The sequence below is a fragment of the Erpetoichthys calabaricus genome, chromosome 18 (genome assembly GCF_900747795.2).
Source record: "Erpetoichthys calabaricus chromosome 18, fErpCal1.3, whole genome shotgun sequence".
In the NCBI taxonomy this organism is placed as follows: domain Eukaryota; kingdom Metazoa; phylum Chordata; class Cladistia; order Polypteriformes; family Polypteridae; genus Erpetoichthys; species Erpetoichthys calabaricus.
Window position 1 is genome coordinate 15,139,071 of NC_041411.2, and position 72,089 is coordinate 15,211,159.

The following is a 72,089-nucleotide window of genomic DNA, read 5'->3' on the forward strand; positions in this document are numbered from 1 at the left end:
CACAGGTTCTTTACCGGCAGCCCCTATTGACAGACGAAGCCTGAAGTTTGTGTATTTTATTTTTCATGAGAATTCAGCAGAGAGTTCAGGAGATTTAAAAAAAAAAAAAGCAAAAGAAAAGTTGGAGCAGATGGGTTACTATGGAAACGAGACAGAAGTGGAAAACAAGGAGGCGGCGGACTGAAGCGGCCCTTTCTGCTTCTCTCTGTAAATATCTTTACAAGATCTGAAGGAATTTAAAATGTAGACCTAGAATCGTCTTTGTGAAAGGCTGTGAACCCGCCAAGTGAATTCTGCTCAACAGATGCGCTTCCTACGCCACTGTATGTGTCACCAGGCAGAAACTGCAACCAGCGAGATGCTGACATCAGAAAATTAGCAGAGAGGGCTCCAGAAAGTGGACGTCATAGGCATTAGTAAAGAGCAAGGAACAGCATGTTAACAGTGCAAGGATCTTTGGAGTTGCCCAGGTGTGCCCAGGGAAGCAGAGAGGTCTACACTCACAACTTTGTATGAGAAGATTAGGAAGAAGGAAGGAAGCAAGTGTAGCAAAGCCAGTCATGATGTTACCTGCTAAAGATGTTTGGTTTGTGTCTGCATTCTTCCAGGAGAACTGTTAAAACTTATTTTAGGAAATGTAATTAGGAAGAAATTATAAGAAAGGATACAATAAATGGCTGTAGTGGGGGCCTCGTTGAATGTCAAAGTACTAAGAACAGAAGTCATTGATCTCATGACTTTTAACACACACACAACACGGACACTAAAGAACTGAACATCGTGCTAGTTCTTTCAGTCACTTAGGTATGCTGCTACTTGATGATAATCTATCACATAAACATAAAATAATATAATGCACTGCTATCAACAGCTCTTAAAACTGTAGCTTATTAGGGAAACATGTCCTCTGTCTTGTCTAAACCCACCTTGACCAACTTCCAAACAGAACTATAACGTTCATGTATCATTAAGAAGCCTACAAGACAGTGATCAGGACCTGTCTCAGCACACTGGGATGCAAGACTTGGATAAAGTGCCAGTCCAACACAGAGCACAGTCACCCCCACTGACTTGCAAACAGCCAGTTTAGCATCAAGGCTGTCTGTCTGTCTGTTATATACATGCCATCTATCTATTTTTCTATCTTTTACAGTATGTAGTGTTTCTGTTAACTCTTGTATCAGGGATTAAAATATGCAGAGTAGAAATTGATGGAGTTAAAGGTTTGTACAAAAATAGCATTTGTTTTCTGAGACATTGTTTTGTTGTTATTTCACTTTGCTGTGTATATGTCATTATGATAATTGTATATTAAAATGGGTGACTTAAAGAAAAAAGTAGCTTTCTGAAAGTAAGCCATTATAATCCCCGTACAAAGTTTTAGGAATTTGATCACTGATAAGGAGAGCACCATCTGTGACAGGGAAGGGGAAAATTGACCAGACGGCCGCTTTACGCATTAATTACCAGGATATTCTTTCTTTCTTGCTTGTTTGAAATGACATTTGTGTATTCTTTAAAACTGGAGAAAATAGCTGACAGGGCTGAACTGGGAGGGATTGTGCCTGAGCTTTTTCATTGATGAGTCACAATAAGAGGAGGCCAGCATGCTGCAAGCTCTGGCATATTTCATCCTGAGGAGGCCATCTCACTCAGCATCCATAGCCATTTCATCCAAGAGCCATGCTGGACCACATTGGTACAGAGACTATTCCACATAATAAGACAGACAGGCACCTGGTCGCTTGTATTATTTTAACCCCTTTTAACCCTACACATTTGTCCTCTGTGTATATTTTGGGCTTCTTATCTGTAATGCATGAATAAATGTGTACGTTTCTCTCCTGCCCGTTCTCCTTTTCTGTCTTGTTGCCTGAGGTCATAGAAATAAAAGTAAGTGTAACATATAAGGGCAGGGATTTAGGGTAATTTGTTCAGGTCTACATAATAAAGAGTATAAAGGAGAGAATTATGGTCACTAAAGGACCCAAATACAATAAAACATCTACTGTATCTGCCTATCTATTATATAGTGCCTTTGTCATATAAGTATCTATCTATCTATCTATCTATCTATCTATCTATCTATCTATCTATCTATCTATCTATCTATCTATCTATCTATCTATCTATCTATCTGTCTATTTTATAGCACCTTTCATTATTTATCTACCTACTATATAATGCCTCTCATGTCTATGCACCTGTCTGTCTTTCCTTTTCCTCTTTGCACACAGATTCTGCCTGTTTGGTATAAAAACTCAATGCAGCACAGTTCCCTTTTATTAAGCTTTTTTCCTTTCCTTTTTATCACAACTTTAAATCTTGAGTTTATGTCTCATCTGTACGTCTGGTTCCAGTGCTTGGGAACTTTTACAAGCTTCCAGCCGGTTTCACTGTTTCTGTATATCATTTTCAAATACAGAGGCATGCTTCTGTCCTTTTATTATTATTAATGGCTATAATCAGACACACAAGTGTTATGAAATAAGAACTTCTCCCACATCACCCACCTCACTTCCAAAATCATTGCTGTTTCTTCATGTTGTCGTGATTCTGAAATATCACTCTTTATATTAAAATTAAAAACTGTGGATACCTTTTAAATAGAAAGCGTGTAGTCCACCCGTGCGCTCCTTTACAAAGCCCCCTTGATCCTCACACTTGACGTATTATTCTTTTAATTTTTCCCTACTCTGTCCCCCACAGTCTCAGATGTAAACTAGAGAAGAATAACAAGATAAGCAGCTTCAGGCGTCTGTGTTTCTTTAAACTACTGGAGGCTGCAGCTTCATACACAGAAAGGGTGACGGCTTCGGTTATGCAGACCCCCTGCTGTTGGCTAATAGGGTAGATGACTGTAAAACCTTTACAGTTATACTGAATAAAATCTTTTGTGTGAGGCTCTGAAACCATCATAAAAACCAGGAACTTTAGTGAAAGTTCAGCACTAGAGCTCACTTGTCCAACAACTGGGCTACCTTGCTGGGGCTGACTTTGAATCCCATCCCAAGAATAGCATAAACTGGCAGCTGTAGCCTGAGAGCACCCAGGGAACAGGGAGGGCCCCCTAGTGGTGTAAACATGGAACTGTAAGTCACAAAGTTGCAGGTTTAATCCCCATCACTGTGTGTCCCTAAGTGAGCCAGTTGACTGATCACTGCTTGAACGTCTGAGTCTGTGAAGGGATTCTTAACACAACAGGAAGCCAGTGCTGTGAGGCCAGCCATGGGGTTTTGTCAAGGCTCCGGCCGCAGTTTGTTTTAAATGAGTGTAGAATGAATGTGAACACAAAGTGCAGTGACCTGGGGCCTCATGCATAACGCCGTGTGTAGAATTCGCACTATAACATGACGTAAGCACAAAAGCCGAAATGTGCTTACGCACAGAACAATCCAGATGCAGGAATCTGTGCTTTCGCCAACTTCCGCGTTCTTCCGCTACATAAATCCCACTCAGCGTGGAAATAAACGCACATGCACGCGCTTGCTGTCCCGCCCCAACTCCTCCCAGAATTATGCCTCTTTGAATATGCAAATCAATATAAATAGCCCTTAAGCCCAGCGTTCTGTGAAAAAGCAATGGCAAAAGTACGAGGAAAAATAGAAAGAATTTCAGCGAATACCAAATGGAGGCAAAGAAAAACGTACTATTTGTTGGTGTAAACAGTTATATAAGCAACAAAAGGAAGTTGATCGAGTGACATAGCATGTCGGAGAAACCCGAAAGCTCAAGTTCACAAAGTCGCACAGTGCCCGAAATAAAAAAGTTGTCACATATCAAAGTCGACGTGAAAAGGCGACTCGTAGCCCAACGTCTGAGTGTCATATGAAAGCTTATTAGGGTACAGTGAAAAAAAAGGCATACAGTGTGAAAAAAGCACGAAATGTCAACTTTAATCTCGAAATTTCCACTTTAATCATGTAGTTTATTTTGTCATTAAAGTAGAACATCATAAACTTCATCTTAAAATCGTTTAATTTACTAGTTTCTCAAATCCCATCGTAACTAAAGTAGCACGTTAAATGCTTTGTTTTGTATTTGATCTTATATGTGCTCTATGTGCCTGAATCACTACGTGCTCTTCCTCCGACAGGACACATAATCCATTACGTTTGTAATATTACAGCTCTCTGAGTGATTAAAATACTGAGAAGTATACGTGATATCATTTTCATGATGATATGAGTTAAAGCATGTTATTAAACATGAGAACACGGTGGCGCAGTGATTGTTCATGTCTTACAGCAAGATGCTTGCTGCGCCATGCACGACCTTCAATGAAATGCTTTATTACAGAAGTACTGTCTTTTTCAAACGTACTAACCCCCAATTCCTGTCCTTACTTTTCTTTCTCCAAATACCCAATCGCCACACAATCAGCTCTGTAATAGACGTTAAGCCATCTGTAAGCTTAGAATGCCGATTCTTCAAAACTTTTAAGGAACATCGAAATATCTTCGTAATGTTTAATTATTCTATCCATCTATCCTTCCAGTGTCGCGCCAGCCATAGCATGAAAACAGCGTGAGGCAGGAACAAACCGTGAACGAAGCTCAAGCTCTCTAGCGCTGTGGCACTGTGTAGTTAAAGTTTTATCTGTATAATATAATCAACATATTTTGCTGCATTTCATCTTAAAAATGATATCGTCATCATATGGAAATACGCGCTTTATAAAGTGGCTCAGGTTGTGCAATATGATAACTGTATTATAAGTACAATTACCTCACAGTAACTTGCAAGTACAAACAGCTCTACAAGGAGCACTTGAGCCGACGTCGTGGATGTGGATCTAAGAAAGGGTAACCACACAGGAACAGTAGCACTGCTTTGATGCTGGGTGCCGCCAGTCTGCAAAACATAACGGAGAACTTGCGTACGACAGGGTATGAGGTACCGTGGAAAAGTGCGTGGCTTTACACCAAGTGTGGGTTTTATACTGTACATCGCGATTTGAACGTGGAAACGTTCTTACGCAACATTTCTGTGCGTACGCACCGTTCATACATGAGGCCCCTGGAGTTTTGGAGCAAGTCACATAAACAAATTCCTATAAGAGGGGCGTCTTTGATTCACTCGCCTTCTTCTGAGACTGGTGGGACATGAAAGAGGCAATATTTCCACTTCTCTGTCAAACATGTTTAACTTTAACTCTTGGTGTCTGTGTTGAGATCTCATGATGGTGTGTGCTATGAGAATAGCTATTTAAAGCAGCAAATTGACTTGACAATATATTTAATAATCATGTGAAGAATTTGAAAAGAGTGGAATTCAAAAGAAGCAAGCGGCGCAGCTCCTTGTGTAACCTTGAAATAGGAGATGGCCTCTGATGAGTGACTGTGTGTCCTGGGAATTAAATCAAACCAACTTTGGACCAGAGTTCAAATTAGGACAATGAGTGCTGATGAAGACAGATAGGAAAGGAAAAAATTCTAGACTGGGGAAAGTTATGTGCACATAAGGTGGGCCTGGCACCCTGCTCAATGCTCATGTGTGTAGAAAAGGGGCATGGCAAAGGCATGAACATAAGGGCAAGAAACACAATGGTTCTGAGATTTTCCAGGTAAAGAGGCTTCAGCATAAAGCAGTTGTGCTCACTAGTCGGGGCACTGAAGGGCCGCGAGGTGTTGCATGTTGATTAGCACATGCGGGTAAGAATTTCACTGTACTCTGAGCTTTTAAATCAATAAACCGGCACAGGAAAAAAGACTTTGGATGTGTTAGGCTGGAAGTTCCAGGCTGCGCATTCAATCAGATTGAATGAAACAAGTGTATTAAATGGGGTCATTAAATCAAAGACAAGTAACAAACAGCCTGCATGTAACCTTGGATGGTGTCAATGGAGCAAACAGGCCATGATGGAAAAACAAACAAACAAACAAAATGAGAGCTGGTCAAGAAACACAGATAATCTCATTTTATTTTTTATTCTAATAAACCTAAGGTGTTACATATCTTGGGTTATGGGCTTATTGCAAATTAACCTTGAAAGCCTTCTTTTAAAGTGCTATATATATGCGTAAAAGTAAAAAAAATAAATAAATGGCTGCTGTTTTCATTGTATTGCAGATGGCAATCACAATAAATTACAATTCCTCACATTCCACACCGTCACACTGAGTGTGATTTGTGTGGCTGCCATCATGAGCACTGAGGGGTTTTGCCTGCACCTGCTGTTACTGCTCCTAAAGGTATGGAGCTTGTGATCATAAAGACAGAAATATTGCCGGACTGATTCATGGAATTACTGAGATTAAGACCATTTGACTTATTGATTTTTTTTGTGTTTGAACTGTTATAAAAATGATTAGATAAATGGCTTGCTTTAAAGACTGAGGGAGTGTGGTTTTAATGAGACATTTGAAGAATAATCTGATGGATTCCTTGCGTTTGAATTTCTTGATTACTGATGTACTGAGAGATTGTTTTTACAAAATCTGACAGACAAGAGGAGGCCGTTTGGTCCTTCAAGCTTGTTTGTTTCGCTAATAGCTAAAGCTGTTCCAATATCTCATCCAGATCCATCTTAAAGCTTGTCAGGGTTTCTGCTTCAACTCCATGTCTCAGTAGTTTGTTCAGATTTGCCCTAATCATTGTGTAAAGAAGTGCTTCCTGGCTTCAGTCCCAAATGCACTTCCCATTAATTTCCACTGCAGTCATCAAGTGCGTGTTTCACTATTGAGTTGAAAGAATTCCGCTGGATCTGCTTTGTCAATGCCTTTGAGGATTTTGAAGACCTGGATGAGGTCCATGATTAGCTGAATGAATGAGCCTGATGGACTGAATGGCCTCCTCTCGTTTGCTAGACTTCTTCTGTTCTTACGATCAGGGCTGGATTTATATGAAAAGAGGCCCTAGGCTATTCCACTTATGAGGCCCTTTCACCTTCCATTTTTAAGTTTGTAAATTACATGAGAGATAATAAAATTTTGCTAACAATTTGAATGTAGGCCCCTCTTGATCTTGAGGCCCTAGGCTGAAGCCTAGTTAGCCTATAGGAAAATCCGGCCCTGCTTACGATGTGTAAAGGAGAGGGGCGTGTCCATGTAAATGTGATTAAAAGAATAGGCAAGTAGGCGGGGCTCTGTCCGAAAAGGGTCGATGCCCTCATTGAAAGATTACAGATATGTGGGGAGTGAACCTGTAGCTTTCCACTTTAAATTCCAGTGCCTTAGCCACTCTGCTTGAGGACTGGTGGACCAAAACACAGGAGCTGTGCACTGTTTACCTGGCATGAAGCAGGAGGTCAGTGCAATGAAGTGTGTGAAAGAGTAGAGGGAACACCCTACACAGAAGACATCCCTGTTGGAGCCTCAAGAGCATTTGAAGGAGATGTTAAGTTGTGCTGTAGTAATAATAATAATAATACTATTATAAGTATATTCAAACTGGCAGTGCACTACTGTATATACCATTCTGTATGTGTGTCTAACCTTTCTCCGGCTTATCACTACTTTACATGAAGCATATCATGAGTGTTATTACGGGTAAGTATCAGATTCCGTCTTGCTCTCAGCTTTCCCTTGCTTCTTAACTCTCATTTTTTTCAAGTAGATGTACTCAGTATTGATATTAAAACTATTGGTGCTGCTGGATGCAGATGGCTCTATAATGGAAAGGGGGCCTTTATTGATCATAATACAAACAGCCAAGGGGAAGTTAATCTTATTAGCACAGAGCATGAGATCAATATGACCAATACAAATGGCCAGTGCTGGAAAGGTGACATGCCTGCCTTTGCCCCGAGCACTGCAGTTTATAAATTACCTCAATAAAGCAGTTGGTGGTAGCATGAAAGAGAAACGGCCAAGTGTGCTGAGCAGTTGCTGCAGTACCTGTCACCCGTGTCGTTATCTGTGGGAGCCCCCCGCAATGTTTCTGTGGCTGAAGAAGTGTGTTAAGATTTGTAAAGGGCTGTATATCGTTTGTAGCCAAACAGTCATATTTAGTGCCTTTAATCAAACAATGTGTGCTACGTCCAAATAAGGGTGCATCATGGAAACAGCTTTTTGGGTTCAAATCTGAGTGGGATCTGCATGTTCTCCCTGTGACTGTGTGCTCTTTCCTCCCAAATCCTAAAAGATGTGCTTGGTGATTCTAAATCAACCCCTACATGGGGGTTTGCATGCATGTGTGTATGTCACATGCACTATAAAGAATGGTATTGTAATGGTGGACTGACAGTGTGGCATAGCAGTTAAGGCTCTGAACTTTAAACACAGAGGGTGTTGTTACTGATATTGTGCGTCCCTGAGCAAGTCACTTCACCTGCCTGTGCTTCAACTTGAAAAAGAAACACAACCGATTGTATCTGAGATGTTACAAGACGGCTAGCATAAAGACGTCAGCCACATAAGTAAATGTAAATTAATGGTGTACACTCCCCCTACTGGCTCCCTCTAGTTACTGCAGCTCTTTCTTATTGAGTAAACAAGGAACGCTGCACCGTAGCAATTACACCTTCCTAACAGGAGCCATTAGTGTGTTTATCAATCAAACTTGTATTTGGTTAGGTGCTTCATCGCCAATTGCTCCAGGAATCCAATCAGACAAAATGAATCCAACCACTCTTGTTGTGGCCTCCTGAAGATGCACGGAAAGGTACCCAGCCACGAGCAGTGCAAGCTCTAATGAGCCCCCCCGACGCCCCCTGGGAAGCAGCCCTGGCTCAGATTAATCGTTCTGTCACAAAACACTGCAGCTCCCAGCATCCCATTAGGCTTAGCAGATTTGTCCAGTTTAAGGGAAATCGATAATTAACTGCTAATGACTAAAGCCACACTCAGTGTTTGGCCTCTAGGGTGTGCTGCGGCCACCTCACAGGTTAGCATTTCAGGCCATGTTCATGCAGTGGATGAAACCCCCGAGGATCCGGGGGCGACTTTGTTTTTCAAGGTTGTTGTGTGTGTGTTTTTTTTTTCCCCTTGCTGCAGAGCATGTAAAAGAGAGGTAACTACAGACTTCACATTTACAATAAAAAAGGCAGAGAAAGTGGAACTCTCAAGCAGAGGTTGGCCATCTCCCCTCTTTTAGGAGTTTAAATTTGCCATGGTACACCCTAAGAGTTTCACCTAGTGGGGTCTCCTGTCCCTGCAGCCCCACACACCAATACGGCTCCCTGCTGCCCTCAAGTAGGACGAGTGTTACAACACGTCCATGGACACAGAGAATTAATCATTTTACTGAAGGCTGCCCTGTGTGCTCTCCTCTCCGCCTTGGTATGCAGGTGGGCACCTCCGCCAATGACACATTAGCTGTAATCAGCAGGCATTTCCTCTTAAACCAAACAGCATCGCCATCTCAGGCCACTCCCGTGACGCTGGGATATGAAATAAACAGAGAGCAGGAAACAGGAGGAGAAGACCCCCAGAGTGGCCCATTTGTTTGCTACCCAGCATGTGCTTTCAGACTGCACATATTATGAGTCATCCATTAATAAGACTTGATTTTATATAGTGCCTTTCACATTAAGGCTTTGCTACAGAAACAGTGAAGTAATCCATCAGCATGTTTATAGTGCCTTTCATACAACCACAAAACAACACAATACAACATGATGAGATGCTTCTTTGCTTTACAAAAGCGTAACAAACACTGAATCACCAATCTGTTGATTTTTGAACCCACTTATCCAGTCCATCACCCTGGGTGGGACACCAGTCCATCAGAGCCCACTAACACTGCAGACCAAATCAGAGTCAGCTAACAGCTTAACACGTCCATCTCAGGCATTTTGGACAAAAGCCTCACACTGACACAGGGAGAACAGGCAAACAGAGGCTTTGAACCTGGGATTGTGGAGCTGTGAGCCAGCTGAATATCAGCAGATACTTGACTTGGTGTCTGTACAGTGAGCACAGTCAGCAGATGCTTTACAGAGCAAAGGTGAAATACCAAAATGCACTCATATTAATGGCAAATCAAATCCTTTAGGATATACTTAATATAGTGCCTTTCACAATGCGTTCTAACACAAATGTGCTTCATGGAACAATAGGACACAGTGCATTGCATTAAATAACTACATATTAATGACAGCCCGTCCACCTTAATAAAAGGATGAGGATCTGTGTATCTGTGTCCGTCCAGCTGCTGTGTCTTTGTCATTGCAGCAGAAGGTGCATAACAAACTTTTTTGTTATATTTTATTAATGCCTGAGGTTAGCAATAAAATGAATTGAATTTGTCATTCCAACAGATAGCACATCACAAACACTAACATCAATTGGCATATAACAGGGACAGATGCATTGCATTTTTCATTCCAACAGATGCAACATCACAAACATTAACACTGCTTTTATGAATCTGATACCAAATGGCATATAACAAGGACATACACATTGTATTTGTCATTCCAACAGATGGTGCATCACAAACATTTTTAATAATGCATTACTGCAAATGGTTGTGATGCACCATCTTTTGGTATGACAAATGCAATGCATTTTATTACTACATGCATTATCAAATATATTCCAATACATGGTGCAGTGCAAATGTTAACGTTGAGGTCTCTGTTGAAAATATAAATTTCAAACTGTTTTAGACATGGAGGACAACATTATATAGTGACTTTCTCACTGAGGCCTGTGACTGATGTTAGTGTTCTGTAAGACAGTGGGACCACCAAAAATCAGCATAATTCCTTTAGTTGCCTTCTGTGTTTATCCACCCCTTGATGACGTTATAGTATTGCAACAAAATAATTGTCATTATAAGGCTGATGCCTTTATCAAAGATGACAGATCTGAGATCCAATTTTTTACATTCCTTTGGTTTTTCCTCACAGGTAAACTGACTTGCTCATGGTCAGTCACATAATGTCATTTGTGGAATTTGAACCCAAAGCTTCAGGGTTTGAGGTCCAAAGCCTTAACCAACACACCATACTGCCTACCTGTAATTTCTTTTACACAGCACCTCTCAAAATAGAGAAGTTAGATTTGCCCATGCATGCACATAATCGGTCAGTCAGACAGAACGCGTTTGCCCCACCGCTCTCTTTAAGAAGGTAATGTGGAGTTGGGTCATTTGTCTCGGTGTCCAACTGCGCTCAGACACTGTTGTCTCCGATCCTGGTCACAGCTTTAGACAATAACGGGCACGCCAAAAGATCTCGCTGTGAATGGTGACATGCACAGTTGTAATTCCAGCCCATAATACTAAGAGACGAGCTCGAGGCGGCAGACGAGACCAAGAATTCGATAGCTAGAGCAGGACTGACACCAAGTGGTACTACGGGGACGTGCAGAAGACCGTAAGTAGTGTGGGAGCTGCTGAGGAGTGACGGGATAGCCGCAGAGTTTCACTCTGAGAGGGCCCTCGAGAGGTTACGTGAACAAAAAGATGAAAACACCGAGCTGTACGCGCAGGGACGCAAAGACCGCTAAAGGCTAAGTCATCCCCGCGTAGAACTGACGAGACACTGGGATAAAGGGGGTTCTGATTTCTTAATACAGTACTTGACTTTGTGGCGGCTACACTGAACCCCTCCATGCTGCTAAATTTCGTCGGGTTTCTGATTAATAGCCGAAGGACACGGAGATTACGTTGTCCTCCATTCCAGTTTTTTCACTTGTCCCGCCTGACTGGTTAAATGGGTAATGGGTGAACGGAAGGGCGATTTGGCGTTTGTCCGAACACACGCGTAGCTCGATAAGCTTTGGCAACCCCGAATAACATCTTGACGTTTGTCCAACTAACGGACTAGACGATTAGAAAAGCCCTAGCAGTAGCGGGAGATCCCAGTGTGATAGGCTCCGCTCGTAATTTGCGCAAGTCTCGTCACGAGTCAGTAACTTCATTTATTTAATCTCATCCGCCCGCACGTGACTCGCCCTCCATCGCCCACCCGCGACCACTGATGTGTGTCAGACCGCGACGTGCCGGCCGCTCACTTTAATTAGCGCGAGCAGCTACGACGCCTGTTTTCTAATCTTTTCTTTCTCTCTACAATTTATTCTGTTTATTATGAATATTACTTTTTTTCATTCCTTCCGAAAACAAGAAGCCTCTCTAATTGCTGCGTTTAATCAAATCTGGTAGGATGTGAGAAGCAGCCGAGCGTGAATCTCCAGGGCTCCGTGAAGCAGTTAAGTAGTCGGAGGATTTGGGGGTCGGGGGGGCTGCATTTTAGATTCTGTGAAATCCAACAAGGAGGAGCCGATTACAGCCGCCGGGGGCGCCAGTCCACTCATTTGTCTTATACAGTATATACAGTATAGTGTCTTTCCACACTCCAATCGTCTCCATGTTTTTGCATTTAGAAAAGCCGCTAATGAAGTGACTCAAAAGGCACACAAGGTGAAAATAAAATAAAAAAGAAAATACAGGAAATCAAAACGTAGTGAAGGTAAAACAAATAAGTAATTTTTAATCGTATATAGTGTCTTTCTCTAGTAAGTATATCCGTGACAATAATAAACCAAACCGTTTCATAGATTTGGTGCCGCCGGCTGTGTCCTTTTATCTGTTTTTTGTAAATTGGATGAAGTAACTCATTAAGCAGTGGCCACAAAACATAATAGTAATCCACCATTTTATATGATAGATAGATAGATGGATAAATGGATAGATAGAAAAGGCAGATAGATGGATAAATGGATAGATAGAAAAGGCACAACATAGATAGATAGATAGATAGATAGATAGATAGATAGATAGATAGATAGATAGATAGATAGATAGATACTTTATTAATCCCAATGGGAAATTCACATTCTCCAGCAGCAGCATAATGATACAATAAATAATATTAAATTAAAGAATGATAATAATGCAGTTGAAAAACAGACAGTAACTTTGTATAATGTTAAATGTTAACGTTTACACCCCCGGGTGGAATTGAAGAGTCGCATAGTTTGGGGGAGGAACGATCTCCTCAATCTGTCAGTGGAGCAGGACAGTGACAGCAGTCTGTCGCTGAAGCTGCTCTTCTGTCTGGAGATGATACTATTTAGTGGATTCAGTGGATTCTCCATAATTGATAGGAGTCTGCTCAGCGCCCTTCGCTCTGCCACAGATGTTAAACTGTCCAGCTCCATGCCAACAATAGAGCCTGCCTTCCTCACCAGTTTGTCCAGGCGTGAGGCGTCTTTCCTCTTAATGCTGCCTGCCCAGCACACCACTGCATAGAAGAGGGCGCTCGCCACAACTGTCTGATAGAACATCTGCAGCATCTTATTGCAGATGTTGAAGGACGCCAGCCTTCTAAGGAAGTATAGTCGGCTCTGTCCTTTCTTGCACAGCGCATCAGTATTGGCAGTCCAGTCTAATTTATCATCCAGCTGCACTCCCAGATATTTGTAAGTCTGCACCATCTGCACACAGTCACCTTTGATGATCACGGGGTCCATGAGGGGTCTGGGCCTCCTAAAATCCACCACCAGCTCCTTGGTTTTGCTGGTGTTCAGTTGTAGGTGGTTTGAGTCGCACCATTTAACAAAGTCATTGATTAGGTCCCTATACTCATCCTCCAGCCCATTCCTGATGCAGCCCACGATAGCAGTGTCATCAGCGAACTTTTGCACGTGGCAGGACTCCGAGTTGTATTGGAAGGCCGATGTATATAGGCTGAACAGGACCGGAGAAAGTACAGTCCCTTGTGGCGCTCCTGTGTTGCTGACCACAATGTCAGACCTGCAGTTCCCGAGACGCACATACTGAGGTCTGTCTTTAAGATAGTCCACGATCCATGCCACTAGGTATGAATCTAATCCCATCTCTGTCAGATACATATGAAAGGGACTGTATAATTAATATGAAAAGGCACTGTATGATACAAAAATATGAAAGACACTACATGACAGATATAAGGCAATAGATAATAGATATGAAATGCACAATATGATAGATATGAATGAAGGGCAATATATAATAGATGGATATGAAAGGCATGATATTTTAATCTTTGTTCAAATATGCAGGAAACACACGAAAAACGTAATATACACAATTAAAATGCACAAAAAACTAAAGATATACTATATAATAGACAGATTTATCAGTTTTTTCTGTATTTTTATCAGTATGCTGCTGCTGGAGTATGTGAATTACCCCTTGGGATTCATAAAATATCTATCTATCTATCTATCTATCTATCTATCTATCTATCTATCTATCTATCGATTTAAATGCACTATATGATAGACAAATAAGCCATTAGAGGCGGGATATGATAGATGGATATGAAAGGCACCATGTGACAGATAGACCCTTTATTGAAGGGGAGATTGCTATATCACTGCAGCCCACATAGAAAGGCCACACAGGACCCATTTAGACCAAACAGTTATTCCTATCACGCAAACAAGCCCGAATCTAAAGACAATAACATGTTAAAACGGCAGGCAGTTTATGTTTGGGATATTCGGCGTTATTCACTTTCACGTCACTTTCACTTTTGCAGGTTTTTTACATTTCAGGTTTTCAATGTATTTAAACTAAAAAGCGGCTTGAAACAAACGAGAGAAAAACGTAATAAATCCTTGTTACGGTGCACAGGGGAGCCTTTTTACTTTAAGGGCTATTTTTTACCTTCGGTGTCTTATTAGTAGCTTTGCTATTCTAAAGCCCCAGCTTCCACACCCACCCTTCTTATCAGTGCTGCGTCATTAAGTAGAAGAAACCGACCGCTAATTCGTTCAAGTAGATAATGCCAAGTAGATATTGCTGCCTCGTGACATCACCACAACCCGCCCGTCACGCCTCTTGTGACGTTGGTTTAAATGACAGCACTCGTCCTGCAGTCACATTTCAAAGAATCTCCCTTTCTCCTATGTCATCCAATTTGTAAACAGCGTAGGGCGGGGCTCGTGGGTCTGAGCCGTCTCGACGAATCGGCACGGGAGATTCCAAGTAGATGCCTATAGCGCCCGTCTTCAGCGAGAGCCAATCACAATGGATTACTTGCCCGACGCTCTCTCGTCCGTCGCGGAAAATAGTCACCACCCTTAAAGTTTGCACCAATGGCAAAATGGGGCTGAGAAAAATTGAACCAATGACATGACGAACATCAAGTAATTCCGGATGTGTGGCCAGACGCAGCCCCGGCTGAATTCGGAAGGGCTCTGAATTTACACCGTGTTTAAGAAGATGACGATGGATTAGCATGAAAGTCGTCACTGAGATCAGGAAGCTTGTCAATGAAACACAGTCATTCAGTCAAAGTGACCAAGGTAAGAGCGGAGTGCCGAGTGTTCGCCAGGACTCGATATGGCAATGTGTGTTGTGTATGCGTGTTGTAATCTTGCCGACACATTTCAAATTCAGCCCCGTTTGACAGACTCCGCTCAACAGAGACAGCACAGGCATTAATTACCGCTACACCGTTTACAGTGAATGGATACTCGGTGGCGTGTCCGGTCTGGGGCATTCCGCCCGTGGCACACGGGGACGTCTCCTTTCGGGTCTCTCACATGTCAGGGTCTTGTATTCCCCTGTTATTTTGATTTTCTTAATGTCTAAGGAATTTCAACTAGTAAACAGAAATCCTCTTTTTAAAGGGGCCGAATCTTTTCGATGCGAGCCCTGCCTTTAAGACACTTTTATATAAATCTTGTATTGAGTCGGTGTTTACTTGTGTTCTGTTGGCCTGCTCTGGAAATCGTAATGTCAGCCACAAAAATAGAATCAAATTGTAAAATGAAGAAGAAAAAAAAAACATAAGTTCTGAACAGTCAAAGTTTAACAAGCAAATATTATGTAAAGCAGAGACTGGACTCACCCACTACAGTACATTCTCTTTTTCAGTTGTTGCCCGCAAGTCACGGGTTCTGAAGCTAAAGAAGCAACCGATTCAAAACCTTCTTCATTCCAACTATTAATCTTCTAAATAAGTTCAACTTTAATGAACATCCACAGGCTTAAATCATAGGTTAAACAGTTAGCATTTGCATCAATCATCAGTCATGTCTTAATGTTGGTTTAATTTTTATGTGTAATATGTTTTATCTAAATTTCACCATAAGTGCTTACTGCTGTATTGTATTTATTTGTACTAAGTTTATTTTTGATGGCTGTGTTCCTCATTGATGTGTTTTTAATGTTACGTTGTGGTCTCTCTGTAAATCCTGATAACTCACCAAGTTTCCCTCTTGGGACAATTAAACTGAATTCACTCGATTACTTTGGCAGCCTTCCTTACGAGGTAACCCGCACATTAAGTCTTATTTCATTCACACTCGTTATTGAGTGGATGAAACAAACTCTTTGATTCTTTAGCTGTGCATTCATCTGTTCCACATCCCCAGCCCAGCTGGCAGTTCCAGACTGACTCCTGAGTGTGTGTGACTATTTGTGTGCCTGGCACCGTGCCCAGTACTGCCAGGAGCAGCTCTGCTGTGTGACACTCAGCTGGAATATTGGGGGTGTTAAAATCAGCACTTTAGGCAAGAATGTAAATGAATATCCAATTTGTTTCCAATAAGTAAAATATTTTTTTCCCTTTCCTGTTTTCATTTCCTATATTGTTTGAATAAAGTCCTGTAATTTATATCCATGTTCATTAAGATCAATTTACATATTTTTTCAATTATTTTTTCTTTACTTAATTGCACAAAACATCTTGTGTACTCATTTTTGTCTCCTTTTTTTCCTTCTAATTTCAGGCACTGCTCAAGACTAAAGCTCACCCCAAAAATGCCAGATGTGGTCCTGGGGAGGCTTCACAGACTCACTCGATGGCAGCCTTGATTTTCCGATGCAGCGGTGTCCTCAGCAGCTGGACACCATTTCTCAGCCTTCTTCTGGGCTCCCTTCTTGCTCTCCTCTTACCAATGGTGGGGGTGGAAGAGCAGTGCAGGTCAACGCTGCGTGGGTTGGCCCTGCTCAGATGCCAGCTTTGGGGCAACACCTTCCACTCCTCGCTCCACTCCACCAGCCTCAGTGTTCCTCACACGGATTTTGAGTTGCTGCCACTTAAGGCCAGGCGTAGCTCAGGTAAGCACAGGCGGTTGAACACTACAATGCTCACATGTCCTCAAACCCACTAAATCCAAGTAAGTGTACTGGTCCATGGTGGTGAAGTGTAAGTGGAGTCCAAAGACAAAACTCTCGGTTTAATACACCCTTGTCCTTACCTATGGTCCTGAGCTGTGGGTAATGACTTAAAGAATGAGGTAATCAGCACAAGAGGCAGACATGATGTTTCTTTACAGGGTGGCTGGGCTTATACTTGGTGATGGGGGGGAAGCTCATTGAGATGGAGAGGAGTCAGTTGAGGTGGTTTGGTCATGTCGTAATAATGCTGCTCCGGACATTTCCACTGGGCAGAGACCAGGACATGCTGGAAGGATGATCTGTCTTGGCTGGCTTGGGCCTTACCCTGGGAATTCCCAGGAAGAGCTGGAATCTGTAGCAGGGGACAGAGAAGTCTGGGCTGCCACCACCCTTACCAGAAAAAGCAGTCTCAGAAGATGAGAAGGTCTTATAGGATTGGACCCATATGGCACTGGGCGTACCCACTCCAGTGCATGTACACTGTTAAAGACACTTAAGTCTAGTTAAGAGTCATGGAGGGTTGGGACCTATCCCGGTACCACTAGAAACAAGGCAGAAGCCCACCTTGGGCAGGGTCTTAGCCAGTCCATAGCAAGCCCTAATCACACACGGAGTCAGTTCAGAGTAACCAAATAATCTAACATGTACATCTTTGGGTATGTGGGGGAGATCAAAGGAGACACAATGAGAATGCCCTGCTACGTAGCCCTGTCATGGTGGGGTCAAGTAGAATAGCAGCTGAACTTTTAGGAATATCCATACTATTATAGTAGCAGCACCTAACAAACTGATTGGCCATTGGAACGGGAAATCAGTGGTGGGCTTTGAGAACTAAATGCCTTTATTTGTTTCTCTTAGCCATGCATCTCATGTCAGATTGTCTCAGTGAAGTTTGGCTCGGTGGCCTTATCACACAGCACGGGTGGAGAGGAAGGGGGCACAGTGAATTTTCTTGGAATATCCAAGCAGTGAGGAGGTGTGACAAGTTACAGGAGCTAGAAGGTGGTGCCTGTAGGCCAAACTACTTTTAGTACATACTGTACAGGTCTTAGTGTTTTTTATTCTCCCTTTTCAGATGTTCAGTTAGAGGCCAGGGCAGCTGTCCATCAGGCTGTGGAAATGAAGCGGCATGGGAAACGAGAGAAGGCACACAAGCTCCTATTGCACGCCCTGAACATGGACCCCGACTCTGTGGATGCACTGACTGAGCTGGGTGCCATCCTCGAAGAGGAGAAAGATGTCATCCAGGCTGACCATTTGTACTCCAAGGCTTTGGCTATTTCGCCCTGCAACGAGAAGGCGCTCGTCAACCGTGACCGTACACAGCCACTCGTGGAAGAGATCGACCAGCGACACTTCAGCATCATCGACAGCAAAGTCCGGAAGCTGATGTCAATCCCCAAAGGCAATTCCGCCTTGAGGAGGGTAATGGAGGAGACATACTACCACCATATCTACCACACTGTGGCAATTGAAGGCAACACACTGACATTGTCTGAAATCCGGCACATAATAGAGACACGGTACGCTGTACCAGGGAAGAGCTTGCTGGAGCAGAATGAGGTCATAGGTGTGGATGCAGCCATGAAGTACATGAACACCACCCTTTTATCAAGGATTGGGTCTGTGAGCATTACGGACATCTTGGAGATTCATCGCCGTGTTCTTGGTTATGTGGATCCTGTGGAAGCTGGCAGTGTAAGGACCAACCAGGTGTTTGTGGGCCACCACATTCCTCCTCATCCACGGGACCTGAACCGCCATCTTGATGAGTTTGTGCAGTGGCTCAACTCTGACGAGGCTATGAACCTCCATCCAGTTGAATTTGCCGCTCTGGCCCATTATAAGCTTGTGTACATCCACCCTTTTGTGGACGGTAACGGACGCACCTCACGCCTGTTGATGAACCTGATCCTCATGCAGGCCGGTTATCCACCCATCACCATTAGAAAGGAGCAGCGAGCTGAATATTACAACACGCTTGACCTGGCCAATGAGGGCGATGTGCGGCCATTCATTCGTTTTATTGCCAAATGCACAGAGATGACCCTCGACACGTTACTCATTGCGACCACCGAGTATTCGGTGGGCTTACCAGATGCCAGCCACAAGCCTAGTTCCGAGTGCAAGCAGACTATTCCCATGAGATCTGACACAAGTGTTTAAAATAGCGGGAGCTCCAGTCAGCCTCTCTGTGCACTTTGAAGTGAGGTACTCTCATCCCCAGGGTGGGGGTTGTTGTAGTGGGTACAAAGTTGGCGAGGACGAGTATACGACAGCTCAGCCTGACCTGAATGTGAAAAAAAGAGGAGGCAGCACCTTCAGTTTTAAAGGTGAGCTCAGAGTTCTACCAATGGTGCAATATCTGGTGTACATTGTCTTGTTTAATTGAAGAAAAAAAAAATTTAGGACAACAACTTATCAACTGAAATTGTTAAACAAATTTAGTGAAACTTGAAGGCCTGCTGTTAGAGCTTTCAAAGTTTCAAAGGGACAAGCCCACTCGGAAAAATCAACTCCACCACTTGAAAAATAAAAAACATAATCAAAAGATACAAAGTAGCAAAAAGCAAAGGGCAGCTCACTGTCTTCATACTTTTCTTGTACACAGTTACGCCAACACCGAGGCCTGTGCTTGACCAGATTTTCATACACTTAAGTCCCCTTAAGGTCTTGCCTGAACATTTGTACTGCCCATTCTCGAGTTTATTTCTTTATACATCCCATAAAAACAGCAGTAGGCAGCTCAGAAAGACACTTCTGCTGCTTGTTCATAAACGTCACCCCATTACAATACAAAAAGGAGCTGCGGTGGGGCTTGTTATCCATGGGCAGCTTAATAATACTTTACTTTGCCACACAAATGACACCTTGCACAGTCCACGGTGCCAAGGGAGCTACGGGAGCACAGGGTGCCTTTGGTCGATTGAGAATGCCAGCTAAAATACACTAGTGGAGCAACTGTGCTGCCGTTAGACCCTCATGAGTGGAACTGCATCATGCAAGACATAACTTAGTATTATGGAATGCAGATTTTATTATATTATATATGCTTGATTGTGTATATATAATTAAGATTTGGTGGAATATATAAAAAATTTGTCAAATTTAAGGAGACCCCCCACTTCTGCTCCTGAGATGAGCACTCTGATTGGTCAATTAAGTAGCCTAATGTTCATATAAAATGTGCAGTGGATCCTCACAACTGTAAGGGACAGTTGAGCGTTTTAAAACATTGGGCAGCTGCTTACTGCAGCTTCCCACCTCTCACCCGGAGTACACAATTCATGGTTTTAGGGTAAAGTTTCTTTTCTTTTTTTCTTGCCAAAAAGTCCAAAATTAGATTTTTTTTTCTAGCATTTGCCCAGTGGGATTTCTTTCTGCTCTTTCAGTTTGGTTCTCCTCTTCCGTTGTAAAGATGGCAGTCAGTGGAAATCATTTTGGATTCTGTTTGGATGATGAAGTTTTGTTTTTCCGTTTTTTGACTTGAAGTGTCTCTCCCCCCAAACACCCCCTACCTCTAGCCCCCTTGTACCGCTGTTGATGAAGAGAACTTTTTCAGCTCTTCTTGTTAACCATTTGGAAACATCTTCCATTAGCTGCTTTGACTCTAAAATGCACTTTGTTGAGAAACTGTTCAATATTTTGTGAACCAACTAAATTAAAAGTACTTATTTATTTTCTCTAAATAAAACTATTTTGCTAGAAGCAGAATGAAGTGATGTGTGCGTTTCAGCTTGCCTGCCAGCATCTTTAAAGGTGAACCGCTTGTGTTAACTGAGAGTGTCTCCACGTGCCAAAGGCATCCATTCAAAATGGGAATTTAGCTTTGATCAGTTTTAAGATGTTAAACACAATTGAATAAAAGGGTCAAGAACTTGTTATAAACGAGCCCACAGGCCCAATGCAGAATCATTCATTTACAGAGCTGGACACAAACCGGACGCTGATGGCGGAGGGCATGGTGAGTAGGTGCTTTTAATTTAAGGGTATTATCAATTGTAATTATTTTATTTTTTTAATAAGAGTGCAATTTGTCTTAAAACAATAATCCACCCACAGGTTATACCTTTTTTATTATTTTATGTTACCCTACAGAGGTTGGAGTGGTAGCAAATATTTTTCATGACATGATTTTGTGGAGAAAGTCACAAGTGGCCAGTGCTGGACTGTGGCAAACTGTGTGAAAAATATCCCAGGGGGGAATAAAAGAAAAATCTGTCGTAACTCGTGTTACCTCATCCATATGTCAGATATCCACTTGTTTGGTCAAAATCAGTGCATCATTTGATAAAATGCAAAGATACCTCCTGAAAACCCTGCACTGAATGCCAACAGGAAAGATGCCATTCCCACAATGCTCTGCGTTTGAACCGAAGACAAGAACCTTAACCAGTGAATTAAGGGGGAGAGGCAGATTTTCAACTCAGACATGTTATTGTAGGTGTTGCATTTCAGGGCAGGGTTTTCAGGAGGTAAGTGTTAACTTATTAGCAAACGATGCACACATTTTGACCTGACAATGGGATCTCAGACGTGTGGATTATGGGACACAAGTTATGAAAGATTTTTTTTTTCCCTTCCATAGACAATTTTCACAATGTCTCCCACTGTCCAGCGCTGTTATGAACGTCCATTGCAGTTTCTCCATGAAAATGGTCACCACTGCAACTAACACGGCAAATAACAGCTATTTTTGGGTGGAGTACCCCTTTTACGGTGTGTGTTTCTGTTTAGACTATATAAATGTCTATCGATACAGACGGACAGACAGATGTGCAAATGTTAAGGGTTGCGTCCATCTTGAGATTACTTGGAAATCACTGGCGTGTGACCCTTGATCTTGCTTTTATTAAGAAGCTTATGACATGATATGCACTTGTGAAGCAAAAACTTTGGGTGGTGGTAACCTCTGAAGTTTCCAGGGTTTGTGTCTTTCTTACAGTAAACTGTTCAGAGAGGGTGAGAGATGGCAGGAAAAGAGCAGCAGTGACTTCTGTCTAGCATCAGATTCACTTCTGAGGCCACTCATGAGGAAGAATATTTTGAAATGGGCTTGTGCCCATTATGACCACCATAACAACAGTCTGCTCTTACAAAGGTTGCACCCTGCAGAATGGGTGATGTGGCAGGATCCTACAAGTGCCAGAGACCAGGGAAACAGGCTTAAGTGGCAAACATCGAGTTGGACTAAAACAATGGTGTGTCGTTGACTTACAAGACGTGGGTGTGGATTTTTAGGAATTGAGACATAATGCAAAAACATTGAGTAACTGTAACTGATTAAGAACGTTTAGAAAACCAACAGGTCAATATTTCTGCAGTTTTGTACAGAGGACAGCCAACATAAAGGGTTTCTGCAAGTTTTAATAACTGGTGATGAAAAGGCTCTGGAATCATTTAACTGTAGATTAAACAAAAAAAAATAAAATACACTGCCCCGAGAACATTTCTTTAAAAGAGTCGTGTAATTACAGCTTCCAGTACATCTCCTAATTGAGTGAACACAATAAAACAGAGCAACATGTGTATACAAAAAGAGTACAATTTCAACAACGTTTTACGAGACATCAGGAACAGACAAAGCATAGTAACTTTTTTTTTTCCATTTTCTATTAGAGGCCACTGCGGTGAGAAGAAAAAAAAAACTGCTAGCTTGTTTTTAAATTTGAGTCATTTAGAAACATACAAAAAAACCATATAAAATCTACTATCACATGTGATGTGAACATCAAACCGCTCTGTAAAACACAAACTCGTAAAACAATCAAAAAGAAATGGTATGGCTTAACTGTGAACCTCAGAAAAGACCACCTCTAACACAACGGCTTAATTCCAAAAGAAAAATGGCATCCATGCTAGGTTTGAACATACAAAAACCTAAATGGACCCTTGATGAGACTCCTACTGGTGCAATATTTAAGATTGTAAACCTGGAGCAGGGACACGAGATAAAAGAGTTCAAATAAAAGCCCCTCAATATGAGAGATCTCATGGTTGTCAGCAGCAGCCTACCCCCCAATAGGTGCCAAGTGCAAACACACCTGACCGCATAGAGGGGGCGCCGACAACCTCCTCGGTCATCACGTGGAGTTCAGACAAGCCCATCCTCAGAGCTGAAAACGGATCGCCGTTAGTGTTTATCTGGCGGACCTGAGCGCCAAGCGGCTCTTCACGTCATACGGACAGTGGAATGGACAAACCCAAGAGCGCTGGAGAATGGAAAGAGATTTCTTTATGCAGCACAGCAGTGTTGAAACATTTTATGCTTTCAAACATTTTTCAATGTATGAGGCTTAACTATAGTGCATATCTGAGGAAAAGAATAACTGACCTCACACATCGTATGATGGCCAAGGTTCAGATAAGGACAGGAAGAAAGCACAACATTCAATGCAATACTGGAAAAGTCCTATGGCTATGGCGACAAAGCACCTCATGGGTCCAGCGTCTGTAGAGTTCTACTAAGAAAGAAGACGTGATCAGCTGGCCTAGTGGAAGTTAACCACTGCCACTATGGGGCACAAAAGAGCCTTGAGCGCCATATGGCAGCGCCCACTCCCTAGCTCTCATAATGTATATACAGTGTGTGATCTTGGCAATGGGAGCTAGAAGACAACATCCAAACACAGCGTTTGTGGCCATGCAGGAGCAAGAACTTGTGAGACAGGTGGACGCATATATCGAGTGTGTATACATACATTATTATATATTCATTTCTTATACACACGCTATTCCTAACTTTGAACCTGGTAAAACTAAAATGAGGGTAAAGCCTGAATGACCCAAACCTCTCCCACATCCAGGTGGGTTGACTCTACTCACCCTGACCCTCCCCCATTTAACAGAATTGCTTCATTTTCATTCAGACATTTCTGAAAGTGACAAATGTTTAAAAACCTCCGATAAGAATATTTGAACAACCGAAATGTCCAGAACTCCTACCAATGAAATAGTTAACAAACCAATGCCCCCGACCAACGACATAAAAAAAATCAGCCATCCCACATCCCAGATGTTTGCCCCTTCTCTCTGTGCCCACCCACTCGACCATTAAGGCTCACTTTATACAGCTGGCTATAGGAATTGAAACATATTTACAGAGCATACAATTTTTCTTTTTAAGGACACAAAATGGCTTCCATTAAAGGCAGATTTCTTCCTCCTCCTTGTTCCAGTCAGCATAAGCACCACCCCCAACCCCATAATAACAAACCCCCTTCCCAAGCCCCCCCCCAAATGCTACTTTTTCAATAACATTCTGGAAAAGTCTGCATTGGACATTGGCTTGAGTGCTGGAGCTTCCAGCGGCTCCAGCCCACTCTTTTCCAGTTGTCCCTGCACAGTGCCATTCTCTGCCTTGGTTTCCAGAACACTCTGCCGATGCAGCGACCACGGGAGCAGAGACAGCTGTGTGCGGCCTTTTCCTCTTCTGTTAAGGAGAAAACAAACGGATAACATTGGATGAGAACCTCTGGAGTAGCAGTAGGATGTTGTACTGTGTTAGCCATTATGGATGAAATAAGAAGTCAAGCAAAATTACACCTTTTATTGGCAAACTAGTTTAGTTAACCAATAAAAGGTGTCATTTTGCTTGATTTGTCATTTCACTCTGGGGTAGCGAGTATTGTTTTATGGGTGGGGGGGGGGTATGTGAATTTAAATTAGTTTAGCACAAAGCTGCAACATAACAAAACATGAAGAAAGTGATGGGGTCTGAATACTTTCTGAAGACACGGTAGCAGGGAAATCAGCAGACCTCACTGAGGAAAAACACTGCAGGTGAGGGGCAGCCAGAAACTCCCAAGATCCCTCTGTTCAGGATGAGCTCAATGTAACTGCAGTGAGCTGTGGAAATCTCATGGCACCTCCAAAGACCTATCAGAATAAAGTAAAACAGAATGGGGCCTCTTGTCCACCATTGAAGGGTGGATTGGTGCATTTGATTAACAAATGCTGGAAAACCATAAAGGCAGCAGAAGGAGTAGAGAATATTAATAGCCTGGGTATGGGTAAGCACTTCTAAACTGTAATAATTGTCACTTCAGATATGAGGCCCTCCACGCACTGGACTAATAATGAGACAGGCTTTCAGAACACTAAAAAAAACACTGGTGGTCTTATCAGGTCACAGCCAATCAAGAGTTTCTCCTGGGAGTCTTCTGCAAGGGGAGGTTAATCAGGCTGCATAGCATGGTGGCAGAAAGGTTATCATCTCTACCTCTTAAGTTTGAGAATCCTACGTTTAGCTGCTAGGTTGGCGATGTCCCTTTGGAGTTTACACTTCTCTACACATCTTTCACAAATACATGCAAGTTAAATCGACTGAAAATTGTAAAAGGAGTGCAGCCAAGTTTGCCTCTATGAACATAAGTGGGTTAAAATGATTTTTCTTACTTCCCATTACTTTGAACAAGTTCAGTGCTGGAAAGTGAAATGGCCAAATCAACCCTCATTTTCAGTAGGCACATCACATCTTTTTTTTCTTTTTATTCATAAAAATGGCAGTGAAACACCAGTTGGTAAGTTGTCGTGTGCATCACCATTGTGCAGGTAACATGAAAGTCACACTATCACAAGTGCAGCACTTTCAGTAACGTCACAACAGCTCAAGCTGAATGCTGCACAGAACCGAATCGAGTGAATCAGAGCTAACCAACAAGATGGCGTAGGTGCTGACCCATCCCTTACACCTTTGCGGTCAAGGCACATCCCTGCTGCTGGCATCAGCATGAAGAGCATTCATTATAACCATGCCAGTCTTTTGCAGTTCATCACCTCTTGCACCTTGCCGGTTTGAGGTTCCCGTTTGTTCTTTAATTACATCCTCCTCACACATCATAAGGTGCCTACGCTGTCAACAGGGACCATTTGAAATTCCTTCACACCCAAATATACTTACGCGCCATAAACTTGTCGAGGAATCAGAGATCCTTGGGGTTTGCTGGTGTCTGGCTGTTCAGGCAGGTTCCTCCGTGGTGGATTACTGATTGCCACTTTAAGGGTGTGATCCTGAAACACCATGCCGTCCATTTTCAGAACTGCACCCGAAGCCTGAGAATCGTTTTCAAACTCCACGTACGCCAGGCCCTGCATTGGACAGATAGCAATTCTTTTTTTTTGTTTGTTTGTTTGTTTTTGGTTTCAAGTCAAAATAAACTCGGATTACCAAAATGAACAAACAAGTAGGAACATCCATGAAAACAGTGAGACATTTTACCACAACAAAACCAGCACCAATCTCCAGATTCTTGGCTAAAATTACAAACCATCTTCTTATATAATACGCTACCATGGCTCTCCATTTGTCTGTCCAGGAATTTAAATCACCTGTAGCTCGTAAACAGTTTGACCTGTTGACCTGAAATTTGGTAAACATATACTACGTGACGTCTACTATCCCCTTTCTAGATGATGATTGACTGCCCAGGTTATTCCTCATTATTTTATTGTAGAATCAATACAAGCAGGGCAGCCGTGTGGTGCATGCATACTAGCGGCGTTCGTTATCTCTACCACCTTTGCTGTCACTTCCTCTACCTCTTCATATCTTAAATCATTCTCGAGGCAGATTGGACTTTAGTGAAAAATTAAGGAAAACATACTAAATAATTGCAACGCAAACACTGACTTAAATCAGTTTTAATGCGAAAAGATGCCGTGGAAAGAACAGAAGAAGCGGGCAGCTAGGGTGAAGGAAAGAAGAAGAGCTGCTCAGGAAGCAGCAAGCGCATCAACCTCTGAGCAAACAAATGCTAAATGTACAGAGAAAGAGGGTGAGAACTAGGAATGCTCAAGTCAAGTGGATTCCCTGCACGTTATCGTGGAGTACGCCATTACTGGTTTTCAATAATCAGACTACGCTGGTTCTATTTCAGTCACTTGACATAAAAAAAAAAAAAAGAGATTCATTCAGCTTTTGTTTTGTGCACCTTTCAAAAGGATCCAAAGATGGTGGCTGGTAGAACAATACCAACAAATTATTATAGTATTAATCATGCACATCACCTTGTGCCTCTGCCTGCCCTGAAGGAGTATGTGAACTCATCAAAGGCCCCACTGAAGAACTGTAACACAGCTGTACTTATCCAATGGGCTTCTTTCAGTGGTTTACATTGCATCCGGAAAGTATTCACAGCACATCACTTTTTCCACATTTTGTTATGTTACAGCCTTATTCCAAAATGGATTAAATTCATTTTTTTTCCTCAGAATTCTACACACAACACCCCATAATGACAACGTAAAAAAAAAAAAGTTTGAGATTTTTGCAAATTTATTAAAAATAAAAAAAAATGTACAGAAGTATTCACAGCCTTTGCCATGAAGCTCAAAATTGAGCTCAGCTGCATCCTGTTTCCCCTGATCATCCTTGAGATGTTAATTCGAGTCCACTTAATTGGAGTCCACCTGTGGTAAATTCAGTTGACTGGACATGATTTGGAAAGGCACACACCTGTCTATATAAGGTCCCACAGTTGACAGTTCATGTCAGAGCACAAACCAAGCATGAAGTCAAAGGAATTGTCTGTAGACCTCCAAGACAGGATTGTCTCGAGGCACAAATCTGGGGAAGGTTACAGAAACATTTCTGCTGCTTTGAAGGTCCCAATGAGCACAGTGGCCTCCATCATCCGTAAGTGGAAGAAGTTCGAAACCACCAAGACTCTTCCTAGAGCTGGCCGGCCATCTAAAGTGAGTGATCAGGGGAGAAGGGCCTTAGTCAGGGAGGTGACCAAAAACCCGATGGTCACTCTGTCAGAGCTCCAGAGGTCCTCTGTGGAGAGAGGAGAACCTTCCAGAAGGACAACCATCTCTGCAGCAATCCACCAATCAGGCCTGTATGGTAGAGTGGCCAGATGGAAGCCACTCCTTAGTAAAAGGCACATGGCAGCCCACCTGGAGTTTGCCAAAAGGCACCTGAAGGACTCTCAGACCATGAGAAAGAAAATTCTCTGGTCTGATGAGACAAAGATTGAACTCTTTGGTGTGAATGCCAGGTGTCACGTTTGGAGGAAACCAGGCACCGCTCATCACCAGGCCAATACCATCCCTACAGTGAAGCAGGTGGTGTCAGCATCATGCTGTGGGGATGTTTTTCAGCGGCAGGGACTGGGAGACTACTCAGGATAAAGGGAAAGATGACTGCAGCAATGTACAGAGACATCCTGGATGAAAACCTGCTCCAGAGCGCTCTTGACCTCAGACTGGGGCGACGGTTCATCTTTCAGCAGGACAACGACACTAAGCACACAGCCAAGATATCAAAGGAGTGGCTTCAGGACAACTCTGTGAATGTCCTTGAGTGGCCCAGCCAGAGCCCAGACTTGAGTCCGATTGAACATCTCTGGAGAGATCTTAAAATGGCTGTGCACCAATGCTTCCCATCCAACCTGATGGAGCTTGAGAGGTGCTGCAAAGAGGAACTGACCAAGGATAAGTGTGCCAAGCTTGTGGCATCATATTCAAAAAGACTTGAGGCTGTAATTGCTGCCAAAGGTGCATCGACAAAGTATTGAGCAAAGGCTGTGAATACTTATGTACATGGGATTTCTCAGTTTTTTTTATTTTTAATAAATTTGCAAAAACCTCAAGTAAACTTTTTTCACGTTGTCATTATGGGGTGTTGTGTGTAGAATTCTGAGGAAAAAAATGAATTTAATCCATTTTGTAATAAGGCTGTAACATAACAAAATGTGGAAAAAGTGATGCGCTGTGAATACATTTTGGATGCACAGTATATATGGGAGTGAAAGTCATTAAAGATGAAACTAAATGTAGCCTGCTTTTTTGCACCATATTTCCTTGTCTTAGTATCTCAATTTTTGCTACTGGGGAGGGATATATTGGCTTTAGCATGGCTGTAATTGTAAAATAACGCATTCCCATGCTGCATACGCCCTTGCTGGATACAGCATATAACAAAGCCACATGTGTCGTTCACCGCATTGTGCCATTTGAATTCACTCTTCAGTGATGTCACATTTCAGTTGCTGAGGCAGAAGGCACAAATTCCTAAAAATGTACAGCAATTGTGCAGAGAAGAGCAGCCTGGAACTAAAGGGCAACCACTGCTCCTATAAATTACACCTCTTTAATCTCAAGCAGAGACTGCTGCATAAAAAAAAAAAAAAAACTAATCCTGGTCCTCAAGATTGAATTCAGCTGGATCAACTGGACATTCATTTGAATACTAAATCATCACTGGAAGGGCACTTAAAACAGAACTTTACACAAAGAATCATGGGAAACTTGGACAAATAGCCCAGCTGTGTACATGAAGCGAAACGTTACACAGCTTATGAATAAAAGGGATGAGAAATGTTGGGAAAACTAAATGAGCCTGATAGACTGGACCAGTGTTTCTTATAAACTTTTTCTTCTTGCCTTTCTTAGTATCTTCGACACCCAGTCATTGTCGACCATCCTTGGAGAATTGCCATCACCAGTCATAGAGGAGCAATGTCATCAACTTTAACTACCTATGGCACTTCACAAACCATTTGTGAACTTTTCCAGTTGAATACAATAGGTAGTCAAGACCGTGACTCAAAAGGAGCCAACCCCATAATTTAAAAACTATGGGCTTGAGAGTCCAAGTTTACATTTTAACATATCAAAAATACAACCCTGTAGGGCACTTCAGTAGTATATCCACTTTAGTCGGCCATAATTTAAAAACAGCTTAAATACCAATTTTGGTGTCCATACAATCCCAGAGACACTACGTACCTTGGGCTTGCCGGACCTGTTAGTGACCAGTCGGATGTCTTTGATGATGCCATGTTCCTTGCACATCTCCTCGAGCTGCTCTTTAGTGCATGAAAACGGCAAGCCGGAAATGAAGATTTTATGCTTCTCCATGGAAGTGCTGTATTTAAATACCTGCAGAGATCAGAGGAGCACGCTCAGGAATGGAGTTACATCCAAGGTCTCTAGTAAAAAAAATGGTTTGCATCACACATTTCCTATTTCACAGCGAGATTTACTTCTACATTTACTATGTGTGTAAGTGGTTTAAATGCTCAAAACATTAAGTTTGCAAATTGTTGATGTTTGATATGGGGGAGGAATGACATGTAAACCAAGTTTAAGAATGAGTTAAACCGCTTTGATTTTTCTTTGAGGTTTCTAAGAGAAGGCAGCATGGCCCTAATCAAGATAAGTGTTGTAACAGTCACAGGGCGATCAGTGATCTTAATGCCTGAAACACGTTCCCTGAAACCATCAACACATTTAGTGTATTTAGTGTAACAGCATTAAATGGTTTGTTTTGAAGAACTCTTTCCTATAAGACATGTCTTGATGAGAATAGTTTACTCTCAATTAATTCTGGTCTGACTGCTCTGCCATTCTCCCAAAGTCCCTGTCAGAAACACCTCTTTAAATAGGACAACTATTGGTGGAATCTGACTGTACACATTTAGAAATACTCGGGTCAAATCATGAAGTGGAACCCTTCGATATTTCTCTCTCCATTCCGGTGGAACGTGTAGCTAAAGATCTCCATCAGAAAGTGGCAGACTAGACTTATACCTGGGGGCCCAGGGTAATTAACAAGTCAGAGGTAATGTGGCTGCACGAGTCAAATCAAGCATGTCTATTACATAACACATCTGAATAAAAACAGGCCTGACAACTTTTGTTAGGTTTTTATATTAAAAAAAAAAAAAAAAAAACTCTTAATGAAAATGCCTAAAACATATCAGTATGTTGCCTAGCCTCTCACATTACCTTGAAGTCTGGGTTCTTGCTCTTATCTACAGAAGGAGAAACAAACATGGGCCGCCCTTCAATCTCCTTGCGGTCAAGCTTTAGTGCCTCCGCTGCAGAGTTCTGGTTCTCAAACTGCACATAGCAGTATCCGCGGAACATCCCTCTCTTGTAGATAGGTCGGATCTGCTCCACGGGACCGCAGCCTTCGAAAATCTCCTTCAGCTTCTCTTCTAGATTCTCCAAGCTGAAGGACAGGTTGCTGACAAAGACTGTCACGTTGTCCTTGCGGCTGTCATGGACCACTTGTTGAACCTGCTTGGCAGCCGCAGCCACAGCTCTCGATTTCTGGGCAGCTGGAGTCTCTGACTTACGCCCATGCAACCCGACCTCAGTTTCCATGGCTGCATCTTCTGCTCCTTCCATGGCGCTGGGATCTTTCTCACCTTTGTGCTTCTTTCTGGGTTGTTCTGAAAAAGATATTCATGTTTAACTGTAACTTCCGTAGTCATAAAATGCCTGTGAACAGTATGCCAATGAAAAAGAGACAATGTAGCGTATGAAATTCTTTATGTCATATTAAGTTACTCTTATTGCTGTCAGACTTTAAAAAAATAATAGATGTCATGTCATTTTCTAACTTGCTGAATCCTGACCAGGGTCACAGGGGGACTGGGTCCTACCCCAGCTAGTATGGGGCGCCAGTCCATCGCATGGCAAACATCCTGACCAGGGTCACAGGGGGACTGGGTCCTACCCCAGCTAGTATGGGGCGCCAGTCCATCGCATGGCAAACACACGCACTATGGCAAATTTAGGGTCACCAATTTATCTAACCTGGACTGTAGAAGGAAATACATGCAAACACAGGGAGAACATGGGAGGTGAACTCTTGTCTTCTTACTAGCACTGCACCATTATGCTGCCAAAATAATAAATGTTCAAAACAGAAAGAGTCCTTTGGCATTATTTGGGAACATCTATTTCCACTTGAAAGCCAAGGGACCAAACACATACCCCTCTGAACCTTCACTACAGAAGATAATTGGGCCATTCAGTCTGTTGATTAAAAAGTCAGAGCTTTGTTTAGAAGTTGCGATTTATAATAACAAACCTTTTAATACAACTAAAAAAAAAATGACGATACTAGTCTCTCATTGGCCAAAGACCTGCAAGCACGGGACTGTTCTAAAGGGCTAATGTGATCCAAACTTAAACATCCGCTCACAGTAGTGATCATTAATGCAGGAGGCAATGGCAACACTAAAAACAGATGAGGGTCAGTGCACTGCACACGGGGACCCTGTTCATATCAGAAATTCAGCATTAGTTGTTCCCCTGTGTCTTCTTTAAGAAATGTCACGTAACGTGTCTGGCAGCAGAGCAGAGTTTAACCAGTACGGTAGCTAGTGATAGTCGCGTTATGGTAATATACAGAGTACAGTTAATTTTGGACTTGGCGTGTCTGACATGTCACCATGATGAACAAGAATGGATTAAAATAATGAAATTCATGTTATTTAATAGAGAACTCAGAATAGCATCTAGAGTGCTGTTTTGAAAAGGTTCTTCAGCTATGCATTTCAACTAAATACAGCTCCTGAAATTACCTTGAAATGTTACACCAGAGTGCACATCTGTTTCTACCCCCCATTCATCTTCTTCCTCCTCCTCTTCCTCAGCTTTGTGTTTTTCGCCAGCCCGGCCGCTCTTCTGAGCCTTCTTCTGGGCTTTCTTGTCAGCCTTAGCCTTCCTCCTTTGTTCAGCTTTTTCTTCTTCTTGTTTCGCAAACTGTGCTTCCTTCTCGGCCACCTGGGAAGGAGAATAAAATGTCATCCCTACAGTGGGACAACAACCACCTGCTCCCACAAGCCCAAGTCATACGAGTCATCCCTGCCTTGACAACAGGATCCTGTTCTGCAGATTCCCACACTCAAGCACCATCCACACACACAAAACCACCAAGTGACCAAGTAAATAAAAACTTCAGTCACCTTTGCTCTTTGTTCATTAACTCTGTTGAGCTTGACCTCCATTTTCTGTATGGCTGTATCCCAGTCTTCCAGAGTACCTAACACAAAGGGAATGCTGTTATCATAAAGGCTAGCACAATATAAACCATTCAAGGTCTCAGTTCTGAAAATTTAAAATTGTGAACAAGGAACACTACGTGTGATTTAACAGATTGGGACAGTGAGGCTTTTTTGTAATTCACTGAACCTTTGAGGTCCAACCTTGCAAAATGTCAGGAGGCTCAGCTCCTACACAATTACGTAAACTCTGCTTTACAACAAGATGAGACTGCCATAAACAACTTGCTCAATTCTTGTGCCACTGCCATGCATCCCAAACACAGGATGACTTCTGTTAGATGCATCAGCAGCTTTTGGCTCCTGTATTGTTTACATAAGATGCCACATTACTTGATAGGATGATTGTCACATCTACAGTGAAATTCTATTTATGTAGACTAAGAGCAACTAAAAAGTTAAATTAGAAAAAAAAGGCACAAATTCAGTTCCCCTGTCTATAAAGAGTCCATGAAAATGCCATGAACAGCACTTTAGAATATTTGCAATGAGGTAAATAGTAATAAATGAAAAAAAGTTTTCAATGGTTGTCTTATAAAAATAGTACCAAACTACAAATAAAGCTACTCTGCAATAAAATCATTAAGTTGCTCTCAGAATTCTGAGAAGCTGGCAATTCAGCACATTTTCTGATGCTGCCCAAGTGCCCTTCTTTCCATGCTGCTTATGTGCCAAATGAAGAACAATTAAGCCTGGCAATTCATTGCTTTGATTTATAATAATTTGATTTTCTTCCCCAGTGATGTCTTGTGTACAGAACACATTAAAATTCATAAGCACGGTGTGTCTGTTTGTGAATTACAAATGAAGTGTGATTGCAGTGATCTTGCATGGTACGGAGTTTTCAGACCCACTTCTGGCCGCTCTTGCCACAGTTTCATCAACAGGATACTCTTGTAGAGCTTTTCATCTTCCCAGCATTACTTATATGTCCCACTGTATACTGAATATACTGTGTACAGTATACTGTGTACAGTAAAAGTTAAAAAAACTGATTAAAAATGTTCTTGCTTGTTCCAGCCCACTGTGTATCTACTTTAGTGGTGTCCAATAATATTTGGGAGGAAGGGGAACAAATCAGAACTTTTTTACTAGCATCACCACATCGAGATGTCGCATCATCATTATCACAGTCAAAATTTAAAATACGAAAATCAAGAAATGTACATCTTACCTTCTACTCTCTCAAAAGCCAACAAGACCTCGCAAACATGCTCTGGGTAATCGGAGGTAAATTGCACAGCTCGATGCAACGCCTTCCGGCAGTGCTGCACGTCACCGTGAGACCTGAGGCAAAGAGGAATTCATCAGTGTCCCCCAACCTCAAGACCCTCAGAGTTTCATGTTAGCCTTTGAGATCAATGCTGTATTTGCGCCTACATATTTAGAAAGAATTTTGAACATGTACTCAATAAAGGCCACTTTAATACGTTTAGACCATCTGTTGAGGACAAGAATTATAATAAACAGTGTAAGCAACAAGGATTTGACTGAAATGAAAACACAATCCTGGACATGATGGGTAACATGTGTAATTAACACTCGGCCCTCGATGATCTGAAGTTATGGAGGGCACAGGCAACCCAAATGCATAGGAAAACAAGTCAACATCTGGTACAAAAAGAACTAAACCAATATTAAGTATGATTTTAAAGTAGATTAATATACGTATCATTCATTAGTTTAGGAACACATTGAGAAGAATTTGCTGTGCTTGGCGAGCCCACCTCACCAAGCTATGCGTGCTGCTAAAGCCCATGTCACATTGGATGACTTTTCTGGTGATGCTCAGTCATGGCTTTCATTTACATAACCTTAGCCAGTCAGTTGCAATGCTCCCGTGAAGCCCATCGTCTAATGTGACATAACCAATAACCGAGACCACCTAGTCTGCCACTGGCTACGATGAAATCAAACAGGTTCAAGTTTCTTTTTGGACTGAAGGGGTGAGCTATTTACTTCCACAACGTGAGGACCAATAAGCATTCAACTGGAAGTACAATGTATAGGCGGAATAAGGAAACAAACGTGTTTTGTACTTCACAAGCAAAAAAGAAGCTCGTCTATCTGATGTCTCGTGTTTTATGTACTTAAATCAGAACAAAAAAATAAATGGCCAGAGATTGCTGCTGAACTTGCTACAGCACGCTACTGGCCATCAGAAAAAGGGGCAAACACGACTGTGCTGGAAGATCGGTGCTCAGTCAGTAAATGTGACACGGGCTGTGATTTTAAGTTGTGTAACGACATGGTGCAGCAATGTCATCAGCAACTGTGGTTGGCAAATCAGACATACCCAGTCGCAAAATGTGACATCGGCTTTACAGAGGTTGTCTTCCCAAGCATGAAAGTGGTGCCATATTCAGGCAAGACAGAACAGTGCAAAATGATAAAAGCACTTCATTCTAAAAGAGAGCTCTTCCACCCAGTTTCTAAGTCTGTTTTGTCCACAATGTTTGTAGTGAGATTTGAACCCACAACTTCAGGGACTGAAGTCCAAAGCCTGAACCACTACACCTCACTGTCCTTCAACATCACAGAATTTTATTGGAGAATTATATACCAAAATAAAATAATTTAGACATTTAAAATACTAATAACCAGTTATATTAATATTAACCCATGTAATTTACTTAACTAAATTAGCTCTACCATTATTTATCTGAATTAGCAAAATTACAAAACAAACAACAAACATTTCAAGAAGATCACATGCCTTCTATGTTTCTGAATTATGTTTATGACAACATAAAAAGAACAGGAAATAATCCATTTGATCATAAATTCTTAACACTGTTTTACTGAGCTAGGGGTGCATTCACTTGTCTAGTTACAGCTTCCCTTGACCCTTTATGGTAATTGTCACCTGTTGAAGTTATAGGTGGCAGTGCTTAGGTCTGATGGGAACAACTCAACTGAAGACAAACAGAAAGTTGATTAAGTTTGTGGCAGTCACTTTTCTAAGGACAACTACTTGCAGCCTAAGGGTAACACTCCTGAAACCTACTGCAGCACCAAGCATTACCCTGTGGAGCCCCTGCACTGCAGACGAAAGTGAACTGGGGTGAAAGGCAGAGCTACACTGTATGTCACTTATTAGTAAAGTGAACACTGCATAAAGCAGCAGCCACTCTTAGGCAGACCAGCATGGTAGCACAGCTGTTAGTGCTACAGATGCAGCCTGTGTTTAAATCTCACACCCAGACATTGCCCATGTCTGAAATGATTTTCCCTAAGGAGCATGGGGATTCTAAATTAGTGTGAGGAGGAGTGTGGATGGATATGTGTGAGTAGAAATATAATACAAGATTTTTCATGTAAGTAAAAGCAAAGCTTAAGCTCAAAGATCGCTCTCAAAAGAGTAACAGCAATTGCAGCATTCACAACGTTAGCTACAAGTAACCAACACTAGGTGGGGAGCATAGTCAGACTTCTTTCAATATGGCAGAATCTCAATTTTTGTCCCAAAAATCATAATTATATGGATTTGACATTTTATAATATGTATGCAATCTCCAGATGTGGATCAATGCTCAAGAAGCAGTGACCCGTAGGCACCGTTTTAAACATCATATTTATATATATATATATATATATATATATAAAAAACTACTGGAATAAATCATATTGTCGAGACAAGCAACTAAATCAGAGGGGAGCAGAAATCACAGCAAATGTGATATATTATTTTTCAGGAGCAATCCACAGACTTAATTCATACGAGGCACAATAGGACCCAAGAGTACAAGATCAGACACATGGAAAGCAGCAACTTCAACACAAGTCTCCCACACCATATTAACCTGATTGGCTGATTTTAGTCAAAGTCATTTGAGGCACATTTTAATCCTTTAAAAATAAATATTTGAAACTCCCATCTAATGAATACATTCAAAAAATAAAAAAAGGGCATTCTCACACATGGGTGTACAGGCACTATATAAGGTGCTTAAAAATGATAATCCAAAGGCCACTTTGTGCTTAACTTTTGCTTTATTTTCGGGTGATTGGGAGGACACAACACCTTCATGATAATGAAGTGCAGACATGAAGCCATCACTTGATTAAAGGTCTAAAATTTTACAGCAAAGTAACCAAGAAAGAATGACTGATTTAACTGACCCAGGACTATCTGTACAACCTGCCTGAAGAACGGTCCTGAGTTGCCTCAAAAGCCTGCAAATTGTAATCTGTTCCATTAGCCAATAAAAAGGTGTCATTCTGCCTGACTTCACATTGCATTCATAATGGATGACACGGTACAACACCCTACTACTATATACTACACCCAAAATTTAACTTACTGAATACTACAATCAAACCTTAAGATTTCATTCAACTATGAAAGCAGTGGGCTTTATCTAGCAACCACGTCAAGGAAACCATTTGCATTCTTTTGTTCTGTTGCTAAAGCTTTAAAAGCATATTACACAAAATATGCAAAGGTAAATGATAACAATGGAGCTAACCTCTCGAGGTTGTAATATTCCAGCCACATGTTGGCGTACTTTGCATTTCCTTTGGTCATGATGCTATCCCACAATTCTCTAGCTTTCTGGATGTTTTTGCAGTGTGACGCCTAGAAAGTGAGAGAGGGGGAAGGGGGAAAAATATTGCTTTTTTTTGATTGCTTCAATATATCATGCCAAGTAAATCAAATTTCAAAAACATTTTTCGTGTTCTTAACAATCATGACTAAACCACCAAACATTCAATACTGGTCCAACCCTGTGTCTAAGGAAAAGTGGACATTTACCTCTTTTAAAAAAAAAAAAATCTCACGAGAAAATACAGGGTGTTTGATCTGAAGTGGAAAAGGCAATAAGCAAGCAGAAGAAGTGGTGCCAACTCCCAGACTGCAACAGTGCAAAACACAGAATGGTGACGGGAGCATAACGCTGCATCCCCCAATCTCTGCAGGACTGGACAGATGCTCAAGGTGCAACCATGAACAGAGTATTCCTGGTTAAGCGTCACTTGGTAAAGTTCTCGAATAGATTTGATAAAAGATTTTTCATTTATGTTCAGTAGAATGCCTAGTGGGGGCTGGGTGGTCTCATGGCCTTGGAATCCCTGCAGATTTTGTTTGTTTTTTTTCTCCAACCCTCTGGAGTCTTTTTTTTTTTTTTTTCTGTCCTCCCTGGCCATCGGACCTTACTTTACACTATGCATGTTAATTTGTACATTTTTTTCTCTTTTCTTTCTTCATCTTGTAAAGCACTTTGAGCTACATCATTTGTATGAAAACGTGCTATACAAATAAATGTTGTTGTTGTGACATGGGCTCTTACGAAATGAATGCAGGAAAGACAGACATGCTAATCTTAAAACTTAAACAAGTTCAAATGTTGTATGCTGATGAGAGTTCATGCAAGTCTGAATTTTACTGTGCTCTGTACATTTGACAATAATGACCAGATAAACCCATAAGATAAATTGATTTTCCGCTAACACATACACGGAGGATAAACATGAACCTTGAAGTTTAATAATTCATTGTGTGACACTTACTGACAAGAAGGACAAAGACTGAACTTTGGGAAAATCCCTTCACGTTTCTAGGCCTACTTTTACATAATTTAAAAAGGGCACTGGTGGCATTTCCTTTTTTAAGCCAAGAATATTTAAAATATACTTTTTAATTATGTAGTTCAAATTTTGTTTTGCTTTACAAATCTAAAATACGTAAAAATTGTCATATGTAGGTGTGTTACTTCTTTAGATTTGAGGTTATATTTTGAACAAATCTTGTTTTCTGTTAATGTAAGAATCCACAGTTTAATGTTTGACTAGTAATACTTGCTGATCATAGCACCATAAACCTCTGACATGCTCAATTGCATTTGAATGTGTTTATTTAACAATATTTTAGTTAAAAATTACATGAGTCTTTCACATTGTGAGCATGTGACCGAGTGCCCTTTACATGTTCCTTGTGTTTCACAATTAATACAAAAAATTTTCATAAATGTTTTTGATATTGTTTGCTGTTGTCCAGTGCTGTTCACCACAGATGTTTATTCCATCAGAAAATTTATCTCCATTCTGCATGAAAAATTGGGATAAATTTCTTTTAATATAATTTTTGGATGGAAAATTCATTTAAACCAAAAGACTCTAAGTCTTGTGACAGAAAAGCAAGCAATGTGGTTGGTTAAAAAAAAAAAAAAAATCCCAACGGTCAATCATCCCATGACAGAGAGAATCATGGGTAAAAACAGCAGTGAAAAGTCAGCTATGTTTTTGCCTCTTATTCATCTGTTTATTTTATATCTTATTTGCATTAGCTGTCCACAACCCTGAGATGGACTGCAGGTTTCAGAATCCTAGGTTAGGAGTCAGCAGTGTTGCAGCATTAACAGGAGGCACTCTATACATGTACAAAGGAGCTCTTCTACTCAATATCAAAAGGCCTTATATTGCAGAAGCTATACTAAACTAGACAAATGAACCTTCTACTTCTTCTTAACAATGGACCACATCTACAAGAGCACTGACACAAGACAGATAACAACCCTCATGCCAGTTTCAGATGCACACCCTTCATCCAATGTCTAATTGTGACAGTATTGATACACCATTAAAGTAATTAGGAGTAAACGTCTACCTCGATTCTTGCCCAGTTCTGCATTATAGTACAGGAGGGATCCCCACTTTCGCTGAACCCTGCAGAAGCAGACACAAAAAGAGAGAGAAGTCAGTAAAAAGCGAAACAGCATTTACAGAAAACACCTGCTTGAATGTCAACGGTGCCCACATGTCTCATATCACTAATTCATTCACCTTGATTGTGAGCCTAGAGTAATAAGCAATAAGTAAATAAAGGCAACTTTAACTTCACTTACGCTCTTCCACATCTTGTTTAATGTACTCCAGAGCCCGGGCATAAGTTGACCTTAGCTCTTCTAATTCCTTTGATGACTCTATAAAGCAAATAAAATAATGAGTGTTATTTACAATGAATACGACTATCTTTTAACACAATTTCATACTACAGAGGACCTTTATGATTTCTAGTTGCAATCCAAAAAGATAAAGACCACACACATGTAGACACTAAACAATGCTGTGGAAATAAACTATAAATATTTAAGTACTATATTAATTCCTGCATCTAAAACGGAGACAGTAAAGTTTCAAGTAGGAAAGACACTGCAACACACACTTGACTAGTGCAAAGTTTATTTTAACAAATCAAAGCCCAATAATCCAATGACCTTGTTAAAAAGCTGCCTTGGTCACTGCAATACAAAATCTCAAATGTTGAAAACTTTAAGTAGCATATATATTTTCATCAGTCTAAAATCCTTTAAGAGTCTGATGTATCCTAGAACTAATGCAAATCAATGTTACTTTCTGCTGTGAACATTTGCATTTTCACCTTCAATGTCTTCACTATACTCAACACTAAATCACTGACATTCAGCATTTGAAGAAATTTCCTTAGCTCAGATATGAATTAACATTTACACACAGTGAAGAAATAAAATCAGTAACATGTCTTAACATTTGCACAAGTGAGCCACTTCCTTGTAACAATTCTGAACAAAACTTGGTGTGCACTGCTGCGCAGATGAAGGCCAAGAAAAGAGCACAATGAGCCAGTCATCTCTTGCTTTAGTTGTTGCTCACGTACATGTAACTGTATTGGGAGGTTAGAATTGTTGCATAATAAAAATAAGCAGTTAAGAGGTGCAGTATATTGAACCTGCACCACCTAACATGTTAATTAATGTTTTCTTTGACACATACTAATATACAAGCTGGTATTATATTTAATCCACAATGATCCAAAAACAAAGCAAAGCATTGCCAGACAAACATCAATGCATTTTAAATTTGTGTTGAAAATTATCTATCTATCTATCTATTATAAAAAGAAATCCTGTCCTGGACAGCAAAAAGCAAGTCTACGATACGTGATCTTCTCTGGAGACATTTTAAAGACCCGCGAGACCAAAGACACGCCCTATTTACAATCTATCAAATAGGACAATAGGCAGCAAAACATTCAGTCTTGTGAAGGATTGGAGCACACACAGATCCAGGGCTCTCAGCGCATATAAAGCGTATAAGGACAGTACGTTATAAATTAAATGTCGACATATAAGCGAAGAAGAAAGCAGCGCGGAGAAAAGAGACTCAAATGCGTTGGACAGAAAAAAGAACAAAAAAGAATAATCAAAGTGCAAATTCAGAAAATAAGGAAAGTAATTATCAGCCCGGAACAAGTGGAATTGAAAAAAAAGCACGTCCAGTCCGGCTCAGAATTAAAAGACAATGAGTAAAAGACAAAGTAGAACTTCATAAAGACATTTACAAATGTTAGCGCTAAACACATGCAGAGCAGGTTAGAGACTATGAAACCAGTGAAATTAGAAAGGCTCAAAACAAACAAAACAAAAAAAATGGCATGATACACGTGGAGAAAGGTAAAGGATATGAAAGTAGGAAAATTAGAAAATATAAAAAAGAAAGTAAAGATCGCAGTAGCGCAAACAAACTGCCTCATTTAACTATGCACCAGTCTAACTTTGGTTTTGCACAATAATTACTACACTATTGCACCTTAACACTTAATTCTACTTTATTCACATAATTGTACTTATTTATTATGTTCTACTATACTGTTATTTTTCAGTCTATGACTTTTTGTTAATCTAACTGATATTCTTCTAACTTTGCACAGTTTTTGATAAACGGATCACGATGCATTTCACTGCGTGTTGTCCTGTATAACTATGCATGTGACAAATAAAGAATCTTGAGAATTTCAAAAATGGAGTTTACTGCACATGCATTTATTGGTTACTTTGTTCATGTATATATATTTATCTGTCTGCTAATTTAAAAAGCTACATTTACCCCAGGAGTCAAAAACGTTCTGTCTAGCCCTTGTCCAAAAACCTAGACAAAAGCTGGGGTATCACCTTGGTAACCCCATGTACTTTTGGAACTGTGAGAGGAAAATAGCACGACTTTACAGACAGGAGTCCAATGCAGGACTCGACTTACTTTCTTACTTTGTAAAAAAAAAATTATTAACTGCTGATGATGTAGAGCGTTTTGTCTGTGCTGAAATTCCAAACAGAGAAACCTATCCTGACCTCATTAAAAAGATTCAGCATATTGGGACTCGCAAGATTACAAATTTGTTTTTACAGAAGTTCTGAAATAAAAGTGAAACTAATGAAATAGCAACAATTCAAAGAAAAAAAAAAATCTTAAAAGTGTGTATCCAGAAAACCAAACATGGGGTTTGGCGAGCAAAGCGAGCAGGGGGCGAAGCCCCCTAGTTATAGTAAAAATTACAATGTGACCCTATAAGAATTCATCTTTTTGTATAAACAAGACAGAATCATTACCAAATGCATGTGGTCAATCACATATTTTGAGTAAAACAGCAAATCAACAATTCCATAAAGAGCTCTTGTTCTTTTTACTGTTCAGTGTTAATTTAGCAGTGTGAGTAAATGAAGTAACAACAACATTGGCTGGCATGCCGTGGAAGTTAAAACTGTTGAACATGTAAAGAATGTTATGCCTTCAAGAAGCAATCATAGGAGAACGCACTACATTAGGAAAAACTTTAAATACAACAGACATTTTTTATTAAAATTTCAGCTATTAATAAAGGATATACACCTGAGGGGGGAAAAAAGATAGAGGATCAGCACCTACAATGCAAGACCTCCTCAATGCATGGGCTGGACTTAAAGATAAACGACACAGCCCATTGGTCACAACTTGTTAGCAGATGCAGTGCAACTAAGTTGTGTTGCGGACCTCTGCAGTTACCTCCAAAACTGGGCTTACTGTCTCTGTCCAATGGGTGGAATACTGTACATCTCGCTGTACTCCTTTACACTGACAGAACTAGATCCAAAGCTCTTCCAATTCGGCACCATAGTTGTCTCTAAGATCAAATGTGGTATATCACACATACACGTGTGTATAAATGAGAGCTTTTTGTTAAATCTAAACAGCTTATTCTGACACACAAGCAAACACCAGGTTAGACACTAACAGACTGACCTGCTTTGTGTCTCAGTATTGTAGGAATTCTCTGGAGGAGTCTTTACAGCACACACGTGCTTTCAGTCTAAACAGCACTTCGAAGTGCTTCCATGTACAGGGGAGCTTAGAGAGACACACACGCGCACGCACACACACACTTATTTTTTAATAATTGGGAGTATAGGCAGATTAGGAGTCTGTGAATAATCTTTGAAAAAGAAACCAGGGCAGCACCCCACTTCACTGAGCAGACTTATTAGTCGAAACTGAATTCTGCCTACCTAACATCAGAAGTGCGCTATCATCTTCATAACAAGACTTCATACCTTTACTAAAATCCACTCGTCTCCTTAGATAGTCAAGGTACGCCTGCCAAATATCAACATAGTCTGTAGCCTGGATAAATCCCGCATTTATTGCTTTGTCAAAGGTATCTGAAAAATAAAGTAAAAAAAAAAAATAATAAGCATGTGGCAACAATTATAAAAAATATACAGTCAGCATTTTCTTGTAGATGGTATACAGGTTTTGCAGCTTAACAATACAAAAAAAAAAAAAGCTTGGACATGAGCGTCAGTAGGCTTTGTGCCCTACGAACCAAGTTACACAAAACTATTCTTTAACATTTCAGTAATATTTACTGCTCTTGATGCAGATCTTTCTAACCATAAAATTAACCATAATTAATTGCAGAATTACAGTATTTGAGGGTTCCTCTAGAGTGACTCTTTCTCTTGCACGATTTGGCTCAAACATTAATCAGCCCATTGTCATCTCATAGCAGGCTTAAGTTTCGAGTTTGGCATTTTTTCATCCATTTTAGCACTAGACCGTCCTCAAGAAACTGACACACAGACACACACCCATCATCGAGATATTGATGTTTTCGGTATCAGGGGACCCTAAAACGTCGAGATCCATCGAAAACCGGTTATCGAATTCTTTGACAAATCTAAAGCTTTTCGCTCCTCCACCATAGACGATAGGTTATGGTGGGGGGTGCGCAAAGCAATATTTCGATTAAAAGACAAGCTACTTGTACTGATTACTATATACACACACACACACAACACCAACTTTATTACTATTCTAATTTGCAAACAAATCACATAACCATTCCAAGAGCACCCAATTCCTTGGTATGTGCTGAAACGTTAATATTCATGCTCCTGAAAAATGTCAGTGTGCTTTACAATCCTTTCTTAAGAAGTGCACTCATAGGAAGTTAATTAATAAAAACCACATTTGTACCAAAGTAATTACCATAATGGGAGATCATAACCAGCTACCCCATATAACCCTGCCCTGGATAAGCAGGGTAAGAAGATGGATGAAGGAATGAATAAAACTGGCAACAGTAAATATAAATTTAAAGTGTATAAAGCTGTATGCAATCAAAGCAAAGAAAACTGAAAGAGTCACGTGCTGATCTACAAAAAATAAAATACCAAACAGTCCAGCCAGACATAAAATTATCAACATCAAAAGAGTATGAGAAGGCTTCAGATTTCAACTGTACTGAACTACAAATCTTGACAAGAGATCAGAACTGGACATTATGATGTTTTTAATGGGTATTTAAATAGCAGGGCTTTGTTATTGTGACAAACTGTTGCTTCCACACAAGGGTTTATGAGAGTAACAATATTAGAATAATGCTGACACCACTCACTTTCAATGTATTATACATGAAACATCAATCAGAAAGGATGTAATCGCTTGTCAGGTGGAGGTTTGCTCACGGGGTGGAGCGGGTGACGATTTTTTGTCCTGTTGCTCTTTAAATAACTGACACCTTGTATTAAAAGCCTGTCTTTCTTTAAGATTTCATTTTTTAAATCCTGGTACTACTGGACTTGAGCCAAAAACACCAGCAACAGTCACATTTTGACACTAAATTATGTTGACAACAGTTAGCAAACCTAAAAAAAAAAAGCAACATGAAAAGGCAATGCCTCAAGTTACCTGACACAGTTTTATGTTCAGATCCGTGTCTCTCTAGGGCTAAAAGGTAATTCTTCCACAGCCCTATAGTCCATGGACAGTTTCGGACAGCACGCTCATGGGCTGAAAGTACCATATCTTTAATCTTCAACTGCCGATCCTTGACAGAAAACAAGTAGAGGTATTTTGTCATCTAGGTGACCTTGATGCACAACAAATAAAGTAACCAACCAAATAATCTTTTCTGTGGAATTGACAGTCCTTGTATATATGTATAACCACAAGAGATTTCCCAAACCTCTAATGTCAGTAGAAGAGAGGCTTTTCAATAAATCAAATGGTTACTTACAAGATACTGCGTGTATTTGGCCCATAGGTCAGGGACAAGGCAGTTCTCTGACAGAGCACGCTCAAAGATGATTTGAATCCGAGCTGGATCTCCTTCTTTCATTTCGTAATCAATATAAGACTGATATTCTGCAAGCTTTGGAGAATCAGCAACCAACTATAAGAAAACAGACAAAACTAGTTAAACTGTGTTATTAATTAATGAAATATGGTGCAGTGTCCAATTAACTGTGATTACAGAGTACTTAAGGCTCGTACCAAACAATTCATTTATAAATATGTGAGCCTTTTTTCATAATTACCTGAATTTTATTTGACATTATTAAAGCAGGAGAATTTCATACTTAGGAGTATGTTGCAGCAGAGTGTGTTCTAGCATGGAATTCACTGAAGTTCATATTTTTAAACTAACTATTGCATACAAAAGTACTTAAGGTTTTTCCATATTGATTGCACTGAATTACCTTTGACATTTAATGTACAATTTATCAACTCAACTGGAATGCTGGTTAAAACATGAGACATTTGCTTTTAGTGAATGACTTGGGACACCCAGCATTTGATCCGAGCTTGCTCTAAACAGACATAGAGATTCTCAAATGCTTCTCTCCACTGTGACAATGGGGAAGACTGTGCAGATCAATGCAGATTGCTGTACAGTGGAACCTCGGTTCACGAACGTCTCGGTACACGTACAAATCGGTTTATGACCAAAAAGTTCGCCAAACTTTTGCATCTGTTCACGACCACACACTCGGTACACGAACAAGCCAGGTTCCCTTTCAGTTTGTACGTGTTCAGTCTATTCCTGTGCATTTCCGAGCAAGAGAGAGAGAGCGAGAGAGACACACACAGGCACGCGAGAGAGAGAGAGACACACACACATACACACACAGGCCCGAGAGAGAGACAGACACACACACAGGCACGCGAGAAAGAGACACACACGCACACGAGAGAGAGAGAGACACACACACAGGCGCGCGAGAGAGAGAGAGACACACACAGGCACGCGAGAAAGACACACACACACACACAGGCGCGCGCGCGAGAGAGAGAGAGAGAGACACACACACACACACACAGGCACGCGCGAGAGAGAGAGACACACACACACACACAGGCACACGAGAGAGAGAGACAGACGCACACACACAGGCAGCATGAGAGAGAGAGAGGGCTGGACTCATAAGGTAGGAAGGCAGTTAAAGAATGCACTGGGCTTGTGTTTGTTTTCACTTCTGTTTACAGCGATCGTTTCGTAGCATGCATTGTTGCAATGTTACTTTTCTTGGTGGTTTATTAAATTACGGATTTTTTCAAATGTTCATTTTTTAATCTGTGCTTAAAAATCATTTAAAAAAAGTGTTTTTAGCCAGCGGTTGGTAGCGCTATAGCGCGAACTATTGCAGTGTTAGTTTTCTCTGTTGTTCAAGGTTTTCTCAGTGTTATTCAATGTTTTTACATTTAGTTTACTATTAAGCTGTGCATTCTATGGTTTAATTAACTATATTTGTGCTTAAAAACTTTTAAAAAAAAAAATATTTACATACAGTTCGTATGGTCTGGAACAGATTAATTGTATTTACATACAATCCTATGGGGGGAATTACTTCGGTTCATGACCAAATCGAGTTACCACCAGAGTTTTGGAACGAATTATAGTCGTGAACCAAGGTTCCACTATCTCTACTTAATACACTAGTGGGTCAGGGAACTTAAAAAGAGTAAAATCACAATTATTACCAAAGCTTCTTCAAACGGCTTGGATTTCTCCATCTGCTGCAGAGCTTTTTTATAATTAAGCACAACTGTATCTGGGACAGGCTTCTCTGACCATTCTTCATACTCGGTGTACGTAGTCTCCATAGCTAAAAGGGTAGATTAAAGATGTAAACAGACCCAGGTTTCAAACAATTTTCGCTTAAACGGATATAAATGCAGCCTTAAACATCACCAAAAAAATAAATATATCACTAAACCATACCAAAGGATGGGATAGCCAACTGTCGACGGAAGATCGTGTGGATTCGTTCCATCTGGGAATTGAGAGCTTTCTGTTGCTCTTGGGTAGGAATACTACCAGGAGGAGGCTAGTAAATAAAATAATTAAGAATTAAATTATGGCTGACAAACACTCAAAGGACACAAAGCTCTACTTAGAGACCTGCTCCATCCTGAATGCAGAATAGTCAAAGAATTTCATAATGTTACTTCAGAGAAATTTGCAACTCTCACCATTGCAACCTAAATACTAAGATGGTCTTCTGATCAACTTCATACTACAATGTATGAAAGCAGGCTGACTTAATTTAATGAAAGGACAACCACCTAAAGCTCCCTAATACACAAAAGCTGGGCCCATCCACAAAAGATGAACTTCATGGTCATCACTTAAAAATGAGCATGCGTCAATTCTTGCCACCGGTTTTTCAAAGTAATTTGATGGACATGCTCCCATTTATTATCAGTTGTTTGAGAAGAGAATTACATGTTATAATAAACTCGCTGTTCTACCCGGCCTTGCCTGGATATGTGATAAAATGTATGATACATGTGCAAAATTAATAAAAAGCATATCTGACACTTATGACCTCCTCACTGTGACATAAAGACATGCATTTTTAGTATTACTTAATATCTAGAGCTTCTTAGCTTAAGTCCTTGTGAAGTTTTACTGCAAAATTAAAGGTAAGATTTACAGGGGAAAAAAAAAAAGGTTTGTAGCAAAGAATAACTGTAGAACACTAATAATTAATTCCGTAGTTCAGTAATAATATTGAAATGTTAGCCTGAGTGGAATGCGCCACAATCATAACATACAACTTGACTGTTGACGAGGCACAAATGTCCTCCTCTTGCTCCCTGTTTAGCTCTCTGGCAGACCCTCCATGAAGTGTCCACTCCCTCACTCCTGCTGTCTCATAACACTTTTGTTAATCCAGCTTAAACACAATCTCATCACAAACTGCTCATCCGCTCACTTTATTTATCCTAGACAAGAATTCCATATGACCTTTGTCATAAAATGACCATTCAAAAAAAAAAAAAAAAAAAAAAAAGGAACAGATTTTTAATACAGTCATTCATTAAAGAGTTATTGCATGGCAAATGTGGACATCTTGTTCTTTATCAACACAAGTAAATATGTAAAAAATCTCAATATTATGGTCAACATAAACACCTGAAATTGGTAGCATTTTGTTACAAAATCATTTCTAATGGAAGCAATAATCTAAGAATATAGTGCTGCACATTTACACAAATTTAAAATTGTTATATTCAAATTAATATAAATTTACCAGCTCATGAATATTTTAATTTTGTACAACCATGACAGGTTAACTAGGCTTGGAGCCGAGAGGTATATAATCTGTTATCTGAATAAAGTACGAGTTTTGCCAAAATAAACTGCTTTAGATTTGAATTTATTTATTGTTACTGTATTAATATATTGTCTCTAAACTTTAGTAAACTTCTGTACTTGCCTTACCAACACTTTGCAATTAAGTGTTTGTATTTTAAGAAAACATCTTTCCAATAATAATTTTTTTTGTTATATTATTTTTCTGACTTACTTGTGTAGCTTGCAGAATGACATTCTCAAATTCCCTGTAGGCCTCCCAGATAGAAGCCCCCTTGGTTATGTGTAAGCCAACAGCAGTCAGAGCGCTTTCAAATATGGCACGAGCCGAGTCAATACCCCCAGGCTTTCCAATGCCCCCAATTGAATACTGCGAATACTCCAGCCACACTTCAGGACCTGTAATAAATGACATAAGAAACTAAAATATATAGAGATGTATAGATATAGAAACAGATTTTTGCTATCGATATTATCTCCACCTATCTATACATAAAAGGTTGAGGGTTTTCTGTTAAAATAATTGTGATATTCTTAAAAAAAAAAAATCCAGCAAAAGGAATACTTTAATTCCTTTTGTACCTAATGAAGATTTAGCTAAAAACGATGAACATTTTTAGATTGCATAAAATATTTTGTGAGGTGCTATGAAATTGAGAGAAATATTCCATACAAGGTTCATATAAGGATTTGTGCGAGGAGACATGATGTTTGGTTTCCATTTACTGTCCCTACTATTTAAACAGAAAATCCTCTCAGTAATTCAATGTCAACAAGCCAAGTCCACCAGCACACTTACATATATAATCTTTGATTGCCTTCTCAAAGAGCTCACAGACTTTTTCTCGGTCGTCTTCGTCTTCTGCTACACGCATCTCATCTCGCAGCCAATCCAACCAAATTTCTGTGCAATTAAAAGTTGACACAGTAAAGCAATTTATGAAAAGGCATGAATTGTAACTACACACTATGGATGACCCTGCGCTAAAATGAAGAAAGATTACTCTGAGAACAAGTGACTAACACATCTACCTACTGCAAGAAAAAAAGGAAATAGCCATGGAAATGAAGCGAAGATCAATTGACAAAAAAAGTGGGGACTTCAGCAGAAGAATGCCTTTTAAATCAAAGAGTAAAGCAGGGTAGACTCAGCTTACCTTCTGTTAAAGGAAAGAGCTCGCTCATCTTCTGCCGTGCCCGTCGCAGCCTCACCAGCTCCCCTTCCTGCCGTAGCAGTTTAATCAAATCCACGTGGCAATTGTAGTCGTAAGCATTGATAGAAAGCTATCACAAACAGACATATGAGCACAAGCTTCAGTTTACTAAATGACCTTAGATACTAAATGACAAAAAAAATCATTTAAATTGAGACCGCTAACCCCGTCAGATGTTTAACTAAATTAACAAGGATGAGACAATAACACAATAAAAACAATTCTGAAACAACCCTTAGACAAAACACTCCTCCTAGTAAAGATTATTAGTGTACAGATAAAAAAAACTGCAACTTTTGTAATATTCCCAAACAATATTTCACCTGTTTAAGTTCGTAAGAGGTTCTTTAACGATTTTAAATAAAACAAACATGAAGAGAAAAAAAAGCACATTCTGGTAGTAGTCAATAGCGATAAAAAGTAACAAAAGTATATTTACACAACCAGCAAACACCAAGCATGCTTTAACATAATAAGCAGGTGTTGCCTTGTATTATTTTATAATGTTCTACCTATTGTCAACATTGTAGGCACATCATGATCATTTCTTAATGGCCTTGTTTCAAATCATTCAAATTCTGGAGTGCTGGATCACACATTTCTATTTCCTTTTTCAAGAGTAGGAAGTTACATAAAACACTACCTTAAATGACAGAAATTGGTTTACTGAGGTTAGTATTTTAATACACAAATAAAAAGAAAGCAGCCAACTATCTAAGGCACATTCCACACAGGACATACAGGGTTTTCTCCAGGTGGGCTAACTGGAGGCGCTATGTTGCTCTAAAAAGTGCGGATACGCCTCCAGAGATGTTTGGTTCCTGCCTTGTACTCAGTGACGCCAAACAGGCTCTGGCTCACAAAGTGCTGAACAGGATTAAATCACAAAAGTAGTGTAAGCAAAGAGACAAAACTGATATACAGTTTTTCCTGGATCCAAAATAGATTTTATCATCATTCTTTGGATTTCTATGGTAATTCCAGTGCTTAAGCCATCCACTCTGTTAACATCAGGGATCCTCAGTCATTGCCCTGGATGGTTATAAAAACTGCAGATTTTAATGGAGTCACTCTCTTAGTTGAAGGCTGACACCTGTCTTTTTATCAAGTGCTCTGGATCCAAAAGAACCTGGACTACAAGTTGTGGAAGAGACAAGGCTCGTAAATAAGAAATAAATAAATACAATTCAATAATGAGTAAGTATTAACCTTTGATTAAGAAATTGGCAGCAGTGTGCATCACTCCAGAATGAGACCTGAGCAGCCCATGCCCTACGTACAGTAAGTGGTATATTCTCTAAGCATTTGAAATGTCTTACAAAACCAACCAACCATTTGTAAATCTAAAGTCTGATCCATATAACCTTAAGACCTTAAAATGTTAAAGAATCAAAGGAAGACAAATGTGGTAATCATATACAGGTCAATAGATACAACAACAGTAAATATCAGAAATATAAGGCAAAACAGCAAAAAAAACAAAAAAAAACAAAAACAACAGCATGGAAGATATTTGTCCAAAATTTCTTCCAGCAAAAAGTCCATAAACCATTTCTAACAATCATCTATACATGCACCTTATAGTAAATAAGTCGAACAGTAAACATAGTAAGTACAAACTGTTCTCAGCAATGTTGCTGCAGATGTGATTCGGAAATTCTTTGCAACTAAAAGAAACCCTAATGGGTGCATAGAGGACTGTAGCCTGTGATGGACTCCCATCCCTTCTAGTTTTGTGCCTGCCTTTCACCCAATGCTGCCAAGACAGACTTCAGCTTCTCCACACTCCAAACTGGGAAAAGGAATGATGGATTAATGGCTGGCCAGCTAGGTAATAAATTAAAGCTCGGTGGCAAGCACATTTGGATGCTCATAATAAAAATGGAAACCCAGCACAAAAACAAATGGGCTGCAAATGCAAAAAGCATTTCATGGAGGCAATGCATTGATGCAGACCTGGGGGTGTACATCAATAAAAGGCTACAGTTCTCTTGGAACAAACAGGAATTCATGAGACTGTGTTCCTTTAATCTTGGCAACATCCTTTTCATTTTCTATAATTCTGTGGTGGCCACTGTGGCATGGGGCACTAGGCCGGTAATAATACGTCAAGAGAGGCCCACTGAATCACTAAGAAATGCTAGTGGGGCTCCTTTATACCAACAGCAATATGCTTTTTAGTGTCTTATTGGGTGTGTGAATGCACTGTTTACCTTTAGTCAAGTCAAATGTTCTCTTTCTTTGTAGTAATTCTGGTGGATTTGGGGGGGGGGGGGTATGGAGGCAAGAGAAAAACTTTGTTTTTTACATTTGTTTACAAAACAAAAACGAATATGTAACATTGATTTGTAATTACTTTTGAAACATTACTTCTGTCGCAAAGTTTCTAATGTTGTGAAGTATAATATAGAAAGGGTCATTGCCATTGAACAATGTGCTATCTGGGTTGAGTCCTGTGCCAGGAGGGTACCCATACTTAGTATGCCACTCCAACAGCATTCTGTATTGTGCTTTAGATGAAGTCAAAGAAGATGAAATAAACTAAATGCTAAGGGAAACTTAAGATGCATACAGCAGCAGAAACAAAATAAACAAAAATAAAGACTCACAGGACACATAATACAGTCAATAGCTATAGATGAATACATGATGAAAGGGACAATGATAATTGTCATGGGCAAATGGTTTACACTGATATAATATTCATAGTGCAGGTCTACCCCTGGAAAACAATAAGGAGAACAATTAATGTAACCGATTTATTGAGAACATTTGATGCAGATGTATTTTATGTGGCACACGTCACAGCGAACACCATTCTCGTGTACATAAGGAGTACAAAATCAATGGTTGTTGGGCAGGACTGACAGGTTTGAGGGGACCAATGCAAAAAGTGCACTACATAAAGGTACATGTGTCATGGACATCATCTAATACACATTTTCAAACAGGTTTGCCAGCCAAAGAACTCTGAAGAAAACCCACACCGCTTACTGAACGTAGCGAGTAAAGCGTTGGACTTCAAACCCCGAGGCTGTGGGTTCAAATCGCGCTACTGACGCTGTGCGACCACGAGCAGATCACCTCGGCTGTCTGTGCCAATTGGAAAAAATGAAAACAACTGGAGCGCAAATGCTGGAAGTCACGTGTCCGCCAAAAAAGTAAAAGAGAACGTCAACCGAATGCACGGAAATCTCGGGATAAACGTGTGAATGGTGTCTCAGAGGTCGACAGCCAGAAGGGCTGTCACACATCGGTCCGATCAGCGTGGTTGGTTGCTGCCGAAGCACGCTTCAGCTCGCAGGTTTTATTAAACATCTACGATTCTATTACGATGAAATTTAACCTCCATCTGCTAAACGGTCTCATTAGCTTCTTGCACAATGAAGTGGAATTCCCTTGAGTGCGACACTGGTTTCACATGGAAAAAACGAGTGACTTTTTGCAAATATTATAAAATACTGCGCCCGGCACCATAAAGCATCACGGTGTGAGTCACGACTGCTCGCTTTGCTTGAGTGGTTTTAGTTTGCATTTTCTCTCGGATTATCTGCACTGACATCATCGCACTCCTCGGTTCATTCATTCCCCTACCTGTTCTTCTAAACGCTGGATCTCCGCTTCATTCTCCTTATCGTCATCAGAGGAATCTTCTTCATCGTCGTCCTCATTGGTACCTTCTACTCCCATTTCCCCTTCATCTTCGGACTCCATCTCTCGTTCCTGTCCTGCCGTCTCCTCCTCTTCTTCCTCCTCCATCTCTTGCACTTGGGGATCCTCGTCGTTCCCCGATGCCGCCATGTTGCGCCTCAATTGGCCTGGTAACAGGAAAGAGCTGCCCGACGTCGCGCCTGTACTGAAACTCAGTCAAACGTTAAGTGAGTAAACACAGTGTCGAGTGAATAAAAGTTAGGCTAGGGTTAAAATATTTTATAAAACAAGTTTATTATGTATAAAAATATAAAAGCGTTCATATTAGACATGCGGACTTCAGCGCGGTAGCAGGCGAACACTGCATTCCTTGCACGCTACAAACGTTGTTGTTTACGAGACCCTCCCTCAATTCTCGCGAGACGTCAGTTTGTACCGAGGCCAAAAAAGCGCCATATTTAAAGGTGCGGGTTATGTGTTTTAATGGAGCGCAAACGCGCAGTTGATTTAATAAGCAGTCTTTTCTTTGGTGCCACCCACCTTAAATACAATGGATATTATATACTTTGTGATGTTAGGAACACATTTTCATGTTACCTGCAAGTGGAATTCCATTGTACTATGTACACAAGCCAGTACACTTGGCTCGACATTTAGTGATTTGTTTACGGTGTTATTCAAAACCAATGTATTATCATTTTAATAAGTATATACACTGTTTCATAAATGTTATTTTTATCTGACAAATAGAAAATGAATGCTACGGAAACAACACTAGTTTAAGGCTCCCTTACAGAACTTTTTACTAAATCTAAATTACATTCATTAGGATATATTAATGGCCTCGGGCATGTCAATTATGTCCCTGCTGTTTTCGGTCCACGCGCTACCAGTACTCCATATATGCGAGTCGAAGACCTCACTGAGAAGTGGGCGGAGTCGAGTGTAGCCCCGCTGACGTCAGTTGTGTGGTCATCTGCCAGGTCCGCACTCGCGACATTTAGTTTTGTTTAAATCAGTAGACGGTAACGGCAGGGCTGGCACTTTACAGGGAATCGCCACATCTTTAGATGATCATCATCAAGCAGGAGGCGTAGGTGGAAGAGTTTCATGGGAGGCAAACATAGTTGTTTGGATATTTAGAATCGTGGACGGTGTGGTCTCTGTTCAGGTCCAGATGTGATGATATGTTCATCTACAGTATCCATTCTCTATGCCCACATTGTCACGAGCATGCATTTTTTTACATGCTTTCCCTAGTAGTAATCACTAAACCGTACTGTTTGGACAATATATTTTTCGGATTCGATATGGCATATTTTATCGACGTACTTAAATCTAAACCAGTTTATAAATATAGTGTATTTTAGGTATTTTATCATTTCAATTATGTGCATTTTAATGTGTGTCAGTCAGTCAATATCTGACCCACTCAGTCTTGAACAGGGTCGTGGGGGTCTTCTGAAGTTTATTCCTAGCTACCACAAGGTGCAAGGCAGGAACAAACCCTGGACAGGGTGCTAGTCCATCACATGGCCAACGCACACTTAAACCACACACTAGGGCCAACTTAGTATCACCAATCTACCTAACTTGTATGTGTTTGGACTGTGGGAGGAACCGGAGCACCAGGAGGAAACCAACTCAGACACAGGGATTTAATGAGTGTGCTTTTTATAATAATGCTACATTTTATGAGTCCTTCACGGTATATAATTAACAAACACGATATAAAAAATGCAACCTAAACAAAAACATGTTAAACAGGAAAAGAATTCTAATGACATTTATGAAAAAATATAAACATCTAGTATACAGTATATAATACTGTATATAATTAGTGTATAAATACACAATAAATATAAACATGTATTTTATAAAATATATATATATATATATTGTGACGGAACTGACAGTTTGCAGAGCCAGCAGACAGGGGCACCTATAAAAATAGCAAATTAATTAATTCCAACTGCACTTTTAAAAATAAAGGTGCCAGAGGGGTTCTTCAGAGCAATTGCATAAGGAAATCATTTTTGGTTCCTAAAAGACCCATCCACATGAAGGACCTGGAAAGAACCTTTATTTAAATCTGTGACAGGCTCCGTAGAGTGAATGACCACAAATAGATGGTAACGGATCTGTGAAATAGAAATGGGTCATGGTGCACTAGGCTGCCAATCTTCAGTCTTCCATACTATAAAGTGATTACCGGTTTCAGAGAATTTGACACGATAAGATGCATAAGTGTTGTTAAGCAGTTTCAGACGAACCTCCCTCACCTTTGTCCAATATCTGGGGGAGAATGACCAAGCTTTTCTAACAAACGTAATGACTTATTTCCACAAACGCTTGCTTCAAGGAGTGACATTTTTTAATCATGTAAAATTTACCTGTGTACTTGTGATGATAGATAGATAGATAGATAGATAGATAGATAGATAGATACTTTATTAATCCCAAGGGGAAATTCACATACTCCAGCAGCAGCATACTGATAAGGAAACAATATTAAAGAGTGATAAAAAATGCAGGTAAAACAGACAATAACTTTGTATAATGTTAACGTTTACCCCCTCGGGTGGAACTGAAGAGTCGCATAGTTTGAGGGAGGAACGATCCTCAATCTGTCAGTGGAGCAGGATGGTGACAGCAGTCTGTCGCTGAAGCTGCTCCTCTGTCTGGAAATGACACTGTTTAGTGGATGTAGTGGATTCTCCATGATTGACAGGAGCCTGCTCAGCGCCCATCGCTCTGCCACAGATGTCAAACTGTCCAGCTCCGTGCTTAATGGACTTGTATATCTCGGATTTAAAAAAAATAAAAAAAACTTGTGAAGTACAGCTTATTCTCTGTTCTGTTCAAACCAATGTGTGCTAATACCAGCAGCCCAAGCCAGGGGTTCTTAAATGTTTTAATCTGAGGACTCAAATTAGAACATCGGTACTGTACTGGGTCCCAAGAAGAGGATTATTATCATATTGGTTTCTAGTGCTGCACATGACAGCGTAGTCATAAAAAGTCAAACCACAATGATCATACAATGAACTATTTTAGTTTCCTTTCAAGCATATTTCTCACACATTATTACTGCAAGAGTAAAGTGGGAAACAAACACATTGTTCAAACAATACTCTTGTCAATTTTCCAAACCTCCTCATTAAGATCAGTGTTGAACAGCAGCTGACACCTTTCCCAGTGTTGAAGAGCAGCTGACATCTTTCCCAGCATTTGGTGCCGACAATACCTGGGCACGACAACAGTTTATGGCAGGATGAACACACATACACTCTAGGGCAGGTTTCGTGTCAGCAGTCCACCTAACCTTCATGTTATTGAACTGTGGGAAGCACACAGGGAGAGGATCCAAACACCACAAAGGGGGAACCTGGGGGTTGGACCCAAAACATTTAAAACAGGAATAGATTCCTGAGGTGTATCACTACCAGTGGAAAGGCTTAATCCAGGAAAAGAATACTTAAAAATCATCATCTTCCCTACCTAGGGCTCCCCAATTTTTGACAGGATATAAAATGTCACTTAGTCACAGACTAATGGTGGCAGTTTATAAATTAAGTTGTTCGAAAATGAATTGATGCAGCTTATTGTTATTATTTCAGATGAGCTTCACCATTAAGAATACTTAACATTTTTGTAAATGAGATCGAAAATAGTTAAACATACCACGGTTTCCATTTAACAATTCAATTAACTGAGTGCTAAAAAAGAAAAAAAAGCTAAATTATCACTAAAAATCAATGTACTATTTATATTTTATACGACTGGCAGAACAAATAAATAATTTGCCAAAAAAAGTCCAAAACATCTACAGCTAGATTCATCTTTTGATTCTCAGTGATTTAACAAACATATCCTCCATACTACCAGTATTGAAACACTTTAAAATAACGGGACAAGAAATCTTCCTTGCCGAGGTAATTAATTTAAATGCAATATCTTCTCTGCACATGATACAGATGCAGATCCAATGTTTGCCGTAATGGCGAACACGCAATGAAGCACCGAGCAGCTCTTAATGTCCACTGAAAGTGCAGACAGAGAACAACCCAAGACCATCCTGTAGATATTTCTTGCTATGACACTACATTGGTACTCCCACCCAGTTCACTCGCCCTGAAAATCGTCACATCCTCGTGCCTCACCTGTTATTTCCACAATTGATTCTCCCCACCCAAGCTCGTCCATGTCATTCTGTCATCTCTCTTAATTGCATGTGTCTTTGCTGTCAATCGTTTCATTTTGTTTAATCAGCTGTGAAATTGGAAACGGCGAATACTTAACATTTTAGTTTTATAGAAACCAAAGTTTTCCGGGGTGTGTCCACTTACCACCGCAATAAACAATACGGTAAGTAATGGGTGGAATATCACTCAACACAGAATTCTCGCAGAGATGAACTTGGCTAATTTTACGCGTGGCGACCCATCACAAACCTCTCCTTGACTTAAACCCATTGTACAAACGAACCTCCCTCCACTCATCACCGACACTAGTGAGAGCAACAGCTGGCGCACGCTCTGATTTTCATCCTCTCAGCGCAGGACTTGTGACGTAATTTCCGTGTACGGGCAGGTAAGTAAGTGCGCGTGAGTTCATCCACTGCAGCTGTAAGGCTTCTTTCCCAGCATTCATTGCAACTGTCTTCTTGTTGACGCAACTATGGCGGCGTCGATGGTGAAGCGATGTTGCTCTCCTCTTCTTGTATTTAAGCGCTTCTCTTCTCCTGAATTGACAGCTTTAGCTTGCTATCACAAAAAGGTAAGCTATTAATGGACTGGCAATCTTTGGTATGTGGACTTTACTGTTCTCCGTTATGCATATTGGAACTGTTACGAGAACTTCATAAAAAAAAAACTTCGTCACTTGTATTCGTAGATCTCTAATGCTGGCATTTTTTAACATTGTTAGTAATCGTGCTTGTGTTTATCGGCTGATATGACGCTAGATTGAAAATTCCAGCCAAATGCACGCATGTTTAAAAACAAAAAAAGTCGTGCTTGTCCCTTTTGCGTCATAAAGTCCTAATGAAGACGCCAAAAGGTGAATTAGATGAGAGTTGGAGTTGGTAAAGTAGTAACACATTCACGTCAGTGGAGTTCTGTGTATATGATCCTGTTTTAAACCTTTGAACGTCTGTGTGATTTTAGTGGTAGTTGACTATGCAGTTAAAGCATTCCGACCCTCACTGTAAGTTTACTTTGATCAGTTTGTAAGTCGCTTTGATGAGCTTTTGTAGTAGGATCGGCTTTGCTGCTCGCACGGCGGCTCATTTGCAGACGATTTAAGGAGTTGTACAGTAATTCGGTGTGTAGAATGTTCAAACCTTAATTAAAGCCTTGTATGCGGAGGGTAAACACAAGGTGAATGCTCGGACTTTAAAGTCGTTGGCACAAGACGCGGCTCTCTATTTCATTAAGTTACAGAGGGCCGCTTATTGCACATTGAAGAAGTCCCAACACATTCATTTTCAGAGCTAAAGAAATTCCCGCAGTTGACATTGTAGGAATTACCTGTTAGTACTAGTATGCATTAAGAATTTGGTCTTATTTGACCAACATTTATGTATGCTCGGCTTCATACAAAAATGGAATCTCAAATTGCTTTACAAAAAAATACAGTAAAAGATAAATATGTAAAAACTAACAGAGTATAGTCACTCAGTTACAATTAGTCGCCCTAATTTGGGAATGACCCCCGTGAAGCGCCACAAAGCAAGGACTCACGATCGATGACTGGGGTGGGGTTGTGAAACGAGTTCTGAAGCGCCGCAAGGCACAAGAGGAAAACAATCACACCGGAGTTCTCATTCATAATCTTGTAATCGTAAATGCGTTCGTGTACACGCCTCAAAACGCGTACTGACATCGCAGATGGCACGGAATGTCGCCGCTTAGCAGCTTCATGCTCGCCAGTTGCCCTTATTACAACCTGAGCTCAGTAAATTGCTCTAGTTACGTTCGGAAAACTGTACACAGCTGAAAATTGCCTGTCAATAATATGTTTCATGTAGGTCCGTTAATGGCTTCAGGCACAGCGGGCATGGTGACATTGCCGAGATTTTCCTGATCAGTTGCCCAGTTCCCTGAGAAGTGACAATAGGTAGCTTGTGTAAACTGACCAAACACCTTAAAAGTTCTTCAGCCCAAATAGGCAACGTTGCCCCCAGTTTACTCCGTACATCTATATTCATCACTTTTGATTTGTAATGTTTATCACATCACTATAAATTATAACGGCGCAGTGATCTGAATCATTATACACATGATTGCATTATCTATAGTTACGTAGACGTACTTTATTTGTCCTCAAGGGTTAATTAAAACTTTACAGATATTCCAAAATCTGAAAATAACTGAAATAGTTCAGGTCCCAGGCATTTCATATTAGGGATACTCAGTCTGAATTGTTTATTTTTTTTTTGATGAACAGGTTCAGGTAGTATGCTTATCAAATTATCTTGCCGTTATAAAAACTGAACGTATCATGTTTCTGCTGGTTTGCAGTTTTTCTTTTTTGCTGCTGTCATTTTGAGCATGACAAAGCATATCTCAATGGTCATGTATTAGATCTGATAAATGGACAAGATATTTTAGACTGTATTGTTGTGTAGACAGTTCAACAGGATATTTGCTTATCTGCCATTATTGACCCCCTGCAGCTGGAATCTTTGAATATTTTTATATGGTACGATTTGCTAAGGCAGGTTTCAAAAAGTATAGTTGTGGCAAAAGGCCTTAATGTTTGTTTTTGTTTGTGTTTTTTTTGGAGCTGAAGCCTTTTTCCTTCTCCCATATATCTACAAATAGAATTCATATAAAGTTTTTAAACTGATTTCTTCATTTGTTTGAACAATCGCATGCAATTTTGTCCCCGGTTTTAAATGGATTAAATGCACAAAGAGGTAGCGCACACTGTGTCCCATGTTCTTTCTGTTTGATTCCACAAGCTTATGCACATGGAGAAATCTCTTCTTATAAACAGCTGTGTTTTCAAGTACCACAGGCCTCTGCATTTTTTTTCCTGCTACTTTTAAGCAACGGTGATAAAATACTTAATGCTTAAGGTTCATTCATACTTACGTGCACCACAGCATTGTGGACATGCTGACATAAATTCCATCATCAGTCCTAGTGAGCGTATCCTCACGTCAGCAACTTAATGCCTTGAATTTTGTAACTGTGCACACGCTAGACAACAAAACATGCGTTTATTGGAGGAACAGTTGTCTACGTGTACCTACGCAATCCTAAGCCATTGGTCAGGTGAGGTTGGGTAGAATGCACTGGTACAATATGTTGCCACACCCACCACATGAAGAAACAGCTTGGGATCCTGGTTTGCAATCCCACAGGCAGGCATGCAGTCCAGTCCCACCCTCCAGAAATGACGCTCTATCTGCCGCAGCAACGTGTGACGTGGGCCTTGGCCTGGTCCAGCCACTTGGGTCCTCAGCAATGACAATCCTGTGAGCTGGATCACTCTCTAGGAATCCTGCGCCATGGCAGTAGTGCTATAACTGACGGTCCCTCACAATGCAGGTAATGTGCCTCCTTCGGGACTCCGTGAACAACTGCTCATTCGACACAAAGTCAAACCAGCGGTACCCAAGGATTCTCCAAAGAGGCACAGTACCAACGAAGTCCAGTCTTCGTCTCAGGTCACTGGATAGCGTCCATGTCTCGCAACCATATAGCAAGACAGGAAGCACCAGGACTCTGAAGACTTGGACCTTCGTCCTTTTTACATAGACATCGAGAGCGCCACACACCCCTTTCCAGCGACTTCATGACTCCCCTGTGCTCTCCCAATCTGTCTACTGACTTCATAGGAAGAGTCACCAGAGACATGAATGTCACTGCCAAGGTAAGTAAACCTCTCGACAAGTTCGACACTCTCTCCACATGCAGACACACGTCTGATGGCTGTGCCCAAGAGGTCATTAAAGGCTTGGATTTTGGTTTTTATCAGGACACTCGCAAGCCCAGACACTCAGACTCCTCACACAGTCTCTCGAGAGCCCCGATCAGAGCCTCCATTGACTCGGTGAAGATCATATCATCGTCAGCAAAGTCAAGATCTGTGAATCTCTCTTAACCAACAGATGCCCCACAGCCGCCGGACCCCACAACCTTTCCCAACACCCAGTCCATACAAGTATTGAACAGAGTAGGAGCAGAACACACCCCTGACGTACCCCAGAATCAACTGGGGAAAAAGAGGTTCTGCCTCCACTCTGCACAGCACTCACAGTACCGGTGTACAGGCTGGCCATGATATCCAGCAACCTCGAGGGGATCCCGCGAACCCTCAGGATGTCCCAACGGGCAGCTCAATCAAAAGGTACACAGCGATAGTCAAATTTCCAGAGATTCAGGGCTCCATATATTATCCAAGCTGCATACAATTAACTGTCTGACATTGTATTGTTTGTTGAGTTCATCATACCCTGGTATGGGAATTAAAACATAGCACCTCATTCGACAAGTTGCTGCTGCTTTTCACTGTTAGAGTTGTCACTGTGCATTTAATGTTTCAGTCTATTTAAAAATAAATTGCTTAAAATGTTTAGTGATGTAGCTCACTTGATATGCACAGTTGCTTGTTTTTACTGTACTTGGAAGGGTGGAAGGGATGTGTAAATCACATTTTAACCATGGTTTGCTTGTTTAAAGGTGGTTGACCATTATGAAAACCCAAGAAATGTTGGGTCCCTGGACAAGAATGCCAAGAATGTTGGTACTGGTTTGGTGGGTGCACCTGCCTGTGGTGACGTTATGAAGTTGCAGGTAATTTTCTCTCCCCTTTTCTGGACCATTTTGTAGAGTAGTGTCAGGCTATTTGTAGATGGTCCAACTTGCTATTTCAGAATATGGTTTTGAATGTTGAAATTGTTGACAGCTTTATTTTGTGTATGTTTTTTTAATATCATTCTGGAATTCGGTGGAAGCGGAGCATTACAAAAGAAGTATTTCCTTTATATGTATTTGTTTTGGAACAATATGTCAACGAAAAATGCAAGAAAATCTTGCATTTTTTCAGTTGGAGTGGTGTCCATCATTGACCGTTTTAAGTTAATATTTTATATAAATATTTGCTGTTAATCATTTAAGAAGCAGTTTAACATCTAAGTTGTGGACATAAGTTTACTCTTGATCTTAGCCTAAGGTAAAATGTTTTGAAACTTGACAAGGTGTACAAAGGTATCTTGGATTGGGCATCCTGTATGATTAACCTTATTATAAGGATTATTCACTTTGTTAAAAAACATATTTAGGCTGTTTTATATTTAATTTAAAATAATTATTGTACAAAATGTTTTCATGGCAGTTTTTTGTAAGATGTGGTTCTTCCTTTTCATGTATAGATTCAGGTGGATGAAAAAGGAAAAATAGTTGATGCCAGATTTAAGACATTTGGTTGTGGGTCAGCTATTGCATCCAGTTCCCTGGCAACGGAGTGGATTAAAGGAAAGACGGTATGTGAATATAAGGGAAAGGTGTAGATTAAGGCATGAATTTAATATACAATATATAGTAATTCAAATTTAATTTCTCTTAACTTCTTTGGCTTTTGCAGGTTGATGAAGCTTTAAAGATTAAGAACACTGAAATTGCTAAAGAACTTAGTCTTCCTCCTGTCAAGCTACATTGCTCAAGTAAGTTGATACTTATTTCATCATTTTTACACCTAATAGTTTAAACATGAAATTATATAATGAGCACAGGTGTAAGTGTATACAATGAGATGCACTTGAAATAAATCCAGAGTTCAAATTATTAACATTTTAGTATTATATAACTGTAATCGTATCCTTCTCAATTCTGTCTGACAAAGTTTGTGTCTGACTTGCTGCATTACCTTTCCCACATCTTGTAACATCCTTGACCTTCCTTGTCAAACAAACCGGAATATAGTTGCTGATTTTAAGACCTGCTACCTCGGTCATTATTGTGCAAATAATTCAGCATTTAGGTCTTTGAAACATTTCTCGTGGGTTTTAAAATTCTGAATTTTAAGCAGTTACTGCATGGTTTTGTTTAGCAATTGTATCTGAAAAGAAATACCCACTTAACTGAGTGCATTGAGCATGCATTTGTTTACATTTGTAATTCTTTTTCTTTGATTTTGAAAAGATCCTTTCATCTAAAATAGAGAGTTCCATTACAGTGGGAGCAAAAGGGTACACAGTGAAAATTTAAAATTTCTTATATTTGAAACCACATTGAAGTAACTTACTGTTATCAAATTTAACAAATGTAGTGCACTGTTTTTTGAATAATCTTGTAGATTTACCTGAAATACACTGCAATCCTTACTCATTCGTTCTTTCTTCCAGGGCCCATACCATATATTTATCAGATCCGCCTTACTGGCAGTTATTCTTGCAGTATATGTCAGAGGCTTTAGAATCTGACTGCATTTGTGTGTAAAGTGAGTGACAGTTTTGTAAGTAAAGGATACATTGTGTAGCCTTGTTGTATTAAGTAATTCTACAGGTTAAAGCTATTTTACATTTTTCATGGTCACATTAATCCAGTCTCTTTTAAATGCTATGGTTACTTACTATGAGTTCAATGTACTAATTAGCAGATTCCAGTAGTGTCGTGCATTTTTTTCAAAACAAGCGGGAGAACAAGCCCCTTTCAGGCTCAGTTTGGCATGTGTTTTTAAACCAAACCTCTGTCAGATAAACTTTCTTCGCATTTTGTTTTTGTTTTGTTTTTTATAGCAAAATGACATTCTCTTACTATGTGTGCATCTGCTTCTTGTTAAAAGAAGAAACAATTTTAAACAAAGCTGCAAATTTTACATGAAAATTTGAGTATAAATGAAGATGTTTCTTATAAATTATGCATATGTATATATGTAATCAGTTAAGTATACCTGTTCTCTCCATTATGAGTTAAAGGCAGCAGATAAGATGTGATTGACTGTATTTTCAAAACTGCTGAAAAGTAGCTTTGTGTGTGTGTTTGTGTTTTAAGCATTTCTGTATGTTTGGGGTTAAAAAAAGTGATTAGTCAAGGAAATGTGGCTGATATCCCACTGTAATACGTATTCAAGAGTTGACATTAGCCCTTGAATCCAAAAATTGAAGACTGTTCTGATTTGGTATAGCTCCTCTTTTTGTTACTATAAAGGTGGATGCAATTTATATAATTACAGCTAAATATATTACACACTTGCCGAGTAGCTGGGAATCTGTTAACTTTTTTTTTTTTTTCTTTTTACATTTGTATAAACTGCTGTTACTATGTTTTTTTTCCCCAGTTAATTTTTCTGAACCCAAATTTTATGAGGACATGAAGAGCCCAAGGCTGTCCTGACGGCATTTGGCATATTTTGGAAACCAACCCTGCATTGAATGCCATTCACGTTTTGGGAGCAATAGCACACACTTGTTATCTCACTTTTTAAGCTTGGATAGCTCAGTTCCCGGTCAGATCTGTCGGTGTTCTTCTAGTATGCACAAGTTTGTTTTTTTTTTGTTTTTTTTCCCTCTTATTCTTAAAGACAAGAATAATACATTGGGCCAATTTAGATGTCAGACAGCTGTATTAATAGGTTGAGTGGGAGTGAATATGTGGTTGGGCACTGCAATTGACTGCTGTACCATGTTGAGTTGGTTTGTTCCTTATAGCCTGTGCTGCCAGAGAATGCTTAAAATAATACATTTATGCATATTCTTCAATGTATCTGACGAAACGTTGTACAGTATGTGCAGTAGGACATTTCTCAAACTGTACACAATATGAATTTATACCAGAAAAAGTTTTAATGTTAATATTTTATTGCATTGTGTGTTTTTTGTTTTTTCTTTTAGTGCTTGCAGAAGATGCAATAAAAGCAGCTTTGGCTGACTACAGACTAAAGCAAGATAATGAAAAAACCGTAGAAACAAGTAGCTGAACTGTGAGAAGCACAAATAGCAATCTCATATTCCACCTAATTGTTATGCTTTCTTAAATGAATAGGAAATTGTTAGGTTATGTTCTCTTGATCAATACACTGAAACGCACAATGTAATATAACTAACAGCTTTAGGTGTTTCTCTTAATTGAAGCATCAGCAAGAGAAATACCAGCATGTTTTGTTAGCAGATGTTTATAATAAATGTATGTTTTACTAAGGAAGCAGTGTTTTATTTTTTTAAATACAATTAGTGAATTGTAGCCTAGTAAATATTTGCAAAAATTGTACCACTAATTGAGTAATCACCAAAAAAACTCTGAGGAATAGAATTTTTTTTCCCCATTTGATACAGTGTAACTGAGAAACGTTCTTAGTTGTGTAGATTATAAAAATGTGCATTTGGTTACAGTCATAGCAGAACTGTCATGACTGTTTTATTGAAGTAGTGATTGGGTTATTTTAAATGTAAAATTCTTTACATTTCCTTGCAGGTTAAATACCAATGTTAGATGCTATAGCTTACTTACCCTTTTTTGTTTTATTGTTTTAGTCACTTGCTGCTATTGTCTGCAATGTCTAATATGCAATTTTGAGTAAAATATAATAATTTAAAGTGTTAAGCTGCTGTTTGTTTCATGCTTATTCAAACATGAACTTTTTTTTTTCTTGCTACAGTATGTTTCATTTGATATTTTGCATTGTTTGATAGTAAGGTAATGTGTCAGGCTTTTAATGCAGTGTAAGTAATCCTCTTGTTTAAAATTGTTTTGTGTTGGACATGCTGTAGTTAGAATTATGGTAAAAATTCCAGTAAGTGTTCCTTTGTTCTACAGCTTTTAATATTTCACCTTTTATTCTTTCCATCATCCAATATTCTAGTCTTTTTAATTAAATATAGATTTCAGTCATTTCTTTTAGCTATTCCTTGCTGTTTGCCATTAGACTGTTCTTTTTTTTTTTTTCTTCAGCATGTCTCATTTCTTACCTTGGAATTGGTACGGTTTTGTACTTTTTCTTTCCATTGCTTCTAATGCAATTATATTTAGTTAACTGAATTTTTCTATTTTCTTCAAGAGACACATTTCAGTTCGCCACCAATATGAAGAAGTGTGCAGCGTGTTAATTTTTTTTTTTTTGTTTTGTTTTTTTTCTGTCCAATGCACTTGAAAGTCTGCAGCTTAAACAGACTTTTATTGGTAGCAGTGGTAAAGTCAGAGAATACTGTTTGTGGCATTGCCAAGGGATGGTTCTACAAAAGACTTTTCACTGTCCTGGCAGAGCACTTCAGTACCACATAGTTCTACTTTTTACGTTTTGTCTTGTTCTGCTAGATGACTTTCTATATGTAGGTGTCTGTTGATGCTGGCATCTTTTGCTGTTGCACAACTCAAATGCCAGCTTTTTCCATGGAATTATGTTCAAGAAGCCTGTAACAGTTGAGCCAGCATTCCAGTATAGGTCATTACCTACCATTTATACTAGTAATACATTCAGTTTTATAACTGAAAAAATTGTTAAAAATATGGAGTAATATTCAGTGGGGAAACATTTTATGCCATTAAGATTTAACATAATTAGGGTGTTAGATATTCACAAGTGAACTTGCATCATGTTATTGACTAATAAAAAAAATGTGAAGGTGAAGTAATGCAATGTGAACTTGTTGAAGGCTAGTAAAAATGAGGTAGATTCTTTCATTTCAAAGCCCACCTAGTTTAAAAGAGATGATTAATATATTTTTATACACACAATTTAGATTTAAAATGCTTATCCATGAACACATTTGAGCCTCCGACGTGATAGTTTATATAAGTGGTGTTGATGTGGATGGAAAACTGATGAAGCTTGCTTACTAATTATTAAGCTGCACTGTCTTCACAAAGAAGAGTGAAAAACCCATTGATTAAGACTGTGAACATGTAAGAATATATTTTGCATTTAGCCAGTTAAGAGAAATTAATTCATTAGTCAAAGCACTAGATTTTAGGTACTTGTTAGCCAAATCATAAAACAAAAATGATAAAATAAGCATTGTCAGAAAATAGAATAATTATAATAGAAAATGTGCCTTTCTGTTGCAGCTAGTAACATAACCCTTCTTATAAGCATCATTAGTTATATATTGAGATACTGTATGTAGCAAATTTTTGCAGATATCCTATTTCCTTGGTGGTTGCCTAACTTCTGAGGAAAGTACTGAGGAGTCCTACCGCTAAACTGTGGAGAAGGACCAGAGTTTTGGTACTTAAACACCTTGCTGATGACAAGTTATGTACAATTGATTGATTTTTGTTTTTTTTTTTTTTTTTCAACTGTCACAATTCATATGTAGATTTTAAATTATTTTTTGGATAGTGAAATGTTTATTTCTGATATCAACATTAAATCAATAGCAATCTTTAGTCATCTTTTTTTTTTTTTTTTCAAAAGTTGGGATCCGTTCTGCCCCCTAAACTGGATTAAGTGCATCTGATGTTAAAGGAATGAATGTTCTCAAGTTAATAAATGTAACTACATTTGTAAAGTTAAAACTATTTTTGTTAAAACCTTGTATTTAGAATAAACTCTGGGTGATTGTGAGATTTACAAGCTGCTTAATGTGCTGTTTATCTTCAAATTGCAGTTATACACAATAAAAATGTCTAAAATACACCTTTCCAGATAATGCTGTATTGACTTGCACAGTATTTAAGGAATGGTAAAGTGTGTGTGTGTATGTGTATGGTTGGCTTTTTTTTTTTCTTTGTACAGCTTCTTAAACATAAACTGGCACTGAAATCAATTATAGGAGGGTTTTTATGTAGTAATGCAGGTTAGGTATTCCTTACTCCTGTTCTCCAAAGCAGATGATGTTACTGGCTTAATGATGGCACTTTGTATATTTGTCCAGATGATTTTAAATCCAAAATTATAGCTATACACGTGAAACGTGTAAAGCAGAGTTTTCTAAATTCGGGTAGGAGTAGCCAAAAGAAATTCGCCTGTTTTAGCCAGGATTTATACTTCTAACTTTGAAATGAAATATTAAAAAGTTTGGGGGAAAAAAGTGGATTAATGACCATTATTTAGAATACTTTTCAGTCACTTTGCTTCTATAATGGATACCAATCTATTTACAGAAAAGTAAATTCTTAAGAACAAAATGGGGGGAAAAAAAGACACTTTTAGCAGATTCTTCTAATGATTGTTGAATCATTTTATTTTATTTGTACGTATTTATACAGGTACTTATCTAATTGGAAGAATAACAGCACTTCCAGCCTTCTTAAAGGTACACTTCATGCAAATACATATTTTTCAATTATATAACCCATGTTTATGGTAATGACCAAGAAGTATTTAATCTCCTGTTTAATTGGAGAAAGGAGATAAAGCTCCTGACCTGATAGCTTCAGTGGGGGCCAATACAGAACAACCGGCAGATATCACAATGCCCAAGAAAAAAAAATTGTCATGTATTCATGCCTCATCATCCATAATAGAGGTCCAGTCGTAAGCTCACAAGATCCCAAACATATATTGTTCAAGTGGGGTCATGCTCTTGAAGACCAACCTCTCCCTTCATTCACTGGCTACTAAGCCACTACTCTGTATTTCTGGGTTTTTCAATGGCAGTTTGTGGAACTGCACTGATGAGTTGAGCTGCTGCTTGTTGAAATACCTGGGATACACACACACACATAAATACAAGGTTTAATGTCCACCTGATAATTCTTTCTTTCACTTTTCTTTAAATTTTAATCTCTAATTGTACTCCTCGGTCAAAGCACGCTTTTCAATGTTGATGAGACACAAGCAGAAACATAGCCAATGACTGAGCTCTTCACAGGCATGACTCCTGACCAATGAATGAGTGGCATGCAAGCATTTAAAGGATGTTATTTCAGTGCACACCCAAGCTGTTCAAGAGTGGTTTTTACCATACTGGTTTTCTTAATATTAGCAAATATGTATGTGAGTGTATGACATCTGGATTATGCGACACGAGTAAATGGGATTTTTCTTCTTTGTTGTTTGTTTATCCTCTCTCCCCCCCCCAACCCCCCATTGGTTCCTATTGAAGCCTTTTCTGTCACACACTTGGTTATCTCCACTCTCCATTAAAACAGGAGATTACAAATCTACTACAAACAGAGTCCAAAGATTTAAATTGGTGGACCCAGTAAAACTATAGCAGAAACCAATATTGTAGGACATTATTTTGTACACATTTTGTTGGCGGTTAGTCCCAATAAAATCTAACGGAATCCCAAAGCCAAATATGTCATTCTACATTAGCAGGTGCTACTCTTTGATTCCTCTCAAGTATCTTTTTGAGCACTATCAATACAGTGATCAGCACCAGGAACATCATCATGGAAAGGACCACGAGTACGGCTGTGGTCGTGCTCACTTTATGACGTGTGTTGGCCTCTTGGGGTGCCTCAGCTTGGTAGTTAGTTTTGTTAATCATTTGCTGTACTGTAGTTGTGCTTCCTAATAAAAACTGACTTGTTTGTCCATCTTCACATGTGGGATCATCTTCAGGAATGATCCTGCCAGAGGAAATTGCTGAGAGTGCATCTGGCATGTCTTTATTTCCTGCTGTCGCCTGGCAGGCTTTCAGATTAATTCTGTCTAAAGTGTATTTTTGATGTTCAGATAGAAGTTTAAGTTGGTTTTTGACTTGTTCAGATGTCTTTTTAGGCTGTATTAAATAACCAGATGCATGATAATGTGCTGCACATGCAGTTTTGGTTGGAGCAACAGAAATCTTTCTTATTGATTGAATGTTATGTGCCTTCTCTATTCCACTGTTTAGTATAGTACTATTGGATACAGCATGATTTCTCTTTGCTAAATTTGGACAGATTGCTGCTACTGACAATGTTAGCAGCAAACGTCTCGCAAAGTAATATGGGAACATGCATGCAATATCGGTAGTGGCCAGTAGTTGAGTGTTTGTAAGCCACCTGTAAAGGTATAAAATTCCACAGTCACAGAACCACAAGTTGTTCTGCAGTTGTATAACTGCAAGCCTTGGCAAATTTTCAAACATGGGTTCAATTATGTACTTTAAACAGTTAGCACTCACATTTAAAGCTTGTAAGTTAGTCAAGCCCTGCAGAGATGATGGGTTGATATCACAGATTTGGTTGTTTGACACATCAAGTTGTACCAGGCTAGTTGGCAAAGACATTGGTATGCTTGATAGCTTGTTTCCTTGTAGATTTAAATCCTCAAGCTTCATTAAAATGGAAAATGCTCCACTCTGTATAACTTTGATGAGGTTTCCACACAGGTCAAGCTTTGTAATGTTCCTCATTTGGCGCAACATGTTGACTGTTAGGTAGCTTATCCTGTTGGCGCGAAGATACAGAGCTTCCAGGTTGCGTGGCAGTCCTCTGGGCACATGGGTAAGGCTGTTGTAACTCAGGTTAAGCTCTTGCAACCCAAGGAAGTTGAAGAGTTCCCTGTCAAGGTCGCAGAAGTTGTTTTTCATCAGTGATAAAACGGTTGTATTTGATGGAATGGCTGGAGGAAGGCTTCTTAATCCAAGGTCATCACAGAACACATAGGGACCATCATGTGAACAGCAGCAGAATTTAGGGCATTTGCCTTTACCGCTACTGCAACTGTATGGAAAAAGTTGACTCACTAACAGCAGGCTAGTGTAGAAATTGCCAAACATGTCCTTGCTCTGTTGACAAAAAGTTAAAGGAGAGATTTTTTTTTTTTTTTACTTCTTGGATGGTAGTAACATAATTTCTGAATATCTAATATGTTATACCATGTATTAAAATGCTTAGCAATTCTATTTGAAATATCTGTTTTGTTAATTAAATCTTATATATAATATAATTTCACACACTCTCTCTCTGGTATTTTTTACCTCCTGGTTTTAATTGTCTATTTTTATTTATTCCCCCCCCAATTAGAATTAGAAACCTAATTTTGCTTTCAGTTTTTCAGATCCCAAAAGATTGCCATGTTTGCCAGGGCAGGTTACTTACCAGTGTTAATTCAATGATGCGTTTATTTGTTCAGTTACAACTCAAACCAAAATATTTAATTCAATGCTTGCATTCTGTTTAAATAATGAATAAATATATAAAGCATACACTTTTTTGGATGACTTAACCTTCTTAAGGATTTCTCCTTTTTAGGGAGAGCTAAAACTCAACTATGATGTATTGAAAAATGATCTGGTGGCTTCATATACCCATTTGATGTCTGTGTGGAGTCTATAAAACTCTGTTGGTGTCTTTTGTGTTATCCCCCCACACCCCCTTTTTCCTATTTCATTGATTGGCAACCCTCTTTTGGCTTCATGTGTGTATAGGCAAGTGATAGAATGGACTCTGGTTTCTGCCTTGTAGTTGATGCCTCCTGTGACCCTAAATTGAATTACGTAGGCTTATTAATGTGATGTAGATTTTCTTTCTCCATTATTATCCCCATAATTGTTCAAAATATCAGTAAGTATACATTGATGCAAATACCAGAGTTACCATGTGAATGAGAAGTTAAAGAGACAAATACAAGTTAAAAAATAGAGTTTAAAAATTACTTCTTGGTAATTTTCACTCAATGTGCCGTCAGCAGAAATGTGTGCCGCAGTATTCCTGCTTAACCAAGCTTGATTTGAGTTTCCAAAAATTGTTCTTACAGAATATTTGAAAAGTAAAGAACATGTATACACTCTGAATGAACTGTGTACTATATGGATCAGTGACCGTGGTTATTGCCTTTCATCTTCAGTTGACCCATAGGATATATACATTTCTCAGTCTTGCTTCTTGAGAGTGTGCTAGTATTCCATTATCTTTT

General features: G+C 39.8%; 3 protein-coding genes across 3 annotated transcripts; 2 read left to right on the forward strand and 1 right to left on the reverse strand.

Annotated features, from left to right (window-relative positions):
• The first annotated feature begins 14,986 nt into the window (after positions 1–14,986).
• ficd (FIC domain protein adenylyltransferase) lies at positions 14,987–20,712 on the forward strand. The gene is made up of 3 exons (XM_028825338.2): positions 14,987–15,182; positions 16,614–16,944; positions 18,080–20,712. Exons 1-3 carry the CDS (start codon positions 15,150–15,152, stop codon positions 19,168–19,170), a joined length of 1,455 nt encoding a protein of 484 aa, XP_028681171.1. The 5' UTR covers positions 14,987–15,149; the 3' UTR covers positions 19,171–20,712.
• A 1,741-nt stretch (positions 20,713–22,453) lies between these two features.
• sart3 (spliceosome associated factor 3, U4/U6 recycling protein) lies at positions 22,454–53,759 on the reverse strand. Its single transcript, XM_028825337.2, has 19 exons — positions 53,289–53,759; positions 49,638–49,764; positions 49,280–49,384; positions 48,695–48,879; positions 47,104–47,209; positions 46,863–46,987; positions 45,118–45,273; positions 44,790–44,928; positions 43,151–43,258; positions 39,653–39,730; positions 39,415–39,473; positions 37,277–37,386; positions 33,982–34,094; positions 32,712–32,788; positions 32,328–32,529; positions 30,739–31,187; positions 29,737–29,889; positions 25,907–26,094; positions 22,454–24,436 (listed from the first exon to the last, which is right to left on the reverse strand). The coding sequence occupies exons 1-19, from the start codon at positions 53,493–53,495 to the stop codon at positions 24,247–24,249; spliced, it is 2,877 nt and encodes a 958-aa protein (XP_028681170.2). The 5' UTR covers positions 53,496–53,759; the 3' UTR covers positions 22,454–24,246.
• A 4,209-nt stretch (positions 53,760–57,968) lies between these two features.
• iscu (iron-sulfur cluster assembly enzyme) lies at positions 57,969–67,931 on the forward strand. The gene is made up of 5 exons (XM_028824339.2): positions 57,969–58,124; positions 62,039–62,152; positions 62,731–62,841; positions 62,943–63,021; positions 65,191–67,931. The coding sequence occupies exons 1-5, from the start codon at positions 58,026–58,028 to the stop codon at positions 65,274–65,276; spliced, it is 489 nt and encodes a 162-aa protein (XP_028680172.2). The 5' UTR covers positions 57,969–58,025; the 3' UTR covers positions 65,277–67,931.
• Positions 67,932–72,089: the final 4,158 nt, after the last annotated feature.

Bases quoted from the DNA above. Each gene is read 5' to 3' on its own strand.
- ficd (XM_028825338.2), top strand. From the start codon at position 15,150: ATGAAACACAGTCATTCAGTCAAAGTGACCAAG. The intron at 15,183-16,613 runs GTAAGAGCGGAG...TTCTAATTTCAG, and splicing joins ATTCAGTCAAAGTGACCAAG to GCACTGCTCAAGACTAAAGC. The intron at 16,945-18,079 runs GTAAGCACAGGC...CTCCCTTTTCAG, and splicing joins TAAGGCCAGGCGTAGCTCAG to ATGTTCAGTTAGAGGCCAGG.
- sart3 (XM_028825337.2), bottom strand. From the start codon at position 53,495: ATGGCGGCATCGGGGAACGACGAGGATCCCCAAGTGCAAGAGATGGAG. The intron at 44,929-45,117 runs GTAAGTAACCAT...TTTTCTGTCAAG, and splicing joins CCAAATACACGCAGTATCTT to GATCGGCAGTTGAAGATTAA. The intron at 34,095-37,276 runs GTTAGCTCCATT...TCTTTGCCTCAG, and splicing joins GAATATTACAACCTCGAGAG to GTCTCACGGTGACGTGCAGC.
- iscu (XM_028824339.2), top strand. From the start codon at position 58,026: ATGGCGGCGTCGATGGTGAAGCGATGTTGCTCTCCTCTTCTTGTATTT. The intron at 62,842-62,942 runs GTATGTGAATAT...TGGCTTTTGCAG, and splicing joins AGTGGATTAAAGGAAAGACG to GTTGATGAAGCTTTAAAGAT. The intron at 63,022-65,190 runs GTAAGTTGATAC...TTTTTCTTTTAG, and splicing joins TGTCAAGCTACATTGCTCAA to TGCTTGCAGAAGATGCAATA.